Genomic DNA, 72089 nt, shown 5'->3' with positions numbered 1-72089 from the left:
GCATGACTTCCGCTAAATGTAGTTTCCCCCAGAGTTATAGTTCTCATGACCCTTAACAAACTACAGTTCCCATGATTCTGTGGAGTGATTCATATGCTTTAAATGTGTGTTGAGATAAATGGTGTGGATCTGCCCTAGGTATGATGTACATTTATTAGTGAATTGAAATGAACAATTTTAAAAGATACTTTTTTAAACAGGGGAAAGGTTGTAGCTCAGTGGTAAGGCATATGCTTTGCATGCAAAGATCCAAAATTCAATTTCTGGCGAAGACTATTGCCTGGAATCCTGGAGACCCAATGTTAGTCCATGTCATCAGTACTGAGCTAGATGGTACCAAAAGGCCTGAGTCAGTATAAGGCAGATTCCGTTGTTCCTAAAAGTGGAAAGAGACTCAAGGGCCACAGTGACTCCAACATTTATTTATGTATTTTATTTACAACATTTATATACCGCTTTATTGTAAAATAAACCTCAAAGCGGTTTAGAGAAGGAATTAAAACAAAAAAAGTATTGGCAAAAAGAGTTAAAGATAGGTATTTAAAAACGTTCCAAATAAAACCAACAATGAGTTAAAAACAAATAAAATACACAATAGCTTCTACATGCCTCGATAAGCTTACCTAAACAAAAATGTTTTTAGCAGGTGCTGAAAAGAGTGCAATGAAGGTGTCTGCCTAATGTCAATATGCAGGGAGTTCCAAAGTGTAGGTGCTGCCACACTAAAGGACTGATTTCTTACAAAAGCAGAAAAAGTACTATGTGGCACCCGTAACATGGAAAGCACACCTTGAACTCAGTCTGGTAGCAAATCAGCAACCATTGCAGATTTCAGAGCAGATACTGTTTCACTCATGTCCGCAATCGTATCACAGCATTTTGCACTAACTGCAGCCCACAGTCAGGTTGTGCTGCATGGGGATTTCTGTGACCTTGGATGACTGGCTGCCAGGATTTTTTTTAGTTTTGGTTTTTGGTTAGGAATCCTGACTGGTTGTGGGATGCTGAGTTTTCTGACTTACTCACTGGAATCTTGTGGTTGGTATGGTATTGCATTTAGAAAATCATCACTGTCTTTTCTTTTTCTATTTAACATAAGAACATAAGAACATAAGAACATAAGAAGAGCCTGCTGGATCAGGCCAGTGGCCCATCTAGTCCAGCATCCTGTTCTCACAGTGGCCAACCAGGTGCCTGGGGGAAGCCCGCAAGCAGGACCCGAGTGCAAGAACACTCTCCCCTCCTGAGGCTTCCGGCAACTGGTTTTCAGAAGCATGCTGCCTCTGACTAGGGTGGCACCGCACAGCCATCATGGCTAGTAGCCATTGATAGCCCTGTCCTCCATGAATTTGTCTAATCTTCTTTTAAAGCCGTCCAAGCTGGTGGCCATTACTGCATCTTGTGGGAGCAAATGCCATAGTTTAACTATGCGCTGAGTAAAGAAGTACTTCCTTTTGTCTGTCCTGAATCTTCCAACATTCAGCTTCTTTGAATGTCCACGAGTTCTAGTATTATGAGAGAGGGAGAAGAACTTTTCTCTATCCACTTTCTCAATGCCATGCATAATTTTATACACTTCTATCATGTCTCCTCTGACCCTCCTTTTCTCTAAACTAAAAAGCCCCAAATGCTGCAACCTTTCCTCGTAAGGGAGTCGCTCCATCCCCTTGATCATTCTGGTTGCCCTCTTCTGAACCTTTTCCAACTCTAGAATATCCTTTTTGAGATGAGGCGACCAGAACTGTACACAGTATTCCAAATGCGGCCGCACCATAGATTTATACAACGGCATTATGATATCGGCTGTTTTATTTTCAATACCTTTCCTAATTATTGCTAGCATGGAATTTGCCTTTTTCACAGCTGCCGCACACTGGGTCGACATTTTCATCGTGCTGTCCACTACAACCCTGAGGTCTCTCTCCTGGTCGGTCACCGCCAGTTCAGACCCCATGAGCGTATATGTGAAATTAAGATTTTTTGCTCCAATATGCATAATTTTACACTTGTTTATATTGAATTGCATTTGCCATTTTTCCGCCCATTCACTCAGAATTTATATTTCATTATCTCTGATCTTACTCTATATCCATAGAAGCAACAACAGTGTTTCCATGCGCTCAGTTCAATCCCCTTAAACCCTCTGATGATGCACTTTGTTGGTTGCATGACAGTTTGTTTCTTGCCCAATAGTGGTAAAAGAGAATTCACATACTAGGAAGTGTGGCTGCAATTGTTGTTGTTCCCGAGCTGCTGCCTGTGAAGGTAAACCAAACCATGTGTTTTTTCCTCTCTGTCAATTATTACTCACTGGAATTGAGGTGGCTGTCAAAGTGAGTTTATGGCAGGCCACAGGGTAGACAGAAAAGGGTAGAATCTTCTTACTATTACTTATTTCTCAAACCTCTTTCTGAACCTCTTGCTGAAGTGAAGAGTCAAATCTGTAAAGACGTTTGGAGCAGCCATGTTAAAAGGTAGTGGCAGAGCATTCCAGGCAAGGGGTTGCCAACCCTGCTTTGATATGGATATCATTGCAGAGGATCCCTAGTCAAGCCTTACCAACAACCATATATACTCAGAAGTAAGCTCTATGGGGCTTAGTCCCTTAGCAAGTGTGTTTAGAATTGCAGCCTTCAGGCACATCCATCTTTACTCCTGAGTGCTCCCATCTAACATCTCCACAACACTAGACTTCTTTATTTCTTCATTGGCCTTCTGGTGAGGCACTTAAATCCTTCTTCCTAGAAGCCAGTAGGCTAGATTAAATGTTCCCTACCCAGGTTCCATCTTTTAGCTAAGATTTCTATCATATTTTCCAATCAGAGAAATGTTTTTGTTTGAATTGTATACTCCAAGCAACTGTGGTTGATGCTTAATGTATCATGCTTAATTACATCACTCAGGCCCACTTCTGTGACATCACTCAGGCTGCCCCTGAAATCTCAGGGTCTGGGATGCTTCTGACCTGGCAACCCTTTGTGTTGTTTTGGTTTCATTTCCCCCAAATTTCTTATACAGTAGGGCCCTGCTTTACAGAGCTTCACTTTACAGCGCTTCGCTAATGCGGCGGCTTTCAATTAGGGAAAGTCCCTGCTTTAAGGCACTTCTTCCGTTTTTATGGCGGTTTTTTCCCACCGCGTGCCATTTTGACGTCATTTTCGTGCTACGCATCCCATTATCATGAGTGGGTTTCACTTTATGGCGATTTCGGCTTTACAGCGGGGGTCCAGAACGGAACCCACCGTATGAGCGGGGCCCTACTGTAGTCAGTTCTGACAGAATATTTGCTACTGATCCCTGTGCCCCACACCACTTTCAGGATGTAATGTGTCTGAATGCTCATATGTAACTAATTTTGAGGCAAAGTAACTTTCATGACAAATCCAATTATGTGCCCATGGCATCAGCTCTTCAAACATTTATTTCAAATTAATGGGTAATATCCAATTGGGTCATTCACTGCCAGAGTGGATTTCCACTGGTGCAATGAGACTTCTTCCTCTCCTCATACTGCAGCCGCCTGCATGCTCACCAAATCTGTTTTAAATTGGTTAGGGGACCCTCTGGAGCAGATTGGGGGGACAGGAAAGCAGAGGAAGGAAGTGCACTTGCTCAATGTTGGATGTCACCCAATGTATCTGTCCAGGTACTCAGAGGTAGCTTGTATCTGTCACATGGATGTGAGAGGATATTCCTAGAGCAAGATTTCTTGGGAATTTGCAGTCCTACTCTTCCACCATCAAGAGCCAGTGAGGCTAGAGCCAACAACTAGTATACTTTGTCCAAAATATGACACCCCCAAATTTGCTGCCTGAGGTTGGATGTTCATGGTGATGCCAGTTTACTGAAGCAAGAAACACAGGGCTTTCTTTGATATATTATTTGTTGTGAGCCATTTTCCTTTCCTTTTCTTTGTGAGAGGTGAAATATAGCTAAGCATATTTTGGGGGATAAAGGAGGATGGGTAATTTTCTGAGATAAAAGCAAGGCAGAGAAGAAAGATAGTTAATAAGAGAGAGAGTGGGAGGGAGATAAACCACAGAAAGTCACCTTATAGATAAAAGATCTGAATCTATATGACTCTTATTGCTGTGAATTCAGCCATGTTTACAAGAAAGGCACCAATGCACTGCCCCATCATAATCCCAGAATGATAACAGAGACTGCAATACTCAAACAACTGCTCTATTTCGGTCATGCACTTACAGTATTAGACTGTAGGTGAACTCATTAACTCGCCTCCTCCGGCTATGGGGGCAGCAGGTTTGGAGGCGGCGGCAGCACCAGCAGGTTCCGAGGGTCCTCCGTCGGCGGCGGCATGGGGGGTATCACGGCTGTCAGTGTGAACAAGAGCCTGCTGGCGCCGCTCAACTTGGAGATCGACCCCACCATCCAGCAAGTGAGGACCAAAGAAAAAGAGGAGATCAAGACTCTCAACAACAAGTTCGCCAACTTGATTGACAAGGTTCGCTTCCTAGAGCAGCAGAATAAAATGCTGGATACCAAATGGAGTCTCCTGCAGAATCAGAAAACCACCCGAAGCAACATGGACAGTATGTTTGAGGCCTACATCAACAACCTGCGCCAGCAGCTGGACGGCTTGGGGCAGGAGAGAGCAAGGCTGGATGCTGAGTTGGCCAACATGCAAGGCCTTGTAGAAGAATTCAAGACTAAGTATGAAGATGAAATCAACCATCGTACTGAGAAGGAGAATGATTTTGTCCTTTTGAAGAAGGATGTGGATGAGGCCTACATGAACAAGATTGAGCTGGAGTCCCGTCTGGAATGCCTGACTGATGAGATCAACTTCCTGAGGCAGCTGTATGATGAGGAGCTGCGTGTAATGCAGTCTCAGATCAATGACACTGCTGTGGTCTTGTCCATGGATAACAACTGCAGCCTGGACTTGGATGGCATCATTGCCGAGGTCAAAGCACAGTATGAAGACATTGCTGCCAAGAGCCGGGCTGAAGCAGAGAGCATGTACCAGATCAAGGTGAGCCACCACCCCCTGCACACATGCACCTGGTTTACTACTGGGTGATGAGGGCTGGGCTGGGTTGGTGAGAGTCGCCACTCATTCTTCGTTTTACATTTAAATAGTACATTTTAATGTGTACTATTAATATTTATTGATGTATTTTGCTGCTATTTTGATTATTTTTGTTTGATTCCATTGTATTATTGTATTTATATATTCTCTGATTGTTTTATTATTATGTACACCGCCCAGAGAGCCCTTGGGCTTAGGGCGGTATATAAATTAAATTAAATAAATAAATAAATAAATAAAATGGGAGTCTAATGAAGTAAATGAACTCCAAAACAAAAAAAAGTAACAGGGGAAAGGATGTACCCTAGATATTGCTTGGTTTGATGATATAATGTGATATAGTAAAGATTGGGTTTACCTCATAAGGATGGTGTGGTTTACATCCTTCATCGTCTCATCCTATCCCTCTTAGGTATCATTAAGACTGGGCTGATCTACACATGCAGCAGGATGAGGTGGGAATCAAGTGGTAGAATTCTGGGGCGATGAATGTACTGAACCACTTCAGACTGAAGGGGTGGGGTGGGGTGTCACATTTTGAATGGTCTTTCACCTACCTGCAAATCGTAAAAGCCTAGAACCTTTCTCTCTGATGTGCTAGTTCATTTGTTCATCTGGCGCCCTGGGCTCCTGCTGGGAGGAAGGGTGGGATATAAATCAAATAATAAATAAATAAATAAATTTGTTTGAGTGCAGATAGATTTTTACATGGGGATCATTAAAAACGGCACCCCTTCCACGTGTAGCCTGAAGAGATACAGTCCACTTTACTTTCTTAGAATTCTGCAGCCTTATTCTGTAGACCAGGACATTGTGAGATCACATAGGAGTAGGATGCTTTGGGAAGGTAACTATATACTGTTCTAATGAAGCTGCAGGAGAATGGGATGGAATTAGGAATTCCATCCATGCCATTTATGCCTTACTTCAGGTGGCCATGAGGCCTGAAGAAGGATCTCTGAAGATGGATCTGGAGGATTTTTAGAAGGGTGTGGAGAGGCTGTTGTGGGAGTTACTGGTACACTAGTCCTCACCATTATTACATATTGCTTGGCAAGGGGAACGGGAATCTTTGCTGAGTGTCAAACCTAAGAGAATGGTCTTGAGAACAAGGAATTCGGCATTTCTCCAGCTTTGCCACTCAGTGTCCAGCCTTTTACACATTTCTCAATCAATGAATTTAATCTGCTTTGTGACTTTTAGTTGTCATTGGTAGGATACCTGTTGTTTTCTAATTATATTTTGAGAAAATTATTACTGATATTCCCTGAGCCTGTGAACTCTGCTGATAATGCACAGATATAGCGCTTATTTGCTGGAAGCTAATCTTATGAGGCTTGATTAACTCTCTTATAACTTTCCTCAGCGAAAGTGTTTTTGCAGCACATAAGGGCTTAGACATAGGAAGCAGATTCGTGAACTGATAATGGAAGGGATTAAAATGGTCTCTAACATATGCCGTGGACCCCATCCTTAAGTCAAGTATGCATTTGCCTGAACCTCCTCCAATACATAAGCATCCTTTCTTGCACCTGCCTCTTCCATTCTTCCTTTTTTTGTTGTTTACTTATATATATATTTTCTCAGGGTCAAACTATGATTTACACTGAACTTCCTAACAGCCCTGTAGCCATGGTGGGGCAAATGGGTGTGTCCCCCTACCCCAGGATTTTTTTCCCTTGAAAATTGTCCTTTTAATTTGTGACATGACAGACAATAACAGCTTCCATTTTATGATTGCAAGTCAGAAGTATCCCAAACCCCAAGATTTCAGGGAAAGATCCTAGTGATGTCACAGCGACAGGCCCTAGTGATGTTGCAGGGGTGGACGCTAGTAATGTCATCAGAGCTTGGAAAAGTTACTTTTTTGAACTACAACTCCCATCAGCCCTAGGCAATATGGCCACTGGATTAGGCTGATGGGAGCTGTAGTTCAAAAAAGTAACTTTTCCAAGCTCTGAATGTCATGTGGATGGACCCTAGTGATGTCATTAAGCATAATACATTAAGCATCAACCCGTTTCTTGGACATAGTATACAAACAAACAAAAAAATGTCTGATTGGAAATTAAGATAGAAATCTTAGCTAAAAGAGGGTGTTCCCCAGTTCAGGTGAAGAGACGGAATCATTCCTTGTAGCCATAGTATGTGAAAGTGGCAGCTGCATGGAATGGCCTGTTGATGTGTGGTGCTGGCATGTGAACTAACCGTGCAATCTTGGTGGCCTAGTTGATTTGTTGTTGTTATGTGCCTTCAAGTCAATTACGACTTGTGGCGACCCTATGAATCTTTTTTGGATATATTCATAGGGTTTTCATGGTAAGAGGTATTCAGAGGTCGTTTACCATTGCCTTGCCTAGTTCGTTAGGACTTGCATATAGTATGGTTGTGACATGAAACGCAGACCTATTGGAACTGGGTGGCAAACACATTGCCAAGCTACCATTCACGGGACCTTGCATTCTTTCTCCTTACATTGATTATATATTTATTCATTGAAGTATTTGTAATCCACAGTTTCATAAAAATATATCAAGACAGCATACAACATACACAGCTATAATAAAATCTGCAAACACTTCCATAAAAAAATCATTTAAAGCATTAATAACGCATCAATAAATACTGGTTAGTTAAAAAGAGAAATTCATATTCTGGGCTCCTACTGCAAGAAAGGGCGTGATATAAATCTAATAAATAAATAAATATCACAGAGACCTTTCTAAACAATATAGTTTTCAGATGACATCTAAAAGAAGGCAGGGATGGTTCCTGCTGAACATCTACTGGTAGTAGGGTTGCCAGGTCAGAAGCATCCCAAACCCTGAGATTTTGGGGGTGGGCCCAAGTGATGTTATGGGGTGGGTCCAAGTGCTGTCACAGGGTGGGTCCAAGTGACATCATGGGGCAGGTCCACGTGATGTCATTAAGCATGATATATTAAGCATCAACCACAGTTGCTTGGCACATACAATTCATACAAAAACATTTATCTGATTGGAAATTAAGATAGAAGTCTTAGCTAAAAGATGGAGCCTGGGTAGGGAACATTTAATCTAGTCAATTAGCTTCTGGCAAAAAGGGTTCAAGTGCCCTCAGGCCAGGCCAGTCACCAGAAGGCCATTGTAGGAAGAAAGAAGCCTAGTGTTGTGGAGTTGTTAGATGGGAGCACTCAGGACTAAAGATGGATGCCCCTGAAGAGCTGCAATTCTAAACACACTTACTAAGGGACTAAGCCCCATAGAACTCAATAGGGCTTATTTCGCAGTAGATATGGTTTAGATTGTGTTGTTGGTAAAGCTTGACAAGGGATCCTCTGCAAAGATATCCATATCCAAGTAGCGTTGGCAACCCCCTGCCTGTAATGCCCTGCCCCTACCTTTTAACATCCAAATTTCTTTACAGATTTGACCCTTCACTTCAGAAAGAGGTCTGAGTAATGAGTAAGAAGATTCTCTACCCTTTTCTGTCTCCCCTGTGGGCTACTATAAACTCACTTTATCAGCCAACCCAGTTCCAGTGAATATAATTGACAGAGAGAAAGCACACTTGATTTGGTCTACCTTCATAGGCAGTAGCTTAGGAACAACAACAATTGCAGCCACAATGCCCAGTATGTGAATTCTCTTTACCACTATTGGACAAGAAACAAAAAACAAGGTGAATCATCAGTGGGTTTAAGAAGGTTGAGCGGAGCGCATGGAACCACTGTTGTTGTTTCTATGGATGAAAGGGAGTGAGGATAAAGGTAAAAATGAAATGCAAATAGAAAAAGAGGAACAAAAGGCAGTGATGATTTCTTAAATGCAATATCATACCAACCACAACAAGATTCCTGTGAGCAAGCCAGAAAACTAAGCATCTCACAACCAGTCAGGATTCCTAACCAAAAACCAAAAATATGATAAATGAAGAAATATTTGTACAGGCATGACTATCAAATATATTTATAATTTACAAAACCTGTAACGATATTTATAGTGCAATCCAACGTTTATTTATTCAGAAGCAAGTCCCAGTGGGGCTTCCTCAAACAGGGACAGAACTGCAACCTCAAATGATAAGCAACTTCATTCATGCAACCCAAAATTCAGAATCATGCCACTTTAAACTGTTTTGCAGCTGTTTATACATGTTTTTATGGTTATTGGGTTTTATAGGGATTTATTTCTTATTGTGAGCTGCCTTGGTTTCCAGACTGCAACCGTACCTCACAGGGTTGTTGGAAAGATTCCCATACATACACACACATTGGAGATGTAAAAATACATACACCTCATATAATAGTTTATTGTCAAAACCAGTTGATCAATGCAGAACATTAAAATAATAAAATCAGTATTAGTTTCCAACATAATAAAAACAGTGATACCTAAGTAAGCCCTGCCTAATTGCTTTAAAAATAGGATTGGAGGGGAAGACACAACACAAGCACAATTCTTTCCTATGTTCACTCAAAAGTCCCATCAGTATACAGCATAATCCTAACCATGTCTACTCAAAAAGAACTCCTACTGAATTCAATGGGGTTTACTCTGAGTATGTTTACTCTGGAAAATCAAGTACTAGATTATTATTATTTATTGCATTTATATACCGCCCCATAGTCGAAGCTCTCTGGGCAGTTTACAATTAAAAACATTAAAAACAAGTATACAAATTTAAACCATTAAAACTCATAAAAACAGCAAGTTAAAAACACATGTTATTCAAATGCTGTTAAAATGCCTGGGAGAAGAGAAAAGAGGATTAAAGCTTCAATTTGGGAAGTCTGCAAAACACTGCCCTCTTCAAAATTTAAACCTGTCTGACTCCTACACACAGGAGATAAAAAGACTGAAAGCTTACTTATTCAATCTGTGAGATGTTCAGAAAAGCAGGAAAAAGCATGTTTCTGAATGTTGGGCCAGTCACTGTCTCTCAGCCTCAGAAAGAGGCAATGGTAAACCCCCTCTGAATACCTCTTACCATGAAAACGTTGTTTGTTCATAGGGCCCCTCTAAGCCGGAATCGACCTGAAGGCAGACAATACAATGTGACTCTACACTTTTGGCTTTATCATTCCTTGTCAATCACAACACTGATTTCTTATTGGCTAAAATCCTGAAAGGGCAGGGATTAGAGCAACCAAGAAATTGTGTGTGGGGGGGTGGCTGACATTTTGGTGTGTATCTCTGGAACCAGACCACCTAGAAACTTTTTTTAAAAATGAAAGCTGAAAGTCCGGAGATTAAGGTGAGTCAGCCGGAGAGCTGGAGGGGACCCCCAGAAACCAGAGTCTCAAGCCAAAAAGTGGAGATCTGGCAACCCTAACTGGTAGTAGGGAATTCCACAGGGCACGGCCTGCCATCTTAAAGGCTCAGTCCCTAGTCAAGACAACCAAACCTTAAGGCATGGAGAACCACCAGAAGTGTCCCGTCAGAGGATCTCAGCAATCAAAGTATAGCATAAGGAATTAAGGTGCTTTGTGTCCAAGTTGTTTTAGGGCTTTGTGAATCAACACAGGTACCTTGAACCTGGCCTGGCAGCAAATCAGCAACCAGTGCAGTCAGTACTGCCCCTAGGCACCAGGAAGCAGGGCAGTTGCCCCCAGCCCCATGCTTTGGGGGGCCCCACACTTGGCGATCAGTGGCCAAGATTTGACATCAAGGCAATAAGGTGATGGACATGACCCTGGCACCACCACCACCACCATGAGCGGCAGACACTCTCCATGCGGACCATGTCCCATGGTAAGGAGATGGCGAGGTGGCGCGCGCTCAGATCTAGCTTTCGCCTTTCATAACAAGCACACGCACTTTCCTCGCCGATCCTTTCGCATAGACCCGACTCAGAAGACGTTGGGGGGGCAAAAGAGGTCATCCCGCTCGCGTGCCTGCCTGCCTGCCTCTGTTCTGTGTGCTCCTCTCCTCAGTGTTTCTCTCACCAACCCACCTTGCGCTTTTGCCGAGCACGTGCCTCCTCCTCCTGCGACTGCCTTGAGTCTCTGCGGGCACTATGAAAAAGCTTCTGTGCTTGTTTGCTCACTTTTATTCCCTCAGCCTACAGCGGGAATTCCCCAGCACTTTCAGAATGAAACTAGAAGCACCTTATTAGATTGGCCTGCAACCCTGGAGTTCTTCTACTTTTCCCTGAAACTTGGATCATTTTCTTTAGCTATCTGGATTGTCTTCCAAATGTTTCCTTAAGCAGGGCTGATACTCTTGGAAAACCTTGTTCATACTCTGCTACTGCTTGGCAGCTTTCCCCCCCTCTCCTTTGTTCGTTCCTCACAAAATAGAGGACCACATACAGTGGAGTACTATGTAGCCAATCATATTTTAAGGTAAGTGATGCATCACTTTAGGCAAATGAAACTCATTACAGCCACAGGCCAATACTTAATGTACTGGTACATGGACAAACCTAGTTGGTCACAAATCACTCTAAGAACCAAATAATTTCTTAGCCCTTTTGTAACAGACCCCTGAACCATCATCTTCCAATTCTTGCAAAGCTGTTTGCTAAAATCTGTTTTCCCCATTTCAGCTTTGCAATAGTACCAGTGAACCCTTCAGAGATATTGACCCCCCCCTTGTCCCTGAACCAGAGAACTACAAGGCCATGGGACTAATGTCCAAAGAGTCACCTTCACCTTCGTGTCAGTGTAGAGGGGGGTGGTATTGAATCCATATATTACTTTTATCTCATATAGGTGAGCACCTGTGTTATTCAGCACCATCTCTTGGTAATATTTTGAAATGCATTCTGGAAGCCTGAGCCATTCTCGGATTTTTACAGATCATTCCAAAGAGAGTTAAGAGGGATGCATCCTTTTGAAAACTGATAACAATTAACATCAGTTTAATGAGCTGCACGACTGTGGTGATGAACTGTAAAATGTGATACCACAAACTTGCTGCATAGTCTTCCAGACTTCCATAGTCTTTCCTAACTAGTGGGCCACCAGATGTTGCTGGACTACAACTCCCATCAGCCCCAGCATTCCTGACCATTGGCCATGCTTGCTGGGGCTGATGGGAGTTGTAGTCCAGCAACGTCTGGTGGCCCACTAGTTGGGAAAGGAGGTGAGGACCCAGAGTGTCGACAACTAAAACGTAAGTACCACTGCATCTTCTTTTTTCTTAATTCATTTTTGTTTACATTGTGATAATTTCATTTTAATTTTGTAGATCTATCTATAATTTATTATTATTTTAGATATTTATAATGAATGCAAGTCGAGATCGAGATAAAAACAGAAAATACAAAAGTGCTGCTCATGGGGGCCCCCCAAATATGCTTTCGCCCCGGGCCCCGCACATGCTAAGGGCGGGCCTGAGTGCAGTAACATGTTGCCGATAATCTGCTTCTATTGCTTACTCCAAAAGCCTACCAATATTCTTTGATCTGTGCTGTAAAATAAAGCCATGAAATCCAGGGTTAATATTTTAATAACTGCATTCATTGGGATCATATTTCAAAATCTACACACTAAAATCCAAAGCATTAAGATGCTTCATATTCTAATTGTTTAAATGTCAATTAATGGCACCATTGAGGCTTCTTGTAGAAATGCTATTCAATAGGAGCCTTCCTTCTCTATTCTAGAAAGCAAGCATGTAAGTCCTCCATCATGGTGTTATGCTCTGTACCTGTGCAGAGCAGGGTTTTTTTAAAAAAACTTTATCAGCAAAGCAGCTCAATTGAAACAGAATGTGGCATTTGGAGGGAAATAAATAAATAAATGCTCACCTAACTTCTTTACAGTCTAAGCATCAGCTCTGTTCAATTTTCAGACTCGTTCTCAAGGTGACTATTATTTCTTTCTTTCTTTCTTTCTTTCTTTCTTTCTTTCTTTCTTTCTTTCTTTCTTTCTTTCTTTCTTTCTTTCTTGCTCTTTTTTTTACATAGATGCCAGGGAATTTATTTCATTTAGAAGACAACATTGGAATTTTAAAGCTGTAATGAGACTGCTAAGGTTTTCTAATCACAGTCATTAACTACATTTCAATTTTAAAGGAATGTCTTCTGGTTTTAGGGTCACTTGTATATTTCTTTCACACACACACACACAGGCACACATACCGAGTGTGTGTGTGCGCACACACACACACAAATATCTCAGATATTATCCAGTGGAAAGTCTTGTAGCTGAGTGCAATGGCAATTTTCAAAGGGCCTATTTGCACCAGGATAGTTAAAGCTGTGTTAATGTTTCCATTAGCTAGCTTTTATATTTCAGGCTGTGATAGGATGTAATTTAGCTATGCAAAAGTACAAATTGGTGCTCAGGGTATCTTTTATTTCTGAGGCAGGCATTTTCTGTCATTTCTCTTTCTTTCTTCTTCCTTGGTTGAAGCGCAATGACTTGCTACAATGGGGATAATTTTTTATCAAAAGCACTCTACACCAAGGATAGCCAATGTGGTGCCCTCTAAATGTTCAGCTCCCATCAGCACCAGCCAGCATGACCAATGGTCATGTTTAAGCACATGGATTCCCTGCAGGGGAGTTAAGCCTGAAAATGGGCACCCTGCGTTAAAAGTATGAAATTTGGCATGCTTATACATTGGGCCATACTAAATATATATGGATCTCACAGTACGCAATGTCTCCTGGGGGCAGATGAATGAAAAATGTGTTCAAGGAGCCTGCAACGGCCCTTCCAGCCTACAGAGGCCACTGCTAGCTTCACATTGCAACCTAATAAGGCCCACCCACTTCCTTCTTTCAACATCTTGAGAAGAAATTGGTCATTAAAAACTGCCCCCCACAGTGAGAGAGGGAGGAAAGGAAACTGACATGAGGCAAATGAATTCACATTGTTTATTTATTTATTTTATTATTTGATTTATATCCCGCTCTTCCTCCCATCAGGAGCCCAGGGTGGCAAACAGAAATGCTAAAAACATTTTAAAACATCATAAAAGACCTTAAAATACATTAAAACAAAACGTTAAAAACATTTTTAAAAAAAGCTTTAAAAACATCTTTTTTTAAAAAAGGGGTTAAAAACATATTAAAAAAACCAAACCCATAAAGATGACTCGTGACACAAACCTGGTTAAATGTTGTGTTGATTACAATATAACAACATTGTGAGAACCTGCACAATGATCCAAATTAACCAAATTCAACCATGCGGGCAGGTGAGCCTTTTACTAAATCTGGTAGGGCATTGTCCCTCTAGTCCCCTGAGCATGTAATCCAGCCACAGGCCATGGCCTACCAGCCAAGGACTGGGAAGAAATCCCTCCCTCCTTGCTGGTCCAGCTTTGAGTATGCCCAACCATGGCAGGGCCCTGCTGTACTGATGTTTACCCCGATGCGTGAGTTAAGTCTCAAGGGCACCCCCAGGTCACCCCCCAAGCATGAAATATTGGGAGATCCCTAAAGGGTACCCCCTACCCCAAGCATGCCTCAGTATGCCCATAAACACCCCCATGCTCCTCACATGCCCATACTCCATGTCATAAGGCAAGTAACCATGCCCTCCAAATGCCAATTGAATCAAACTCGACAGTATGGAGTCGGCAAAACAAAAGGACCCAAAAAAGCAGAGCCCCCCAAATTCTTACTCAGTCCTCAAGAGGCAACTGGCAAAACCCATACTGCATAAAGGGTGGCAGTTCAGGCACTGAAAAAGGTGAAGAGGGAGAGTTGGGGGGAGTCGGCTTATAAGCTTCGCCGTCCCACACATGCATGACCACATGTTCCTCCCCCCTCCCTCTCACCCGAGCCATGGAATCATAGAATCGTAGAGTTAGAAGGGGCCTTTAAGGCCATCAAGGCCAACCCCCTGCTCAATGCAGGAATCCAAATCAAAGTATTCCCAACAGATGGCTGTCCAGCTGCCTCTTGAATGCCTCCAGGGTTGGAGAGCCAACTACCTCTCTAGGTGATTCTTTCCATTGTCGTATGGCTCTAACAGTTAGGAAGTTGAAATCTGGCTTCCTGCAACTTGAGCCCATTATTCCGTGTCCTGCACTCTGCGATGATCGAGAGGAGATCCGGCCCTCCTCTGTGTGACAACCTTTCATGTACTTGAAGAATGCTATCATATCTCCCCTCAGTCTTCTCTTCTCCAGGCTAAACATGCCCAGTTCTTTCAGTCTCTCCTCATAGGGCTTTGTTTCCAGTCCCCTGATCATCCTTGTTGCCCTCCTCTGAACCTGTTCCAGTTTGTCTGCATCCTTCTTGAAGTGCAGAGACCAGAACTGGACACAGTACTCAAGATGAGGCCTAACCAGTGCTGAATAGAGGGGAACTAGTACTTCATGCAATTTGGAAACTATACTTCTATTAATGCAGCCTAATATAGCGCTTGCCTTTTTTGCAGACACATTGCAGTGTTGGCTCATATTCAGCTTGTGATCAACGACAATTCCAAGATCCTTCTCACATGTCATATTGCTGAGCCAAGCATCCCCCATCTTATAACTGTGCATTTGGTTTCTTTTTCCTAAGTGTAGAACTTTGCATTTATCCCTGTTGAATTTCATTCTGTTGTTTTCAGCCCAATGCTCCAGCCTATCAAGGTCCCTTTGAATTTTCTTTCTGTCGTCCACGGTATTAGTTGTGCTCCCCAATTTTGTATCATCTGCAAATTTCATAAGCATGCTCTGTGCCTCCTCATCCTAGTCGTTAATAAAAATGTTGAAGAGCACTAGGCCCAGGACCAAGCCCTGTGGTACCCTACTTGTTACTTCTGCCCAGTTTGAGAAGAAACCATTGACAAGCACTCTTTGAGTATGATTCTGGAGCCAACTGTGGATCCACCTGATAGTTGTTCCATCCGGCCCACATTTAGCTAGCTTGCAAATCAGAATATCATGGGGCACTTGGTCAAAAGCTTTGCTGAAGTTGAGATATATTATGTCCACAGCATTCCTACAGTCTACAAGGGAAGCTACCCGATCAAAAAATGAGATAAGATTAGTTTGGCAGGATTTGTTCTTCATAAATCCATGTTGGCTCCTAGTAATCACTGCATTGTTTTCAAGGTGCTTACAGATTGACTGCTTTATAATCTGCTCCAAAGTTTTTCCAGGGATTGATGTTAGGCTGACTGGTCTGCAGTTCCCTGGTTCCTCCTTTTTGCCTTTTTTGAAGATAGGGACAACATTAGCTCTCCTCCTGTCATCCGGTACTGCACCAGTCCTCCATGATTTTGGAAAAATAATAGACAGCGGTTCTGAGAGTTCTTCAGCCAGTTCTTTCAATACTCTAGGATGCAGTTTATCGGGCCCTGGAGATTTGAACTCATTCAAAGTGATTAAGTGTTCCTTGACCATTTGTCTATCAATCTCAAGCTCCAATCCTGCCCCTTCTATTTCATGTTTTCCGGGAGGGTCACAGATCCTTTTTTGGGAGAAGACTGAGCCAAATTGAGCACTTCTGCCTTTTCTTTGTCATCTGTTGTCATTTTGCCATCCTCATTGAGTAGCTCTGCCACCATTTCTTTTCTCTGTCTTTTGCTATGGACATACCTGAAGAAAGCTTTTTTGTTGCTTTTGGCATCTCTCACTAACCTCAGCCCATTCTCAGCTTTAGCCTTCCTGACTCCATCTCTGCAATTCCGTGATACCTGCCTGTACTCTTCCTTTGTGGCCTGGCCTTCTTTCCACTTCCTGTATGTTTCCTTTTTTGTTTTCAGGTCATCTCTAAGCTTTTTGTGAAGCCACATTGGCTTCTTCTGTTGTTTCCCCCCTTTTTTCCTTGTTGGAATTGCTTGCCATTGTGCTTTTAGAATTTCCTTGTTTAGAAACTCCCACCCATCTTGGACTCCTTTTCTCATTAGGGTCGCTTGCCATGGAACCTTACTTACAATTGTTCTGAGTTTATTAAAATTAGCTTTCCTGAAGTCCAGGGTGCACGTATGGCTACTCTCATCTTTTGCTTCTGTTAAAATCAAGAATTCAAGTATGATGTGGTCACTTTCCCCCAGAGTTCCCATAACTGCCACTTCATCCACCAAACCATCTCTATTGGTTAGAATCAAGTCCAGGATAGCTGATCCTCTGGTTGCTTCCTCCACTTTCTGTAGGATAAAGTTATCTCCAACACAAGTCAGAAATTTCTTGGAGGGGCCGTGTTTGGCAGAATTTGACTTCCAACAGATATCAGAATAATTGAAGTCCCGCATTACTACTACATCATGCCTCCTTGAAACATTGGCAATTTGCTTTTCAGAAGTTACATTCTCGTCTTCTCCTTGATTGGGTAGTCGGTAGTAGACTCCAAGCACCACACTCCTTTTATTGCTTGCCCCACTCATTTTAATCCAGATATTCTCGGTGGAGCTACAAAGCTCATCTTCCTGTATTTCTGTGCAGGGATATATATTTTTAATGTATAGTGCGACTCCACCTCCCTTTTTATTCCTTCTGTTCTTTTTGAACAAGTTATATCCTTCAATTGCTGTATTCCAGTCATGGAAGTCATCCCACCAAGTTTCAGTTATATCTATCAAGTCGTAATTTTCAAGTCCTCTTTAAAAGTATGGTGGTGGAGGCAACCGTGCCCCCACAGAATGCAGGAATGACATTCCTTGACAACATGCAGAGCTGGAAATTGGGATTTACTCAAACCTAGACATGGCATCTGAGGGAGAAGAGTCCTCATTTTTCCTCGCCAGTAGTTCATAATTAGTCTTGTTGTCCCTGAAGGAGGCATTTCTTGAGCTAATGCCTGTTTCCAAGCATGCGTTTCCACAGCTGCTTTTGTTAGTGATATAGTTAAGACTGCTTCATTTCTCCCCTGGCCTTGCTTCTTTGCCACCAGTCTAAGACACAGGAACTAAATGTGTGACATTATTTGCTTTGCATGGTTGAACTGGGAAGGTGAACTTGCTTCATGCTAGCCTTCAGTTATCCATTTTGGGTACAACATCATTTTTCCTCAGCCAAAGCAAAAAATCTCAAAAGTAAAGCTAGATATAACTTTAGTGAATGAGGATTCCAAGTGATTTCTGTTTGTATGCATTACAGAGTCTTTTCAGAAACTACTTTTAGAAGTTGTATGGAGAGAATGAAGGTAAGATATACTGGACCTCCCCATGTCTTTCATAGGCCAGAGCCAACTGCCTGCAGAAAATCTATTGCTGAGGGCAGGGGGATCTTTCACTTCCTGCGACTTAGATTGCAAAATTTGTGTAATGCTCATTACTATGAGTACCCTCCAAAACGTTTCCCATTTGATGTGAACAGTGGGAAGCTGGCTGATATCTAGCAATTAATTAGTGAAACACCATATGTTAATAGACATACAGCAGATGTGTGTACATGGGAGACTTCAGTATAAAATTTCACAGTGTCGTTCCTATTAAAAGGGGACGTATTTGCCGCCGCCATTATTATAGGGAGGACTTGTGAAGGTTTGAATTATGTACGTTTGGAGCCACGTGAGATCGCTTACCCAATAGGGAAGGGCATTTGAGCACCTTATATAAGGCTGCTCCTTTCCTTCCCGCGCTTGCCTTTTTCGCCTTGCGGTACATGTGGTTGGATTTCCCTTCCTGCGGCTCCGTTGGCGTATCGCTGTTACAGTTTGCTCTATTCTAAGTTTTTTTTTATTGATTAGTTACCTTCCCTGTATTGTTTTAGCCTTATAATTGCCTTGTTGTGTTCCCCGCCGATCAGCTGGGTGGCGGGCGTTCGCCCCCGCCCCCGGGCGGCTTTTTAGCCGGCGCTTTATTCCCGTTTGTTTTTACCTAGAGTATAAGCCTTGTTTTATTCACTTGCCTTTTGAGTTTGGTGTTAGGATTTTCATTTAGTGGTGTATAGGTTCCCGTGTTTGTGGTGATTTTGTTTATTCCACCTGCCTCAGCGTTCGTTTGTTCGATCCCCCCCACGCCCCCACCCCTAAACAGTTTATACGTTCATAAGTAGTAGTTTTTCTTATTACATCAATTCTTCTGTGTTGGATTGGTTTAGAATATATTTATCAGCTTGTTGCACTTAATTTTAATTGTTTGGATTCTGACCCCCCCCAACTGTCTATAAATTAATAGTATTAATTTAATAATTAAATTAAAATAATAATTAATAAATTAAAAAATACATAAATAAAATACAATAAATTGAATATTTTTAATTTGGTTTAATTCTATCTGGCATTTTGGGTGTGTCAGTTACTGCAAATTTATTGCATCAGAAAATTGGTGGTGTTTTCATATTTATTGATTGTGTAATTGTTTTTCTGGTCTTCACCATGCCGCCCAGGAAGGTGCAACAGAAGAAAGGGGTTAAGGTTGTGAAGCAGGCTGAAAAACGCCCTCCACCATTGCAGATTCAATCTTCTGATGAAGAGGAGGATTTGGGGACCATCCGTGCCTTGGTGGCTAGAATCGAGGTGCTGGAAAAAGAACGCAGGCAGCCTATGGAGGGCGAAGAGGGTCCCAGTTCCAGACCTGTAGGTAAAAAATCTGCTAGGTTGGCTTCCAAAATGAATAAATCTCGTATTCTTGCTGATTTAGTTTCTAGGATTGGTGTGCTGGAAGCTGTTACGCCCATTGAAGAGCCTACAGGGCATACGCCTCAGGTTGGTCTGCCCGCAGTGCTTCCCATGGCTCCTGATTCTTCTGCAACTGAGCGTCAGCAAGTTCAGCCTCCTTTGCATTCAGCCTTTACCACGTTCACTCCTGGGGCTCCTGGGTTCACCACGCTGCAGGTCGTAGCTTCTCCTGCAGCTTATACAGGTGAGCAACAATTACACCCACATACTATACATGGACCTGCTGCTAGTGCCTTTCATAGTGATCCTGGGCACCCAGTGGTGTTCATGGGGGGGGTTGGTGCCTCAGCACCCACAGCTCCCTTGGCCTGCTGCTGCAGTGTCCCCTTGGCAGCCGACTTCTGATTCCTCTTCTCTAGCGCCTGTTCATTTGCCCCTACCTCAGGGTATTTACCCACAGGGAGATACATCGCTGCCTCTTGGGGACCATTTATTGTTAGGAACCAAAGAGAAAATTTGGCGAGGAGAGTACATAGACCTGTTTTCTCTCCTTTTTCGAGAAAACGAAACAAAACCTAAGGAAGGACACGAGGGCAAGGAGCGTGAGGCTGCTATTAAACGGAAAGTGGATCGGGTGTGGCCTAATTGGTTGAACGCCTATACCATTTATATGGGCGTAATGACTCAGGCTTACCCGTCTCGGGCTTTGTCCATGATAAAATATCAGGACATTGTTCATCGTGCCTTCCGCGAATTCTCAGGTACTGCTTGGATCCAGTATGATGAGAATTTCAGACAGAGGGCGGCATTGGATCCCACCCTTCGTTGGGATATCGAGCACCCTGGTCTTTGGCTGCGATCCGTGACCCCAGCCAGGCCCACTCTGGGCGATAGGGCTGATAGCGGGCATTTGCTAGCACGAGCGCAGACTTCCGCCTCTGGTTCTAGCCAAGGCGGGCACTGGGTTCAATCCCAGCAAGTCTGCTGGACATTCAATAGTACTGGCAGATGCCTTAGACGCCCCTGTTGGTTTAGACACGCCTGTGCACTATGTGGTGGCAACCACCCCAGTTCCTCATGCCAGCGGGCACGTACGCCTCGTCAGGGCACAGGGGAGCGCCAACAGCAAAAACGGGGTCCTGACAACAGCAGCAGTACGTCGCAAAGCCAGTAGCCCGATCAAGCTGGCTCCTTTGGCTGAGCTGTTAGCATGTTACCCCAATAGGCAGGCTGCTAGTTTTATACTTCAGGGTTTTACGTTTGGTTTTCGTATCCCTTTTCACGGTCCTAGGATCGCTACTTCAGTTAATCAGCCCCCTATTCGTAACTTGGCGCATGTCGTGTTAGCTAAGCTTCATAAGGAGATAATTGCCGACCGTATATCAGGTCCCTTTCCCTGTCCTCCTGTGGAAAATTTGCAGATTTCTCCGTTAGGTATTGTGCCTAAGAAACAAGTTGGTGAATACCGACTTATTCATAATTTATCATATCCGAAAGGTGCCTCTGTTAATGATGGCATTTCGCCCTTACATGCATCAGTTAAGTATACTTCTTTTGATGAGGCAGTGAGAGTAGTTAGGAGAGCTGGCAGGGGTGCCTTAATGGCAAAGTGTGATATAAAATCCACTTTTCGCCTCCTGCCTGTGCATCCGGATGATGTAGATTTACTGGGTTTTAAATTTCAGGGTCAATTTTACGTAGATAGGGCCATGCCAATGGGTTGTTCTGTTTCTTGTGCTGCTTTTGAGGCATTCAGCATGTTTCTAGAATGGGCTCTGCGCAGGAGAGCCTCCTCCTCTTTCTCTGCTCATTATCTTGATGATTTTTTATTTGTTGGGCCAGCTGAGTCTTCTCACTGCCTTCATCTGATGCAATCCTTTACCGCTTTAACTGATGAATTGGGTGTCCTGCTAGCTCCTGAAAAGTCTGAGGGCCCTGCTACTTCTCTAATTTTCTTAGGGATCCAGTTGGATACGGTAGCACAGTCTTCCCGTTTGCCACTGGATAAGTTGGTTGTACTGCGACACCTGCTTAACAACAGTATTGGACGTAAAAAACTATCACTGGCTCGGCTACAGGAGCTCGTGGGTCATTTAGTTTTTGCTTCTAAAGTCATTTCCCCCGGTCGTGCATTCCTTAGGTGTTTATGTGACGCCATGAAAGGAGTTCGCTCTCGCTTTCATTTCATTAGGATTACAGCAGGTATGAGAGCGGATTTGCACATGTGGCTTGAATTCCTTCAGGATTTCAATGGCCTGTCCTTCTGGCGGGATGAATCACTGCTGGAAGCGGAATTGCAGGTGCATTCTGATGCTGCCGGCAGCATTGGTTTCGGAGTAATATTTAGATCCCAGTGGTGCGCTGAGAAATGGCCTTCCAGTTGGCGTGCTAACGGAATTATTTCCGATTTGACATTCTTGGAATTCTTTCCAATAGTTGTTGTGGTGCATCTCTGGCCATTGGCATTTCAGAATCGAACTGTGCGCTTCTGGTGCGATAATTGGTCCACAGTGTGCGTTATTAATGCCCAAACTTCCAAGTCTCCTCGTGTTATGCGCTTGGTGTGGGCTTTTGTCTTGCAATGTCTGCGATTTAATATTTTATTTCTAGCCAAGCATGTTCCAGGTTTACGTAACTCCGTTGCTGATGCCCTTTCCCGCTTTCAGATGGCGTGCTTTCGGCAACTTGCACCTGGAGCGGTACTGGATCCTATACCAATCCCACCTTTTCTGTGGAACCTTGGCGACTAGAAGTTGGGGTTGCAATTGCCGCTGCACTTGCTCCCAGTACTCGACATGCGTATGAGCATTCATTCGCTAAGTTCCAGACTTTTCGCATCAGCAAGGAGTTGCCTTTGGCGTAGCCTATACCTGTGGATCATCTATTGCAGTTTATGATATTTCTAAAAGGGCAAAATAATGCTGTTTCCACTATTGCCGGCCACCTCTCGGCGCTTGCCTTTATATCTACGGCTCGGGGGCTGCCAGATCATTCTGTAGACTTTAGGGTCAGAAAGGTCCTTGAGGGTTGGTCACGTTCCGCTCCCAGGCCCGCTGACCGGAGGAGACCAATCACGCCCGATGTACTCCCCCAGATCCTGGCATTGTTTCATTCTTTATGCTCATCTGTGTATGAGTCGCACCTGTTCGCCGCAGTAACTCTGATGATGTTTTACGGTGCTTTTCGCCCTAGCGAAGTATTGGCCCCCTCCAAGCGCGATGTGACCTATAGAGCCTTATGCTTTGGCGATTGCACATTAGGTGCAGACATGGTGAGGTTTTCCCTGCGTGTCTCTAAGACCGATCAAAAAGGCCGTGGCTGTCTTGTGTTTTTACGCAGCTGCCAGGTCTCAGAATTATGCCCTGTGGCTGCAATACGTCAATTCCTGTCTCTTCGGCCAGCGGGCCAGCGTTATCTGTTTATACATGCTGATGGTTCTGCCCTGACTCAATTTCAATTTGGGGCCGTTGTTCGGCGGGCCTTGTTGGCCAGTGGTCGCGAAGCTGGAGTCTATGGGCTGCATTCCTTCCGGATTGGCACGGCAACGGCCGCAGCCCTCATGGGCATGTGCGTCAGTGATATACAGGCGATTGGACGATGGCGTTCCGATGCATTTCAATCCTATGTCAGACTTTAATAATAGGAATTTTGTTTTTGTTTCCTTAGGTTTGCTAAGCCTTCCTATTCCTGTGAGGATCGTCTTGTGTGGCCACTCAATTTTGTTCTGGGCTCATCGGAGGGCATCTTCGTCTGCTCCCGGAACTCAGCTGCAGCTTTCTGCCACAGCTACGGTCCATTGGGAAGCCCGTAGGGGCATGCTATGGGATGCGTTTTTACCTTCTGTGTGTCAGATTATGTCTTCGGCTGATTGGCCACATATCTTGTTGATTCATTTGGGGGAAAATGATTTGGTGCAGCGTCCAGGATTGGACTTGCTGCTCAAGGTAACGCGAGATCTCAAGTGGCTTATTAGCTCGTATCCCCAACTTATAATTGTTTGGTCAGACATGCTAGTCAGAAGGGTGTGGAGGGGTGCTGTTCATCCCAATCGGATCGATAGATCTAGGAAATGAGTTAACAGGAAGATCAGGGCATTAGTCCTGTCACTTGGTGGGGCATTCATTCCCCATAATAGGATTAAGTTCCATGCCCCATATTTGTTCCGGAGTGATGGGGTTCATCTTTCTGAGCAGGGGTGTGATTTGTTTTTGGAGGATCTTATGAAGGGTTTACGGGATTTGTTATCTTCCTTGGGTTGAGGGGAACAAGCTTAAGCTGATCCCCTCTTGTGGCATAGAATTCGGGCAGGTGAGGTATAGGGGGATTATATTTAGGCGGTTAAGGCATCCTGAGAAAGGGGCACTCCCCAGGGAACCATCAGGGCTTCATGCATGGTGGGGATCTGGGTGGTGTCCTTGTGGGACTGGCTTGCGCATCATGGTGAACGCCTGTACGGCGGGGCCATGGTGTGGAGGTTGGAACCACGTGCCTGGCTCCAAAAGCAAGGAGGGGGGATTTCACCCACATCCTTGACTATGGAGTTATGCAATGAGGTGAATAGATGCCTTAAGAAGGTGGGCGTGTAGTCCCACGTAGTTAGGTTTAGCCTCACCTGCCCAAAGTAATATATATTTGAATTTGGCTGTCTGGTTTTGGATTTAGCATGTCATATTTAATAAATATAACATTATTCCAATCTTGTGTCACGAGTCTTCCTTGTGGGGTGGCAATTGAAATTCAAACAAGCAGAGAAACAAATTGTTGTGCCCATGCTAAAAGGTAATGTGACTAAGATTGCTGGTTAGAAGCATCCCAAACCCTGAGATTTCAGGGGCAGGCCCTAGTGATGTTATGGTGGTGGGCCCTAGTGATGTCATTAAGCATGATACATTAAGCATCAACCACAGTTGCTTGGAGAATACCACTCAAACAAAAAAAACCCTCTGATTAGAAATTAAGATAGAAATCTTAGCTAAATGAGGGTGTTTGCAGGTCCAGCTGAAGTGATGGAATCATTCCTTCTCACCTGCTTAGGGAGCCTGGGTAGGGAACATTTAATCTAGCCTACTTGCTACTGGCAAGAAAGGTTTAACTGCCCTCAGGCCAGACATGTCACCAGGAGGCCATTGTAGGAAGGAAAGAGTCTAGTGTCGTGGAGATGTTAGATGGGACCACTCAGGGGTAAAGAGTGATGCTTGAAGGCTGCAATTCTAAGTACACTTACTAAGGGACTAAGCCTCATAGAACAAAACAGGACTGAGTAGATATCATTAAGATTGTGCTGTTGGCAAGGCTTGTCTATGGATCCTCTCCAAAGATATCCATATGAAAGCAGGGTTGACAACCCCCTGCCTTGAATGCCCTGCGTGCCTTTTAACGTGGCTGCTCCAAATGTCTTTACATACTTGGCCATTCTACTGCAGAGAGAGGTTTGAGAAATGAGTAAGAGTTAAGAAGATTCTCTACCCTTTTTTGCCTACCCTGTGGGCTGCTATAAACTCACTTTGACAGCCAACCCAATTCCAGTGAGTAATAATTGACAGAGAGAAAACACACACAGTGCTGCCTGAGAACAACAGCAATTGAAGCCATACTTCCCAGTATGTGAATTCTCTTTTACCACTATTAGGCAAGAAACAAACAATCATACAAACAACCAGAGCTTGGAAGTAACTAGTTACAAGTAACGAATTACTTGTAATTCATTACTTTTTTGAGGAACAAGTGGGTAATTCCTTTACATTTTGATTATAATAGAACTAGGAGTAATTTTACTACTTTTGTGGAGTAATTGTAACATTTCCAGAATTACTTTTGGGCATTACTTGGGGGGGAGCAGGGGAAGTCTTCTACTCCTCTGATTTGTGGATGAAAATCATGTGCCTCAAACTGGGCTTCTGTGCAGTGTCGCTCTTTTCTCATGCTCTGTGGATGGGTAGGAGGCGATGAGGGAGGAGGCGGAGAGTGAGATGGGGTGGAGTAGAGAACACAATTGTTTTTAAAAATGGATAGTGGTGGTGAAGAATGGAGTGGAGGGAAAAAGGATCCAGAGGTCAAGAACATGGATAAAGGAGGAGGAGGAGGCAGCAGCAGAATGGAGATAAAGAACTGTGGAGATGAAAGATGACAATGTGCGCGTGTGTGTGCGTGCGTGTGTGTGAAAATACTGTGTTTGCACTTGGCACACAAAGTGGCCTCCACCACCCTCTCTGCCTACTGTGCTGCATTTGCAGTATTTTAACTTTTTTGCATCTCAGGGGGAAATGTTTGCTTGAGTGAGGAGTGTCCCTTAGTTGGTGGCAGGGCAGGGTCTGGGAGGTGGTTAAGTGAGAGAGATTATGCTGGCTAACTGAGTGGGGGGGTTGCACTTGGTTTGACATGCAAAGATAGGAGTAGTGGCCTCAGCCTCCCTGTCCACCACCCTTACCAATGGAGAGACCACCATTGCTATCTTATGAATAAAAATAATTATTCTACTACCTCTGTATGTGTTTGTTTATTTTTAATGTTGTTTTAGGCTACTTAGAGGTGCAGCAGCCAAGGCCAGCACCTTGTAGGTGTTTTTTTTTAAAAAGTAACTGAAATGTAACTGTAGTGATTACTTTTGAGAAAAAGTCAAGTAATCCGTTACTTTCAGAGCAATTGTAATTGTAACAGTAATTACTACTTTTTTGGGCCATGTAACTGTAACTGTAATTTATTACTTTTTAAAAGTAATCTTCCAAGCTCTGCAAACATCATCAGTGGGTTTAAGGGGGTTGGACTGAGCACATAGGACCAATGTTGTTGCTTCTATAGATATAAGGGAGTAAGGTCAGAAGTAAATGAAATGCAAATAGAAAAAGAAAAGACAGTGATGATTTTCTAAATGCAATACCATACAAACATCAACAGGATTCCAATGAGTAAGGCAGAAAACTCATCCCACAACCAGTCAGGATTCCTAACCAAAAACCAAAACTAAAAAAAAATCCTGGCAGCCAGTTATCCAAGGTCACAGAAATCCCATGCAGCACAACCTGACCGTTGGCTACAGTTAGTGCAGAATGCTGTAGCATGATTGCTGAAATGAGTGAGACGCTGTCACCACATAATATTTCCACTCTGAAATCTGTACTGGTTGCAAATTTGCTACCAGGCCAATTTCACAGTGTGCTTTCTATGTTACGGGTGCCACATAGTACTTGTTCTGCTCTTGTAAGAAATAAGTCCTTTAGTGTGGCAGCTTATGACATTAGGCAGGTGCCTTCACTGTACTCTTTTTGGTACCTGCTATTTTTTTTTGTTTAAGCAAGCCTACCCAGGCATGTAGAAGCTTTTAACTCATTGTTGGTTTTAGTATTTTGAATGTTTTATTATTTTGAATGTTTTTAACTCTTTTTGCCAATACTTTTATTGTTTTAATTCCTTCTGTAAACCACTTTGAGATTTTTTACAATAAAGCAGCATATAAATGTTGTAAATAAAATACATAAATAAATTTCAGAGTCGCTGTGACCCTTGGGTCTCTTTCCATGTTTAGGAACAAAGGAATCTGTCTTATACAGACTCAGGTCATTTGGTACCATCTAGCTCAGTACTGATGACATGGACTAGCAATGGCTGTCCAGGATTCCAGGCAATAGTCTTTTCCAGAGATTGGATTTTGGACCTTTGCATGCAAAGCATGTGCCCTACCACTGAGCTACAGCCCTTCCCTTGTTTTAAAAAAGTATCTTTTAAAATTGTTCTTTTCAATTCACTAATGAATGTACAGCATAACTGGGGCAGATCCACACCATTCATTTAAAGCACATTTAATACATGTCTGAAGCACATGAATCCCACCACAGAATAATAGGAACTGTGCTTTGTTAAGGGTGGTGGGAACTATAACTATGAGGGAGAAGCTACACTTCCCAAGATTCTCTGAGGGAAGTCATGCACTTCAAATACAAGTTGGAGGTGCTTTAAAAGTATTGTGTGGATCAACTTAATAAACACTGCCTGCATGTAAATTGTTTTAATTGTTTTTTTAAAAAAGGAAATCAGCTATAAGGTTTACTTGGTGACCATGGGCTACTCACCATCTCTCAGCCTAATCTGTCCCTCAGAGTGAAAACACCAGAGGGGGACCATTACCACCCCCAAGGAAGGGCACACTTAAAATGTAGAGGAAATAATAATGTACAGCCATAGTGTGAAAACAGATACTCATCAAGACATAGTATGAAGTAATATTTATATAAGCATGACTGTAAAAGATGTTTACTATTTAAACAACCTGTAAATATATTTATAGTATACTCCTATGCATGTTATCTCTTATTGTGAGTTGCCTTGGTTTTCAATCGGCAAGCCTAACTCACGGGGTTGTTGGAAAGACTCCATATACACACACCCTGGAGATGTAAAAATACATACACCCCATATAGTAATTTATTGTTAAAACCAGTTGGTCATTGCAGAACTTTTTTTTAAAAATCAGTATTAGTTTCCTACTAAACAAAACCAGTGACACCTAAGTAAGCTTGCCTTATTGCTTTAAAAAATAGAATTGGAGGGAAAGAGAAAGATTTTACAATTCTTTGCTATGCCTACTCAAAAGTCCCATTGATTAACAGCACAATCCTAACCATGTCTACTCAAAAGTAAGTCCTATTGAATTCAGTGGGGTTTATTCCCAGTATGTGAGATTAGCATTGCAGCTTTACTCCCAGAACAGTGAGTATAGGATTTAAGCTTCATATTTGGAAGGTTTTCAAATCAGGCTATGAATTAGACAAATAAAGTGCCCTCTTCAGCAGCCCAGGAAAATGTAAAGTTGTTTGACTCTTCATAATTAGAAAAGTATAACACATTTCAATGGCATCGTAAGCTGCATGTACACTTCTTTTAAATTTGTGTTCAAAAATTATTTGAAAGTTAAAATGTATAATATGCTATTTTTTTCAATTAATTTAAAAACCCTGCAGGTACACTTTTATTATAATCATAGCTGAAATTGTTTACAGTAAATAATTGCTTAGCAAGATCCTGCTGTGATTTTTTGTTCTACATCTCCTGCACACAGAGAGAAAGGGAGTTTTACTACTGCTGAAAGTGATAAACTTACTCAATTTATGAGATTTTCAGACAAGCAGAAAAAGACAACTGTTTTCTACCTTTGCAATGGGTTCTAGCTATTGCCTGGAGGTCAAGAAATTCCTTGTCAACCACAACTTCACTTATTAGCTACAAACCTGAAACGGTGGAGTTAGAGCAACCAACTATGAGCTCATTTAACAAAAGTTCTATGTGGGTGGGGGTGGCTGATGTTTTGGTGTATATCTCTTGAGCCAACCCCCCTAGAAAGTTAATTTTTTAAAAAAAGAAATGAAAGCTGAGAATCTGGAAATTTGGGTGGCTCACCTGGAGACCCAGAGAGGACCCCCAAAATTTAGTCTCTGGGTGAAAAACCTAAACATGATTGGTTTTGCTCTCATTTATCAGGTACATTAAAAGGTGGTGCTTGATGCCAAAGTCTAACTGTATGTAATGATGGCAGCCAATGGTTATATTTATTTGTATATTACTAGTCACACTTAATTTGTTTATTATTATTATCTTTATATTTGTGTATTCCATGGGGCTCGTGTAATCATTGCTTTTGCATATGTATGGCTGTTATTATGTAGATTTGCCTTTAAGGGGTTAAGATTGCAAATGAAAGCTTATAATGTTGTTTTTCTCACTTTAAGCACCTGCAAGGAGGGCAGCGCGTTAGAGATTGAGTTCAAGGAACGGTCAAATGAGTGCTGAGCCTACACCCAGCTGTTGTCTTCTAATGGGCTGGGAAAGGACCGTTTGATGTACCCTCAAGGAGCAGCCTTGGTAAAGCTGGTAGATAAGCTGTAATGAGCTGCACGTGCCAAGGAACAGCAGCACACATGCCAGTAGAGAGGAGCATAGAGAGGTCAAGATGGCCAAGTGGGTCTAGATAAGCTTTAATGAGCTGCACGTGTCAGGGAACAGAGGTGCATGCGCCAAGAAAGGGTGTCAAAGACAGGTCAACATGTCCTGCTCACACCAGTACAGTGTTCTCACACGTAGATAGGATGATCCATCAAGTGCCTTTACACCCCAGATCAAGGAACTGGGATACTTCAAAGATAGTATGGCTTTGATGCTTAAGGTGATGTAGCATAATCAATCATGTACCCTGTCAAGGTATGATGATGTGATGTAAGATAGTGGCCAACGATGTATTCCATCACCATGTGTGCCTTGCCAGGATTTTATCTATAAAAGGTGCCCGTGCTGTTAGCTCGGGGTTCAGACCTTAATGCCTCTCTGTGCAAGACCTTGGGCCTGTTCCACTGGGTAGGCATGCCTGTCATGGCCCAGTTCAGCACTCAGACTGCAAGTGTCCATGCAGGGACCTCACAGCATGTTCTGTTTATTGGGTAGGCCTGTGTGCTTGTTAACTTACTCAATAAAGTCTCCCTGTAAGTAAACTCTTGAAGCTGTCTCATTGACTCCTTGGTATTGAACTTAAAACTTAAGCAAGCCCACAGCTGGGACTAAGACAATTTGTTATCTGCCCTTCACCAGCAGGTCCCAGAGTGAGTTACAACAGTTTACAACTCAATATTACATACCATTCAAACAAATTACAATCGTAGGAATAGGCTGGATATTGATCAGTTATGTTCATATCCCACATTTCTTTTTGAAGATGAAAAGCTCAATAAATATGAAGCTCAAAAGGGTCAAATAGACCAGTGGAAAGGGCCTTCCGCTTTCTCCTTCATTTGGAGACAGGCAAGGGGGGAGAGCCCACAAGGCAGTAAGGTCAAAGTGACCAATGGAATGTCTGATCTCTTATGTCCCAGTGGATGTCCCTTGGAAGATAAGGGAGTCAAAGGTGTACTAAAGAATGATAAGGAGATTGCAGAGAAGCTCAATGAATTCTTTGCATCTGTCTTCACAGTGGAAGATATAGGGCAGATCCCTGAACCTGAACTAACATTTGCAGGAAGGGATTCTGAGGAACTGAGACAAATAGTGGTAACGAGAGAGGAAGTTCTAGTGGACAATATAAAAACTGACAAATCACTGGGCCCAGATGGCATCCACCCGAGAGTTCTCAAAGAACTCAAATGTGAAATTGCTGATCTGCTAACTAAAATATGTAACTTGTTCCTCGGGTCCTCCTCCGTGCCTCAGGACTGGAAAGTGGCAAATGTAACGCCAATCTTCAAAAAGGGATCCAGGGGGGATCCCGGAAATTACAGGCCAGTTAGCTTAACTTCTGTCCCTGGAAAACTGGTAGAAAGTATTATTAAAGCTAGATTAACTAAGCACATAGAAGAACAAGCCTTGCTGAAGCAGAGCCAGCATGGCTTCTGCAAGGGAAAGTCCTGTCTCAGTAACCTATTAGAATTCTTTGAGAGTGTCAACAAGCATATAGATAGAGGTGATCCAGTGGACATAGTGTACTTAGACTTTCAAAAAGTGTTTGACAAGGTACCTCACCAAAGACTTTTGAGGCAGCTTAGCAGTCATGGAATAAGAGGAGAGGTCCTCTTGTGGATAAGGAATTGGTTAAGAAGCAGAAAGCAGAGACTAGGAATAAACGGACAGTTCTCCCAATGGAGGGCTGTAGAAAGTGGAGTCCCTCAAGGATCGGTACTGGGACCTGTACTTTTCAACTTGTTCATTTAATGACCTAGAATTAGGAGGGAGCAGTGAAGTGGCCAAGTTTGCTGACGACACTAAATTGTTCAGGGTTGTTAAAACAAAAAGGGATTGCGAAGAGCTCCAAAAAGACCTCTCCAAACTGAGTGAATGGGCGGAAAAATGGCAAATGCAATTCAATATAAACAAGTGTAAAATTATGCATATTGGAGCAAAAAATCTGAATTTCACATATACGCTCATGGGGTCTGAACTGGCGGTGATCGACCAGGAGAGAGACCTCGGGGTTGTAGTGGACAGCACGATTAAAATGTCGACCCAGTGTGCGGCAGCTGTGAAAAAGGCAAATTCCATGCTAGGGATAATTAGGAAAGGTATTGAAAATAAAACAGCCGATATCATAATGCCGTTGTATAAATCTATGGTGCGGCCGCATTTGGAATACTGTGTACAGTTCTGGTCGCCTCATCTCAAAAAGGATATTATAGAGTTGGAAAAGGTTCAGAAGGGGGCAACCAGAATGATCAAGGGGATGGAGCGACTCCCTTATGAGGAAAGGTTGCAGCATTTGGGGCTTTTTAGTTTAGAGAAGAGGCAGGTCAGAGGAGACATGATAGAAGTGTATAAAATTATGCATGGCGTTGAGAAAGTGGATAGAGAAAAGTTCTTCTTCCTCTCTCATAATACTAGAACTCGTGGACATTCAAAGAAGCTGAATGTTGGAAGATTCAGGACAGACAAAAGGAAGTACTTCTTTACTCAGCGCATAGTTAAACTATGGAATTTGCTCCCACAAGATGCAGTAATGGCCACCAGCTTGGATGGCTTTAAAAGAAGATTAGACAAATTCATGGAGGACGGGGCTATCAATGGCTACTAGCCGTGATGTCTGTGCTCTGCCACCCTAGTCAAAGGCAGCATGCTTCTGAAAACCAGTTGCTTGAAGCCTCAGGAGGGGAGAGTGTTCTTGCACTTGGGTCCTGCTTGCGGGCTTCCCCCAGGCACCTGGTTGGCCACTGTGAGAACAGGATGCTGGACTAGATGGGCCACTGGCCTGATCCAGCAGGCTCTTCTTATGTTCTTATGTTTGCTTGCCATCATTCTCCGTTACTTGGAGCAATCAGGAATAAAATGAATACAATGTGAACCAGGCCTACTGAGTTTTCTATTCTAACATAGTATATTTATAACCAAATCAAAGTTTTAGCTAATAAATTCCAGGCAATATTCAAAAGGAAAGTTGCACAGCATGTGCTTCACATGAATTGCGCTGTTTCACTCACCCATAGAGATGAAATGAACTTAGTCCTATGCAGGTAGTATAGCTCCCTTGTTGATGAAAATAGGAGCAAGGAGTGGGGCCATTCCAAGTAGCTTCGACCCCAATGTCATACACTCCTTCCCTAATACAGCATGAACATCTGTAAGGAGGATGCCTTTGCATATATGATTGTGCATATGGGATTTGATACCTCAAATGACTAGCGTTCCAGATTCTGTTGAACCCATCATACCTATCCCTGACCTAGTACTAGACATGGAGTCCTCAGAGGATAAATCAGCTATCCCACAGGTGAAGGAAATTGAGATGCAATGCTGAGGATCTCCTTGGGGTACCCCCTTGGTTGATACCTGTTGAAGAACTTCTAGAACTGTCAAAAGATGTGGAACACACCCACCCACCATCCTTGAGAGTGCTGTAATCAAAAGCCTTGTGTCCAGGCTGAAGAGCAACAGCACAGTATGTGTCTACAGACCCAGTGTCGTCAGTCTACTTGTAAAGGTTCTACTCAATTCCTGTTTCTTCTTCACTGCCATCAGCTGTGCTTAGCATGTAGTTTAGGAGGCCAGAATACGTAATGTCTCCCTCTGAGATTTTTCAGTTGCTGATAGAAACATAAGTTCCTTGTGCTTGATCCCAGTTGCTTTGCCTTGCTGTGTTGTACCTTTCCTGAGGTCTTGGTGATATTGACCTGGGACTGTTGCCAGCCTTTGTCTGTGGATCGCATTCAGCCCTTGACTGATTCTCTGTGCTTGACCTTGCCTTTTTTGTACCCTTCTGCCTCTACAATCCTGCCTGCATTGGTGAGTACTTTGGTGAACACTTGTATTCCCTGAAATGTGATACTTTTGCATGTACAACTATTGGCACAAAGACTCCATCCTTACAGATGTCTGAATTATAAGCATGGATGTCAGGTGAAGGCCTAAATATCAGTATGTGGTATCAAGAGGTTGAAGTTACTCAGCGTGCCACCACTTCTTGCTGCTACATTTGTTAGTATGGGAGTTATAATGCTCACATATGCCTATTGTGTTGAACCAAATCATTTAATGTAATGATCCTACAGTTTAATTGCTATTGCTGGCATCAGTTCAGTGCCCTTTAACTTTTCTCATAGCTGAAGAGACTCATTATTGATGGTGGGAAATTTCAGAAATCCATGCCCCACTATGAGCTGGGCCAAATCCCTCCAAATTTATAACAGGCTTCCTTGCTGCTGCTGTTGGCAGACCTTCATAAGCATATGTAACCTTGTGAAAGACTAGAGGTACCAGTGATGGGGAATGCTCACTGAAAATTGGAGTGACACTTTAGGACTGTCATAAACTGGCTCTGATGTTGCTGAGCATCTTCAATTCCTGAGCATATAGCAGTATCCCAGGTGCTACCCAGGGGTGGGGAGAATAGTTCTTTCCCCTTCCCTCCATATAACTGCTTGCTGCCACTGGCTCCACTAGGCAGATAAATGGGGTTAAAGGGAATGAGCCATGCAGAATGGTTGGTGGGAGAGAGGGTTTTGAGCACTGTCTTGGTTTCCAACAGGTGACTCTTATTTTTGTTGGAGCTAGAGAAAAATCCAGTGCTTCTAATGCTCCCTTCATCCTTCAGATGAGTTTTGCAGGCATTTCTGGGTACAAGAAGCTGCCACCAGAATGGAAAACCACTAACTGCCCATGCAGAGAGAGAAGTGCTTTACACATGCTCTGAATCCTGACTGACGGTTCCAGGGATGGATAGGACAGATGGATCTCTTTAATTACATGTGGTGCTTTCCCTTTTCATAGTAGGGGAAAGAGAAGGTCCTTTTTTGCACACAAGAACTTCCTTACTAGGACATGGCCAATTGAGATTCTCTCATAGAATCACAGAATCATAGAGTTGGAAGGGGCCTGTAAGTCCATCGAGTCTAGCCCCCTGTTCAATGCAGGAATCCAATTTAAAACATGCCCAACAGATGGCTGTCCGACTGCCTCTTGAATGCCTCCAGTGTTGGAGAGACCATCACCTCTCTAGGTAATTGATTCTATTGCCATGCCACTGTAACAGTTAGGCAATTTTTCCTGATGTTCAGCCAAAATCTGGCTTCCTGTAACTTGAGCCCATTATTCTGTGTCCTGCACTCTGGGATGACTGAGAATGGATCCTGGCCCTCCTCTGTGTGACACCCTATCAAGTACTTTCAAGCAAATATAATAGACAGTGGTTCTGAGGGTTCTTCAGCTAGTTCCTAGGATGCAGTTCATTGGAAAGCTGAACCACATTTCTTTTCTCTGTCTTTTACTATGGATGTACCTGAAGAAAGCTTTCTTTGTTGCTTTTATCATCCCTCACTAACCTCAGCTCATTCTCAGCTTTAGCCTTCCTGATGCCATCCCTGCAATTCTGTGCTACCTGTCTGTACTCTTTGTTTGTGGCCCGGCCTTCCTTCCACTTCCAATATGTGTCCTTTTTTATTTTCAGGTCGTTTCTAAGATTTTTGTAAAGCCACATTGGCTTCTTCTGCTGTCTTTCATCTTTTTTCCTTGATGGAATTGTTTGTCATTGTGCCTTTAGAATTTCCTCTTTTAGAAACTCTCACCCACCTTGGACTCCTTTTCTCATTAGGGTCACTTGCCATGGAACCTTATTTATCATTGTTCTGAGTTTATTAAAATCAGCTTTCCTGAAGTCCAGGGTAGGCTGTATGGCTACACTCAGCTTTTGCATCCTTTAAAATCAAGAAATGGAAATGGACTGCCTTCAAGTCGATCCCGACTTATGGTGCCCTATGAATAGGGTTTTCATGGTAAGCTGCATTCAGAGGGAGTTTACCATTGCCTTCCTCTGAGGCTGAGAGGCAGTGACTGGCCCAAGGTCACCCAGTGAGCTTCATGGCTGTGTGGGGATTCGAACTCTGGTCTTCCAGGTCGTAGTCCAACACCTTAACCACTACACTACACTGAACTCAACTATAATATGGTCACTTCCCCTGAGTTCCTGTAACTGCTTCTTCATCCACCAAGGCTGTGATCCTACATCTACTTAATGGGGTGTAAGCCCTCTTAAACTCAGTGGTACTTACTTTCAAGTAAACATGTATTGGATTGCACTCTAAGTCACCTGACTTGGTTAGAATCAAATCAAGGATAGCTGATTATCTAGTTCCTTCCTCCCCTTTTTTCAGGAGAAAGTAAACAGCAACAGAGGCCAGGAATTTCTTGTAGGCACCGTGTTTGGCAGAATTTGTCTCCCAACAGATATCGGGGTAATTGAAGTCACCCATTACTATTTCATCATGCCTCCTTGAAACATTGGCAATTTGCTTTTCAAAAGTTTCATTCTTGTCTTCTCCTTATCATCCTTTTTGCATTTAATGAAGTTAAACTGAATCAAAACATTTTTATTCAATAAGAAAAATGCCCAGTTAATGTTTTATATCAAACACATGATTTCGGAACTTTCTTGCATTCTTCTGTTTAAACCATTTTAAAGCCTTTAATTAGATTTCCAATACACACGGACATATCAGACTTTCCTTTCAAAGGAAAAGAGTAGTCTTAATTACCATTTGCTTTACTATTCAAAGTGATTTCCCATAATTTTTTATTTCTTTTTAATCTGGGTTGGTGGAGATGCACATTCAACAAACAACTGATTTATTTTGGAGGGGGGGAAACCAGATGAATACTGTAGATAATAAAGAGCTCTCTGGGGGGGGGGGATCAACTATAGCTATAAATGCTTACATTGACTGATTGGAAAAGCAAAATCATTAATGTTTCTTGATGCAGCAATTAAGCCCCTTTTCATATGCACTAATTCAACAGGCAGAACACATAAAAAGTGTTCAGATTATTAAATGCCCCCCCTGAGGATTCAGTTCAGAGCCCTCCTGATGAAGTTCTCCATGCTGTGGCCAAACACATTTTTCCTGGTCTTTGTGAGGTACAACCCATCACTTGCCAGCAGTCCATCTTTTAGGAAGTGTAGCCTATGGACCCAGAATCCAAATCTCTCACATCAGCACCACCTTCGTAGCCAGTCATTCAAATGGAGTATTTTTCTTTCCCTTTCTACTCCTCTTCTAAGGACTACAAGGATGGACGAGAAGATTATCTGGACCCCAAAGTCTTTGAATTTCTTTCCCAGAGTTCAAAATCTGACGTAATTTCTTTGTAGCTCTGCTTTTAGTATCATTCATTCCCACACGGATGAGAAGAAAAAGATCTGTGTTCTATGAGTATTGGCAACCCTTCATTCACATCTCTAATCCATCCTCCAGGGAGAAGCATACTGTCAGCTTCAGGGCTGGGGGCTGGGCAGTAACGAAGCAGCCGGCAGTTAGCTGGGCAATAAATCAGTCAAGGCCAGGCAGATAACGGAGGCCGGCTGGCAGAAGAAAGGCTTGACAAACTAACCAGTAGCAGTGTCCAAGAGCGTTGTCCAGGTAGGGAAGCAGAGTTCAGAAAGCCAGGGGTCCAGTCCCAAGGTCTAGAGGCTAGCAATGGCATTACACACAAGGGGTCACAACCGACGTTGTAGTCAGCAGTCTGCTGCAGCCATGAACTGCCTTTTATAACAGACTCCCTAAGCCAGGTGCCCATGATTAGTCTCCCAGATGCTCAGAGCTGCTTGTTCTTAAACGACCCGACCTCCTCCTTCGTTGCTGTGCTACTCGCTGGCATCTCCTTTCTGCAGGGGGGAGGGGAGCCTCCTGTTCATGCCCAGAATCTGACTGAGGGGCTTCAGCCAGGTCCTGGACATTCTCCAGCTGGGGAAGAGCCAGAGTTGTGTCCTCAGGGGTTCCACTAGTTCCTTCTCCTGGGTCTGCCAACTCTTCCCCTTCCTCTTTCTCCGAGTCCTCTGAAGGGGCCATGACACATACCTTGTGAGTCCATGGGTGTTCCTGGTATACTTACATTTCAATCCCATGGGGTAGGGAGACTCCCACTCCTCCTCCTCTTCTCTTCTTGTTGTAGGGTGGCCTCTGCTTGGCTGAGCTTCAGCCTCTTGCCTGCTGTCCTGTGGGGTCTTCTGTAATTCTTTCTCTGCAGGGTGTTCTCCAGTCTTATCCTCAAATGCCTAAAAGTAGTTCCATATTTCCACTGGTGCAATTCTCCTGCTTCTGTCACCCTTTTCCATGGCGTTTCTTCTACTTTGTTGTTCCTCTCCTCCACAGTCTCCTCTTATTCTTCCACTTGCTGTTGTTCTTCCATCTCCTTTACTTCTTCTCGCTGCTACTGTTCTAGCATTCTGTCCGAGAACTCTTTATCTTCTCTTATACCCTTCAGTGTGGCCACTTGCCTCTCTAGGCCTCTCACTTTTTCTTCCAATAGTGCAACCAACTTGCATTTGTTGCACATGTATGCCATGTTGCTCTCAGGCAAAAAAAACAATCATTGCACACACACACACACTTACTAGGTTTTTTGAAAACAGGTAATAGGATAGTAATTGAGTACAACTTAAAGCTAGGTCAGCCAATGTGGTGTCCTCCAGGTTTTTCGGTCAACTACAACTTCCATTATCCTTAGCTGCAGTTATGAGCAGGACACTATGTAATTGTTGTTGTTATGTGCCTTCAAGTCGATTACGACTTATGGCGACCCTATGAATCAGTGACTTTCAATAGCATCTGTCGTGAACCACCCTGTTCAAATCTTGTAACTTCAGGTCTGTGGCTTCCTTTATGGAATCAATCCATCTCTTCTTTGGCCTTCCTCTTTTTCTACTCTCTTCTGTTTTTCCCAGAATTATTGTCTTTTCTAGTGAATCATGTCTTCTCATTATGTGTCCAAAGTATAACCTCAGTTTCATCATTTTAGCTTCTAACACTATGTAATACCGTCTTAAATATATGAAATGGAGACCTCTAATCATATTTACATCTTTAAAGCTGCAGGTTATACTAGAGTTGCATATATTATATTCAGTTCATGCATATCAGGTAAAGGCAGTAAAAATGGTCTAAGGTTGGATCTGGCTAGGGATGGAGGAGAAATTTGATTCAGTTCACATTTAAAAGTGACCCTATCAAATTAGCACTTTCTGAAACAACATGAGAATCAAAAGATAGGCATCCTTCAAAATTCGCACTTAACCCACTGATGCAGTTCTCCACTTAAACAATTTTACAAAATGCATATATTAGGGGAAAGTGTGCATAAAAATGAATATTAGTGAAAATAACTTATAAAAATGCATTATATCAGAAGAAATTGTTGGGAAAATGTGTACATTACTCAAAACTGCATGCCAAAATGTGTTTATTGGGAGAAATTCAGACGAACATGCTCAAGAATTTTTGTGACGATTTTTTTAAAAAGGAAATTGCTGCAGACATATGGAGAACTTAATTTAAGCCTGGAAAAATGAGAAACGGAGAGAACCAAAATGGATAAATCTTCCATCCTTAGATCTGGTTATGTGGTTCTCCACTGTTTAATCAATCTCTTTCTCTCTCTCTATCACACATTTTGACACACTAGTGTGGTTTGCTGGTATCAGTGTTCTTATCTGTGCTTTTACAGGACATTCTATTTGTTCTTAATTGAACGCATAACGATAACTTCATCGAACATTGACTTAACAAGGCTATAGAAAACAAGTGGGTTTAGCAGAGTAAGGCAGGACTGATACTATTTATTTCTAGCATTAGCATCCCAACAATAAAGTCCACACTGTCTTCTTGTATCCATTTATGAAAGCAATAGAATATAAAAAGTACCAATACAACAATAAACAAATCAAAGCAATGAGAAAGCACTAAAAATTCAAATGCTAATAATAGCCTGTTCACAAATTTACCTAAAAAGAACTACAAGTGAAAACACTTGTTAAAATTGTGTTTGCCATAGAACTCTTTAACAAATTACCCATATAGAATTTTAATGTACAAATTGACTGACTGACCATAAACTTCTGCAATTTGCAAATTGTTTATAACATATAAAAAGAATTGGCCTTCTGCTGGAGTAATCTGTCATAGAAAGAAATATGACTGAACATGTAACAGCGCTTGTGATAGAAGGTTCAGAGATCTGATTAGTAAATGGTGCAGTACCTAGAAACCACCAGCAGAGGTCATCAAATCAGGAACAAATGAACATAGACAAAGGATGGGAACTCTGGGGGGGGAGGTAGGATGGGGATAGGGAGACAGAAAATACTGAAAAAATGGTTGGGTTATTAGAAAGAAGTTACTACAAAGATAAAGTCAACAGAGCAGAATATCCAACTAACAATTTGCATGCCATTGAATCGGGCTGCAAGTCTCTGAGAGGTCAACAACTAATGGCAGACAATACAAAATTATGTTGGGTGTGATGGCCAAAACCATCTGTTAATAAGATCTGATTAATTGATTTGCCAGACTGGAGAACAACTCTGCTAGAACCTCCTGAAAAACAAACAAACATACAACATCAAAGCAAGTTTTACAAATAGAGTGATGATATGGGTCAAATAAGCCCGTTGTTTGCATTTAAGAAAACAATTGCTTATGCAGTTGCTATTTAATTGAGCATCTACTGGAAACTGTTCAATTAACTTGCTGGCTTTTATCTTAAACAAAAACATTAATGACAAGAGGGTGTTTTTTTGTAGCTGCCACAAATTGTTATGGCAAGACCTAATCACCCAGGGCTGTCCCTACCATTAGGCAGAATGAGGCAATTGCCTGAAGACAGCAAGTGTTGGGGGCCAATAGCAGCTCCTACAAACAGCTGCTTCCACTGAGACACACAAACAGCCATTCCCCTCTGTTGCAAATTCCTTCTGCTATGTGTGCCGCATGATCTTCCATGCACCCCTAAACTAGCCTGTTGCCCTCATGTGCAATGGTGGACACTATCCAGTGTTTTTTAAAGGAGTTGCCATGGATGAGGAATGAACTCAAAAGGGCACTTTCAACCATGCAAAAAGACAGTTTTAAACTTTCACAACAATACAAATAGCATAACAAAGCAATACTGTGATAAACTTATTTTAACACTGAATGTGATTAAAAGAAATTTAGCCCTTGCGGGTAGGGATGGGCAAGAATTTTGATATATTTTCATTTCAAGTTGAATCTGTCAAATTCACTCTGTCCAAAACAATATAAGAACCAAAACACAGGCATTCTTTAAAATTTGCACTTATTTGAATGTTGCGATGCAATTTGCCAACCAAACACTATTTACAAAAATGCATATATTTGTCATGAGCCCCGTGCAACATTCCTGGAGCAGTGATGAAGAAGAAGACACAGAATGGGATCCAGGGGGGAGTCCTAGTAGCTTGCAAGAAGAAAGTGTTGAAGCAGAAGGCGTCAGCACTTTTGACAGTGACAGCTCCTCGCCCTTAGCTCCAGTTACAACAGAGGGAATGCTGGCTGATCAGGATTCTCTTCCCTTCCATTCCCCTCTTCGCCCAAGCCACAGCCACTGCACACACCTCTTCTAGAAGAGGAGGATCTCAATGAGGTGCCACCACCATCGTGGCCCAGACATGCAGACAACTGCGCCAGCAGGCTCAGCTGGCCCCCACTTTTCCAACTAGGAGGAGCGCTTGTGTGTATATGCATTCCCATGCTGTGACACTTTCCCCATGCAAGCAGAAAAAGGCCACCCAAACCTACTTAAGGGTTGTAAGAGGGTGTGTCTAATTGTTTTGAAAATGTCTTCGCTTTGAGTTGTCATGCCTAGTTATTTATTTATGTTATTATTTGATTTATATCCCACCCTTCCTCCCAGCAGAGCCCAGGGCAGCATATTTTTAGTTTATCCTCTGTCTGTGTGATACTCTGAATAATGCATTTTGGAAGAGGCATTGTGATAAGGCACAGGGGGAGTTTGAGTTCACTGAGAAGGGGCACGCTGGGGGGGCAAGAGACCCATGTGTTCATATTAAAGATGGAAGCTGAGCCAGCTGAAAACATTTGTGGTGGGGAAATTGTTAACTGAGGAATTTCCCCAGTACTTAATTTTTTTTAAAATGTCCTGCACTGCCAGTTTCAAAGTAAGATTCAACAGCAAGTCCAGTTAGCTTCTGAACCAGGAAGTGGGGGGAGGGAGTGTCATCTTGTCATGTGCCTCATGCAACAAAATGTCCTGGGTTGGCCCTGTTACTGCCACATACGTAGCAAGCATCAGCTGAATACAAGGCAGTCCCTTAGTCCTCCAAGGATGTATTTTGCCATCACGCACGAAAGATGTCTATTAATACTTACCAAAGTAATAATATTAAATTGAGGCTATAGCCATAGCCACATTTGTAAAGCTGTCATGAGGTGGCACTCTGTTCTCTGTAAGAGAAAGGTATCTAAAAAGACATCTTTGATTTGTATGTTGGAAATGCAGCCATGTTAACAAGATTGCAAGTGCAAATTCTTTGTTTGGTGTTGCACATAAAAGGTTTGACAGTATTTTACATAAACGTTTTGTCCTATTGTGCCAGGAGGCTGATGTCTGAATGAGGCTCTTGCCAATTAGAAAGGACCACAAGGTAGGCAGATTTCCTGAAGACTTTGGCTTGTACTATTCCTGTTCATTAAAGAAGGCAAAAAATCTGACAAGATGTAAAAGGGAACCCTTTAACAACAACTGCAACACGGTGGTGTGGGAGAAAGTGGTTTATATAATAAGGAGATACAAGCAATGTTTTCATACATGATTTGAAGGTTGTGTACTTATGATTATTTCCTTGAACAAACAGGAATGACTTTGTCTTTATTCTACCATCTAGCCCTGATTCAGCATTTGTAGCCTGAAAACTGAACAAATGTAACAAGGAAGCCAAGACACTCATCATAGGAGGAAAGAATCTTTGTTTCTGTTTTCCTAATATTGTAAGAAGTACAGCTGCTCCTGTGAGGCCCATAGAATCTGAAAGAGATTATAAGCAGACACTGTCCAAATCAATTTCGCTCCTCGGGGATACTGCATCTCTTGTTTTAAGGTCAATGGAAACTGATTTAATTAGAGTTAGGTTCCGCTGGAGGAAGGATGGGAGATTTGTGCCATTCTTCCTCCCCCCTGTGCCCCTTGAAAAGCCATTCCTGAGGGTTTGGAAGTATGAGAGGTAGTGCTTGGGGGCTGTATGGGGAAGGGGGGATTGGTAAAAATCTCTCTAACAGGTCCTGCTTGTGGGCTTCCCACAGAATCTGTTCTGCCACTTTGAGAACAGGATGCTGGCCTAGATAAGCCTTTAGTCTGATCCAGAAGGACTCTTATGTTCTTAAAGGTTTCTGTTGGAATGGAGTTCCATTCACAAATAGAAGGAGCTTTTCCATTTAGGGAAGAGGATGTGTCGATCTAACCTGTTATACAGCCATGAGAGTGGCTGTATACTATAGTGAGCATCGATTTTTTGCATTGCACAATGTTAAATTGAAAATACCCCCATGCCATTCTGATGCTTCCCATAAACTCATTTCAAAACAAAATCTTACAAAACTTATAGTCCTGAACTCAGAAACGCTTGCTTAACAACCTTCTCAATTTTCATGGTGATACACAAAACAGTCAGAGAGAATCGAGACACCAAAATGTAAAAAGAGAGAGAGAGAAACAGACCCCTTTGGGACTTTTTTCTGCCAGAGTTCTTATAATTTGTTTAAATTAATTAAAAATCAGCCATGTTCACAGAGTACCTCAAATCCTATTACTGACCTTGCCCCATACTCTGACCTTCATCTTCTGCAGTTTAAAAGTTTTTAAAAAATGCCTGGCTGATTTTTAATGAATTTATGAATGATAACGTGGTGCATGCTCAGTAAGAACCAACTATCAGCTTTCTAAAAGCCAGACTCACAGCTGCTGGGCTTGGCTAATCAGGGGGGCAGACATTTCACTTTAGACAGTCATGGCTTCCCCCAAAGAATCCTGAGAAGTGTAGTTTGTGAAGGGTGCTGAGAGGAGACTCCTATTCCACTGACAGAGCTCCAGTGGCCAGACTGGTTTAACAGTCAGCCACACTGACTGAAGCTCTGTGAGGGGAACAGGGCATCTCCTAGCAACTCTCAGCACCCTTCATGAACTACACTTCCCAGGATTCTCTGGGAGAAGCCATGACTATCTAAAGGGAAATATAGGTCTGGTGTGGATGTGGCCAGGGACAACTTTGCTTTAAATTTGGGTGGGAGGCTACATATGCCTACTACAGAATAAAAAGGTGGGGAAACCCTGAAAAAGAATGATACTGTTCACAATGCGCTATGTTCATCTTCTTGACGGAAACCATCTGTGATTACACTTGCAGCAAGTGCAGATTGGTGGCGCTCCTAGAAGAAAAGTTCAGGGGGCTGCAGCAACGCATCAACACCCTGCAACTTATCAGAGAAGATGAGGACTTCCTCGATAGAACACAAGAGGAATTAAGGGAATGACACAAAGTACAGGAAGAAAGCGACAAGGAAGAAGAGGACTGCAACAGCAACAAATCCCCATGCAGGACTGTCACTGTAAGGGCAAGGAAAAACAGGAGGGATTCAGAACTGCTGCAACTAACAAATCACTTTCAGCATCTCTCGGCAGACAGCACCTCTGAAGAGCCTCAACAAACTCACCTGCATCAAGAGCCACCGGCTGCAAAGGAAGACTCCACACCCCAGAAGAAGGAAGCTCATGCAACCACCGCTCATGGCAAAAAGAGGAGGGTGCTGGTGGTTGGAGACTCGTTGCTCAGGGGGGTAGAGGCACCGGAATGCCAGCCGGACAAAATGAATCGGGAAGTCTGTTGTCTCCCTGGGGCACGCATCTGGGATGTCACTGACAACCTGTCAAGGCTCATTGGGAACCAAGATAGGTACCCCTTTCTCCTCATCCATGTGGGCACAAACAACATGGCCAGAAACACCTTGGAACAGATCACCTCAGACTATGAGGCTCTGGGTAGGAAGGTCAAGGATTTTGGGGCACATGTGGTCTTTTCATCAATTCTTCCCATAAAGGATAGAGGACTACAAAGGGAAAGGAAGATACTGCAGGTCAACGACTGGTTACGCAGATGGTGTTGATGGGAGAGGTTTGGATTCTGCGACCATGGTCTAAGCTTCTTGGAGGGGGGACTGTTGGCAAGAGATGGGCTGCACCTCACGAGGATTGGGAAGAATCTCTTTGGCAGAAGTATGGCAAAACTCATCAAGAGGGCTTTAAACTAAAGCCTCTGGGGGATGGAGATGATAGCTTAAAGACCGATCCAAAGACAGCGGGTTGTAAACGCAAGGATTTGAAGGGTACAGGAGACACTGGGAGAGAGAAAGGGATGCATGGCAAAGCTCACAGTGTATTAATGGAGGAATCCAATCAGGACAAAAGAGACTTCTGGTGTCTATATACCAAAGCGCGGAGCTTGGGAAACAAGCAAGAGGAGCTTCAAGTCTTAGTGCATCAAGGCAAATATGACTTCATAGGGATAACAGAGACTTGGTGGGATGACTCCCAGGATTTGAATATAGCCATTCAAGGATATAAACTCTACAGAAAGAATAGAAGCAACAGAAACGGAGGGGGAGTAGCGTTATACGTCAAAGACAAATACACCTCTATGGAAATCCAAGAGAGCGAACAAAGGGGTCCGGTAGAGACCATTTGGGTAAAAATAAATGGAGAAACAAATAAAACCGACATGGTAGTAGGTGTCTACTACAGACCCCCTGGCCGAGAAGAGGTGGTAGACAAGGCCTTTCTCAAACAAATCTCTGAAATCTCAAGGAGGCAAGAAGTAGTAGTGATGGGGGACTTCAACTACCCGGATATCTGCTGGGAGACAAACTCTGCGAAGCACAAAACCTCCAACAAATTCCTGATGGGCCTTGCTGATAATTTCCTCTTTCAAAAAGTAGAAGAAGGAACAAGGGGATCGGCAATCCTGGACCTGATCTTAACTAACAGGGACGAATTGGTCACGGAACCTTGGGGGAAAGTGACCACGTAATGCTGGAATTCATGATTCTGGGGAAAGCCAAAGAAGAACATAGTCAAATATGGACCTTGGATTTCAGGAAAGGTGATTTTAGCAAGCTCAGGGAAATGATGGGTAGGATCCCGTGGCTAGATAGACTAAAGAAAAAAGGAGCCCAAGTAGAGTGGGAGTTCATGAAGAAGGTATTACAAAAAGCGCAATCGCAAACAATTCCGAAGAGGAAGAAAAACGGAAGACATCGGAAAAAGCCAATGTGGCTACACGGAAGACTAGTGGAGGAGGTAAAAATAAAAAAGAGCATGTATAAAGAATGGAAGGAAGGACGCATCACCAAGGAAGAGTACTGACGAGCGGTTCGGGCTTGCAGGAATAGTGTAAGGAAAGCTAAAACCCAGAATGAGCTGAGGCTGGCGAGGGAAGCGTGGAACAACAAAAAGGGGTTTTTCAGATATGTTCGAAGCAAGAGAAAGACCAAGGAAATGGTGGGACTGCTGCTCAATGAGGATGGCAAAATGTTGACAGATAACAAGGAAAAGGCAGAACTGCTCAACGCCTATTTTGCCTCCATTTTCTCCCCAAAAGGGAACAGTGTGCAACCTTGCATCGCTAGCAATCTCAGGAAGGGGTCGGGATTGCAGTTCAAGTTTGATAAGGAGATAGTCAGGAAATACCTAGTTAACCTAAATGAGTTCAAATCTCCAGGGCCTGATGAACTGCATCCCAGAATATTGAAGGAACTTGCTGATATACTCTCGGAACCTCTTGCCATCATCTTTGAGAAATCCTGGAGAACAGGAGAGGTGTCGGAGGATTGGAGACGGGCAAACATTGTCCCGCTCTTTAAAAAGGGTAAAAAAGAAGATCCAGGGAATTACAGGCCAGTCAGTCTGACTTCAATACGGGGAAAGATATTAGAACAGATAATAAAAGAGTCCATTGGCAACTATCTAGATGACAATGCTGTGATTAGTAGGAGCCAGCATGGGTTTGTCAAGAAAAAATCCTGTCATCTCTTTTTTTGATCGGGTCACTAGCTTAGTAGATGGTGGAAATGCTGTAGATGTCATCTATCTAGATTTCAGCAAAGCGTTTGACAAAGTCCCCCACAACCTTTTGATTAGCAAACTGGTCAAATGCGGACTACATGGAAATACTGTCAGGTGGATTCACAACTGGTTGGAAAACCGTACTCAAAGAGTGGTCGTCGGTGGCTCTGCTTTGGACTGGAAGGAGGTTTCGAGTGGAGTGCCACAGGGTTCTGTCCTGGGGCCAATACTCTTCAACATTTTTATCAATGACTTAGATGATGGGGTGGAGGGAAGCCTTATGAAGTTTGCGGATGATACAAAACTGGGAGGGATAGCTAACACAATGGAAGACAGGAATAAAATCCAAAGGGGCCTGGATAGACTAGGAAATTGGGCTGAAATTAATAAAATGAAATTCAATAAAGACAAATGCAAGATTCTGCATTTAGGCCACAAAAACAAAATGCACGGGTACAGGGTGGGAAATACCCAGCTTAGCAGTAGTGCGTGTGAGAAGGACCTTGGAATTGTAGTGGATCGCAAGTTGAACATGACCCAGCAGTGTGATGCTGCAGCAAAAAAGGCAAACACGGTTTTGGGCTGCATAAACAGAGCTATAGTTTCCAGATTGAGGGAAGTAATAGTCCCACTATATTCTGCATTAGTCAGGCCTCATCTGGAATACTGCATTCAGTTCTGGGTGTGTGACGCCCTTCCCTGGCTCTCCCTGTCAGGTTCCTACCTGCGCATGGCTACTGCCTGTCACTAGGCACCACCAGGGACTCCACCAGTCCGGACTGTCCTTTATTTTATTTTTTCTCTCCCCGCTCTAGCACAGATCTCAACAGATCCCCCTGCTAGGCAACCACCAGTCACGTCCTAATACTAGTATTCCCAGAGACTCTGAATACTGGTATTGTTATTCTCTTCACCGCTGCCACCATTTGTTACAGTTCCCCTTCAGCCTTGGTCATTACCTTACCCTCCCTTCTGGTCTGTGAAACCCCAGCCAAGGATCAGGCCTTTGGTAAACCAAATTAAGTATTTATTAAAGATAACAAAGCTAACAAGATTAACAAGATTTCTTCTTAAGGCACATAAGCATATGGTTTTACTCAATACTAATCCGAACTCCACCCCCCTCCTTCTCCACTCTCTCCTGGCAAACAACTCTCTAAACCCCCACCAAGCAACCCACTCAGTTCACCTCCTCCACCACCCAGATTCCACTCTCACTCTTCCTTTTATACGTTCAGCCATTTTAAACACTCAGCCAATCATCTCGCATTCTACTGCCCATTCACTCCCCCTCCTCTTTCACTCCACTTACCATGTATCTTCTAAACAACCAACACTTACCATATATACATTAATATAGGAACATCACATTTCCCCCCCCCTTAAAACAACGGCAGAGTATTATTCCTGTTCCAGGATTTATACGTCCCGTTAACAAATAAAAGTCTTTATGGGGAAAATGTCTTTCTTTGTTCCTCCGTCTGGTCACGTCACTGCAGTCCCAGCCACTTGCCTGGAAAGTCCATCGGCCAGTACATTGTCCTTGCCTTTTATGAACTGGAAGTCCACTTGATAGTCCTGTAGGGCCCAGGACCACCTCTGCAGCATAGTGTTATGGTTTTTCATAGTCTGTAACCATAACAAGGCCCGATGATCCATAGTCACTGTGAATCTTCGTCCCCACACGTATGGGCGCAACTTGTTCAGTCCCCACACGACCGCTAGGCACTCCTTCTGGACCGACGAATAGTTTTTCTCCCTCGGCGTCAGCTTGCGACTCAGGTACGCCACTGGATGTCTGGTGCCTTCTCTCTCCTGTAGCAAGAAGACTCCCAGCGCCAGGTCCGACGCATCTGTAGCCACGATGAATTATTTCTCATAGTCTGGTGCTATTAATATGGGTCCTTGGCACAAGGCTTGCTTCAGTAGATCAAAAGCCTTCTGACATTCATCCGTCCATACCACACGCTCAGAACACTTCTTCTTTGTTAATTCATGCAAGGGGGTTGCTATTTCCCCAAAATTTCTCACAAACTTCCTATAAAATCCAGCCACACCCAGAAATGCCCTTACTTGTTTTTTGGTTAAGGGGATCGGCCACGCTTGTATTGCCTCCACCTTGCTCCATAAGGGGGTGATTTTCCCACTCCCCACCTTATGTCCTAAATAGATTACTTCCTTTAGTCCAAACTGGCATTTCTTAGCTTTTATTGTCAGGCCTGCTTTTCTTAAGGCCTCCAATACTGTTGTCAGGTGTTGGACATGCTCAGGCACCGACTTGCTAAAAATGGCCACGTCATCGATATAGGCCACTGCAAAATCTGACATGCCTCGCAACACAGTATTGATTAGCCTCTGAAATGAACTTGGTGAGTTCCTTAGTCCCATGGGTAAAGTCACAAACTCATATAACCCATCTGGTGTACTGAAGGCAGTTTTGGCTCTGGATTGCTCGTCTAGTTCCATTTGCCAAAATCCTTTACAGAGATCTAGTGTAGAGATAATGGTTGCTGCCCCCAATAACTCTAACATTGCGTCTACCCTAGGCATAGGATACGCATCTGGGACAGTAATTTTATTGATTAGCCGATAATCAATGCAAAACCTTGTCGTTCCATCTTTTTTCGGAACCAGGACAATACTTGAGGCCCAGGGACTGATGGATTCCCTGATCACTCCTAATTCCAGCATATCTTCCACCTCCTTTTTGATCTCATTCAAAACTTTCCCATTCACACGGTACGGAACAGATCTGATTGGGGCATGATCTCCAGTATCAATGGAATGTATAACTATACTGGTTCGGCCAGGTTTGTTGCTAAAGAGATTCCTATAGGTTTTCAAAACTCTCAGAATCTCTTCTTTTACTTCCTCCTTCTCCTCCTCTGACCATTCTACTTGATCTACCCCTCCTTTGTCTTTGCTTTCCTGTACCAAATCTGGAAGTTCAGGCCCACTTCCCTCAGGGAATAAGGTAATTTGCAACACCTTTGCATCCCTGGTATGGTAAGGCTTCAACATATTTACATGAACCACTTTGCTTTTGTTTAATTGGTCTGTGGTGATTACATACGTCACTGTGTCAAGCCTTTCTCTGATGGTATATGGTCCTTCCCAGTTAGCCTGTAATTTGTTAGGTATTATCAATTGCTTCACTGGTTCACATTCATCCTTTCTCTCAGCAGGCATCCACAGTCTATATAAAATCCCATTCTCACACACAACTTGATTCCTCAGTTTGTCAGTGAAAGGAATCTGTTGGGTCAGGGCTTGTTCCTTTATCTGCTTCAAACTTATATCTTTATGCAGCTCTTCCCTGAATTGATCTGCTTCTTCCCCAGAGACCACTTGATACAGTTTGTCTCCTTCAGCAGGCCTGCTAGTGGTTGCTATGGTGACCTGAGGCTGGTTAACAGATTCCACCCTGTTTGTTTCAGCCCCCCTTAATATGGCTTCTTTTTCTCTGCCAATTTGCTGTCTGGTCACTACATAGATCTTTCCTTGAGCTCCCATTACATCTCTTCCCAGTATTACTGGTTCTTGTTGCTGGGCATTAATGCCTACTTTATATCGGCCCTCTCGGCCTCTCCAAGTCATTTCCACCAGGGCCACAGGCAAACTTTCTGGTTGACCCCTCACTCCTTGGATAGTCACAGTTTCCTGAGGTAATATTACCTCAGATTTTATTAAATCTGGCCTCAGTAATGTCTGAGCGGCACCAGTATCAAGCAATGCCCAATAATTTGCCCCTTGTACACTCACTTCCTCTCTCAGACTTGAATCAAGGTCTGTTACTTCTGTCCAGTTTATCTGGCAGAACTGAACCTTTTTTGCTGTTTCTAAAGCCTTGGGCTCTGTTTTCACTGCCCTTGTCTGAGCAGGATTACTAATGGGGTTGGCAACCTCACATTGAAAACGTAGGTGCCCCGGTCTACCACATTTGTAGCATAATTTCTCCTCACTTTTAGGGTACACAGATCCACTCTGGGGTGTCCTGTGCCCTTCAGATTTTACTGGAGGACTCACTCTCTGTGGTACCACATCCCTTCTGCCAGCGTTATATGGTCTGGGTTTAAAATCTCTTGATGTTTTCCCCACCCAGCCAGTTCTGTTGGAGGCAAAGTGATCCGCCATCTCTGCGGCCTCCTGCATCGATGTAGGGGAACGGTCTTTGACCAGGAGCCTTATTTCTGGTGGTAACTGATGGTATAATTGATCCAATATCATGAGGTTTTTCACCTCCTCCACAGACTGAGCTTTTGCACTTGTCAGCCATTTCCCAAATATGTCCATCAGTTTTGCCCCCAGCTCCACAAAAGACCTCGCTGTCTGTATCTGGCAGTTTCTGAAAAGCTTTCTAAAATAATCAGGCCCCAGTCTGAATCTTTTAAACACTGCTTCTTTGAATTCAGCATAGGTGATGGGCCTGTCTGAGGGGAAATATTGGTATACCTCAGCCAATTCCCCTTTAATCAGGTTTGATAAATACTGCATGTATTTATCTTCAGGTAGCCCCCACAACTGAGCTGCTTTTTCAAAGGTGCTGAGGTAAATTTGAGGATCTTGACCAGGCTCATAGACAGCGAAGTCCTTTGGAGTAATTTTTATTTTTGCTCCATCTCTGTCTTTCCTTGTCTCCTCAGAGTGAAATTTCTCTCTATCAAATTTTAACTTTTCTACTTGTAATTCAGCATCCAATGCTCGTTGCTTCTCCCTCTCCTCAAACCCCAATCTCATTCTCTCAATTTCCAACTCCTGCTGTTTTTCTTTCTCTGCACCTTCCATCCTCAATCTCTCAGCTTCCAACTCCCTCTGCTTGTCTTTCCCATCAGCTTCCATCCTCAATCTCTCAGCTTCCATCTTCAACTTCTCTCTCAAGTACTCTATATAAGCGGGATTGCTTAAATATCCTTCTGGGGTCTCTTCTCTGACAGGTTGTTTTTGCTGGGCAGTTGCAAATCCTAAAAGTGCTGCCCTCAATTCATCTACCCCTTTACCCTCGTGAGGTAAATTGAATGTTATGCACTTCTCCACCAGCTCCTCTCTTTTCATTTTTATATATTCAGCCATGGTGTTTGAGTTCACTCACTCTTTGCCACACACTCTTTGCCAGTCACTCTCACAAGTAATCTTGTTTTGTTATTTCTGTTTGCCACACCACTGTTAAGGATTCTCTAGTATTAGTACCACTGCTACAGCCAACACCTGTGACGTAGTCTCCTTTGTTCGTATCTGGATTCTCTGTTGTTCGTATCCCACCGCTACTGCCACCACCTGTGACGCCCTTCCCTGGCTCTCCCTGTCAGGTTCCTACCTGCGCGTGGCTACTGCCTGTCACTAGGCACCACCAGGGACTCCACCAGTCCGGACTGTCCTTTTTTATTTTTTCTCTCCCCGCTCTAGCACAGATCTCAACAGATCCCCCTGCTAGGCAACCACCAGTCACGTCCTAATACTAGTATTCCCAGAGACTCTGAATACTGGTATTGTTATTCTCTTCACCGCTGCCACCATTTGTTACAGTTCCCCTTCAGCCTTGGTCATTACCTTACCCTCCCTTCTGGTCTGTGAAACCCCAGCCAAGGATCAGGCCTTTGGTAAACTAAATTAAGTATTTATTAAATATAACAAAGCTAACAAGATTAACAAGATTTCTTCTTAAGGCACATAAGCATATGGTTTTACTCAATACTAATCCGAACTCCACCTCCCTCCTTCTCCACTCTCTCCTGTCAAACAACTCTCTAAACCCCACCAAGCAACCCACTCAGTTCTCTTCTCCCCCCCTGATTCCACTCTCACTCTTCCTTTTATACGTTCAGCCATTTTAAACACTCAGCCAATCATGTAGCATTCTACTGCCCATTCACTCCCCCTCCTCTTTCACTACTTACCATATATCTTCTAAACCACCAACACTTACCATATATACATTAATATAGGAACATCACACAACCCACTCAGTTCACCTCCTCCACCACCCAGATTCCACTCTCACTCTTCCTTTTATACGTTCAGCCATTTTAAACACTCAGCCAATCATCTAGCATTCTACTGCCCATTCACTCCCCCTCCTCTTTCACTCCACTTACCATGTATCTTCTAAACAACCAACACTTACCATATATACATTAATATAGGAACATCACAGGGTTCCTCATTTTAAGAAAGATATAGACAAGTTGGAGCGGGTTCAGAAGAGGGCGACGAGGATGATAGCCGGTATGGAGAACAAGTCTTATGAGGAAAGGTTGAAGGAACTTGGCATGTTCAGTCTGGTGAAGAGAAGGCTGAGGGGTGACATGATTGCACTCTTTAAGTACCTGAAGGGCTGTCACATAGAGGAGGGTACAGATTTGTTCTCTGCTGCCCCAGAGGGTAGGACTAGGTCTAATGGTTTTAATTTGCAGGAGCGTAGATTCAGATTGGACATTAGAAGGAACTTCTTTCAGTAAGGGCAGTTTGGCAATGGAACCGAATGCCTAAGGAGGTGGTGGGATCCCCTTCGCTGGATGTCTTCAAGCAGAGGCTGGACAGCTATCTGCGGGAGATGCTCTAGCTGTGGATTTCCTGCTGTGAGCAGGGGGTTAGACTCGATGGCCTACAAGGCCCCTTCCAACTCTATGATTCTATGTTTTCCTTTTGGAAAAGAAAGGGCCTTCCCTTCTGCCCAGTGCCCACACACCCAATCTCCTTCCCTCCCCTTCCTGCCCTCCTCCTTCCCCCACCCCACCCCCATGTCAGTTTCACATATCCTAAGCATGATTGCACAGAAATAAATCCCACTGAACTCAAAAAGCATGCAAATTATCAAACCTGCCCTCCCCTCCTTCTCCTTCCTCCCTCCTATCCCTTCCCTCTTGCCCCACACCTCCCCCTTCCTTCATCCCTCACTTCCCCTCCCCATCCCCTTCCAATCCCCTCCATCTTTCCCCTCCTCCCCCTCCCCCCATGGTTAGTTTTACCTACCTAGGACTATGACCTGGCAGACCAGGGTTCAAATCCCCACACAGTCATGAAGCTCACTGGGTGACACTGGGCCAGGCACTGCCTCTCAGCCTCAGAGGAAGGCAATGGTAAACCCCCTCTGAATACCATGAAAACCCTATTCATAGGGTCGCCATAAGTCGGAATCGACTTGAAGGCAGTCCATTTCATTTTCAAGCATGATTGCACGGGAGTAAATCCCATTGAACTCAGGAAGTATGAAAATGATCAAACCTGCCCTCCCCTCCTACTCCCTCCCATCACCTCCCTTTTGCCCCTTCCCTCCCCTTTCCTTCACACCTCCCCCTCCCCTTCCAATTGCCTCCTTCCCACTCCCACTCCTCCTCCTCCCCTCTTCCCCTTCTTCCTTCCCTCTACTGTCTCCTCCCCCTCTCCCCCCCATAGTCAGTTTTACCTATCCTAACCATGATTGCATGGGAGTAAATCCTATTTAACTCAATAAACATGCAAATGATCAAACCTGCCCTCCCCTACTCCTCGTTCCCATCATCTCCATTTTGGCCCTTCCCTCCCCTTCCTTTGCCCCTCCCCTGCCAATCCCCTCCTGTCCCCTCATCCTCCTTCTGCTCCCTTCTCCCCTCCCTTCCTCCTTCCGTCTCCTCTCCCCTCCCCCTCCTCCTCCCTCATGGTCAGTTTTACCTATCCTAACCATGATTGTACAGGAGTAAATCCCACTGAATGCAATAAGCACATGGAAAAGAGCCTTTTCAGCTGTGGCTCCCAAGCATTGGAATACCCTACCCTAAGAAGCCCGCTCTGCTCCCTCCCTGATGGTTTTCTGGAGACTTCTGAAAACCATCCGGTTCCAGAGACCCTTTGGGTGGGACTGAAGGTAGAGCCTGAACTGATTTTAGCCTTCTATTTTAATTTTACCTCTTTAGAAGCTTCATTACCACTCCCGTGTGTGAGTGTGGGAGAGAGAGAGTATTTTATGTATTTTAATTGTATTTTATGTATCTTAGTTTATGTTTTGTGATCTTTATTGTGTACAATTTTATTATGTATGTGTTTGATTTTACTGTAAGCTGCCCAGAGTGTTCTATTAAAGGGTGAAAGAAAATGGACTGCCTTCAAGTCAATTCCGACTTATGGGCAACCCTCTGAATAGGGTTTTCATTGTAAGGGGTATTCAGAGGGGGTTTACCTTCCTCTGAGGCTGAGAGGCAGTGACTGGCCCAAGGTCACCCAGTGAGCTTCATGGCTGTGTGGGGATTTGAACCCTGGTCTCCCAGGTCATAGAACAAAACATTAACCACTACACCACACCAAGGGCGGAATTGAAATATTTTAAATAAAGAAAGAAATTATCAGACCTGCCTTTTCCCTCCTTCCCCTCTCCTCTTCCTTCCTCCTCCCTTCTTCCTCCTCTCCTGCCCACTCCAGGCTTCCCTCCCCATCATCAGTTTTAAGCATGATTGCATGGGAGTAAATCCCACTGAACTCAAGAAACATGCAAATGATCAAACCTGCCCTCCTCCTCCCCCTTCTGCCTGCTCCCCCCCTCCTCTCCTCCCCATCCCCTATGGTCAGTTTCACCTATCCTAAGCATGAATGTAGGGGAGTAAATCCCACTGAACTCAATAAGCATGCAAATGTTCAATCCATTCTTAGCAAACTTGGGCAGGATCCCATTTCTTACCTCCTGGATTAAAAAGCAGAGAAATTCCCTAATAGGCACAAAACCTTGTGGTTTAAGAATGATATTTCTATCAACCTTTAAACAGTAGGGAAATTGGGCAGTTATAGTGAATGCACCTGAGGAGCAGGAGATCTGACCTCCTCTCTGAGATATTGGACTGCCCTACAAATCTGTCAAAATGCAAACACCATTTGGGTTGGTCTTTCATAGTCCAATCCACTTGCTGTGTAACTTGGAAGAATTTGGTAACATGTGCCTCTGAGCATATGGTGAGTGGTGGCAATACCTGCACTTAGCCCAAATAACAGAAACAAGACATGTGCTGTGCTTATCTTGTTTTAGCAGGGAGAAAGGAACAATATTAAAACAGTTGACATAGTTTAGATAGTCACTTTAAATATGTTTGATTTACTTTGCAATTTTAGTGACATTTCCTATAGGAAATCATTTTCTTTTGCTTCCATTTCTGTGACTATGTGAAGTATAACACATGAAGTACACTAGAAAAACTCCAAAAATAATTGTGGAATAATGGCACTGACTATTCTGCAGAATAATCTCCAGTGGACATTAGGAGTGTATCAGTTTGCAAATAATTGGGTGCTAGAACAAATCAAACCAGAACTGTCACTAGAAGCTAAAATGATGAAACTGAGGCTATCATACTTTGGACACATAATTAGAAGACATGATTCACTAGAAAAGACAATAATGCTGGGAAAAACAGAAGGGAGTAGAAAAAGAGGAAGGCCAGACAAGAGATGAATTGATTCCATAAAGGAAGCCACAGACCTAAACTTACAAGATCTGAACAAGGTGGTTCATGACAGATACTCTTGGAGGTCACTGATTCATAGGGTCATCATAAGTCATAATCGGCTTGAAGGCACATAACAACAACGGTTTGCATAAGACAAAACAGTGTGAGGTGAAATATATTCTAGCAAAGTTCTAGGTGTGCTCTATGTTTTTAATTGACCATGCCCACCTTTCCTTAAGTGGAGTAGTTTAAGCATAGCAGGCTGAAAACGTGCATCTTGGGCAGGCCAAGTTTGCTTTTTCCAACAGCTAGTCATTGCTTAAGTAGCAACATATTATAATCAGTCTGAATTTTACATCAAACTGCAGTTTCAGATTCAACTGTTAATGTTCCCAAAATAGAAATAGAGCATAACCTCCAGTTTGAAACACAAAACACTGTCTTCACCTTCATATGACATTGACCAATAAAAAGGCTTTGAAATTAATAAAAATAAATTTGACACAGATTTCTAGGATGAACAATGAGGGAAATAAAATTTTCTAGTTTAGATTCTCTGTAGAAACATTAGTAACAGGAAAGAAGTAAAGTAAGAACACCAACAAACATACAAAAATATAATTCTCTATCTTTGGAGATGGCAGGTGTTGCCACCACTCACCATATGCTCAAAGGCACATGTTACCAAATTCGTTCAAGCTACAAAGCAAGTGGATTGGACTGTGAAAGACCAACCCAAATGGTGTTTGCATTTTGACAAATTTGTAGGGCAATCCAATATCTCAGAGAGGAGGTCAGGTCTCCTGCTCCCCTGGTGCATTCACTATAGCTGCCCAATTCCCCTGCTTTTTAAAGTTTGATAGAAATATCTGTGGGCTGTAGGTACGTTCTTAAACCGCAAGGTTTTGTGCCTATTATTGAATAGTATCCTGGGTACTGAAGGGAAAGTCAATGTGGTGTTGATCAAGGACACTATCCAGCTAACACACCAAGATCTCTCTCTCTCTCTCTCTCTCTCTCTTGGTCATTTTTCTATCCACCTGGTTAGCACTGATCATACAGTTCTCTCCCATGCTAGAAATATAGTCCATTAAAATCAGGGTGTTACCAGTGCAAAACAATGCAACCTGTCCTAAGCCCATGGGCAGAAGTCACAGACATTGGGTCATATCCAACGAAGTCATACTGTTAGCACAAGGACTTCCACCTGCACTATTAATATTCACATTTTTGCCCACCCTTCACCCAAAAGTCCTAGGGCAGGTTACAATAATTTTAAAATACAGCATTAAAAACAACCTAAGATCACAGAATAGGGTGGGTCCTAAAAAAATATGTCTCAGGTGTCAAAGCCCAAGATAAAGACATGTGTCTTCAGCATTTGTCAAAAACTGTACAGTTGCCAGATGCATCTCGGTGGGGAGGGAGTTCCACAACTTACAGGCCACCTCCCCATGTTTTTGAGAGTGGTGAAACTAACAAAAAGACACCCTATGCTGATCTCAACACCCGACGGGGTCTGTAGGGAAGGAGGTGATCTTTTAAATATTTGGGACCTCGGTCATTTAGTGCTTTACACACTAGCATGGGTACCTTCAGTTGGGTCCAGGAACAAACTGGCAACCAATGCAGTTGTTTTAAAACAGGATTATACAAGATCTAAAGGGAACCCCAGTCAATAATCTAGCTGCTACATTTTGGACCAGTTGAATTTTCTGATCCATCCTCAAGGGCAGCCTCACATAGAGCATATTGCAAAATTCCAGTCTGGAGGTTACCGGAGTATGGAATACTGTGGCCAAGTCATCTCTGTCTAATAGAGGCCAAAGCTGGTGAACCAGCTGGAGCTGAGAAAAGGCGTTCCTAGCCACTGAGACCACCTGAGCCTCCAGTGACAGTGTTGGATTCGGGAGTACCCCAAAGTCGCCAACCTGCTCCTTAAAGGGGAGTGCAATCCCATCCAGAACAGGCTGTCTCCCCACCTTCTGGACATGAGAATTCTGGACACATAAGATCTCTGTCTTCTCAGGATTTAGCCTCAATGTATTGCCCCACATCCAGCCCATCACTGCCTCCAAGCACTAGACTAGAACCTCATCTGCATCCTCTGATTCAGATGGAACGGAGACAGAGTTAGGTGTCATCTGCATATTGATGAACCCTCACTCCAAATCTCCTGATGACAGCTCTCAGCAGCTTCATATAGGTGTTAAATAGCATGGGGGATGAGAGGTAATTCTGCAGAACACCACAGAACAGCTCCCATGGTGCTGAACTGTAGCCTCCCATAACTACTTTTTAGAAGCAGCCCTAGAGGTATGAGCAGAACCAGTGAAGCACAGTGCCCCCAACCCACACCTCCTTGAGACTCTCTGAAAGGATACCATGGTCAACAGTATCAAAAGCCATGGAAAGATCAAGGAGAATGAGCAGGGTCGCATTCACCCCTCTCTCCTCCAACAAATGTCATCAAGCAGGGTGACCAGGGCAATTGAGTGCCATGGCCAGGCCTGAAGCCAGACTGAAATGGTTCTAAGCAATCAGTTTCCTCCAAGCATTCTTGAAGCTGGGGTGCCACCACCTTGCCCCAATATGGGATACTTGCCATTGGGCAATAGTTCTTTAACACTTCTGGGGCCAGGGAAGTTCTCTTAAGGTGGGGACACACCACTGCCTTCTTCAAGGCAGAAGAAACCTCCCCATCCTCCAGTGAAGCATTAATCACTCCTGGGACCCACCCAGTCAACCCCCCAAGGCTAGCTCTAAGAACCCAAGATGGGCAAAGGTGGACGGGGTAGGTGGTTGGCTGCACTTCTTCAAACAGCTTGTCCACATCCTCCGGCCTCAATAATTGAAACTGATCCAATACAGATGGAACAGACAGGGCTCCGGATGCCTCCATGGGATTTGCACTGAGTGATTTTTGTCCCTAAAGTGCCTCACAAAGTTGTCGTAGCAGGCCTCAGAGGGTGTCAGATCAATGCTTTCTTGGCCAGATGACAAAAGCCCATTCATCACTTGGAAAAGCTCTGCTAGACGACTACATATAGATGCAAAAATGGTGGATAAGTTTCTTTTTTAATAGTTTTATTTGTGCATTTTCAATAATAAATACAAACAATCTTACTCAAAATAATCCGTAACTCCTCCTCTCCCCCCCAGACATTCCGTGTGTGTGTGTGTGTGTGTGTGTGTGTGTGTGTGTGTGTGTGTGTGTGTGTGTGTGTGTGTAATTCATAGAGGTAAGATATTTAACAAGTTATGTGTAAGTATTGTGGTCAATTGCAGGCTTTAGTTAATGTCATGTTCATTGTCTCAGCAGGTTACTCCAGAGATTGCCATGAGTTGATGGTGGTGTCCTAGACATGTTGCCTCTAATATGTTGAATGAAAGTGTACCACATTTCCTCAAAGTCATAATTGTTTGATGTGTCTTTTAGAGCCTTAAGTAGCTTAGAGAGTTTTTTCCATAAGTGCATTGGTCCATATTTTTTCATACCAAGCCTCCAGTGTCAGGCTAGCAGCTCCCTTCCAACTTTGAGTTAAGACCTGTCTGGCGGTTTCTTTGCTCCCACCACTGCCACGTGGTAGGCACAATGGTGCAACCTTACCCGTGCTTGGTCTGAGATTTATGTCATCAGTGCTCCAGCCACTGACCCTCCTTTTTCATAGCACTTACTATACTCACAATCATAGCAGCTATTTTTTCTTCTTTTTCTTGAGTACTTGATGGCAAAGGACGAAAAGTTCTAGAGGAATAGAAATATTGCTGTATACACTACTGTTAACTAGCTCAGGCCCAATTTCTGATTTTCCCAGTATGTGCAGCTCACCATGAGGCATTTTCAGAGTTTCTGGACAGAAAAATCAACCCAGCAACCAGTAAAAAAAATAAAATCCAATTGCTTTCCACAATTGATTTGAAATCATTTAGTCCTTTATATAGCAGCCAGTAAAAGGTTTTCCCTTGACTGTCGCACAGGAAGGAAAATCTAAAGATCAGGGACATGGCTAGAAGGATGGACCCTCAAGGAGGATATGTATGAAGAGATCTCACTCAGAAACAGATGTCCACAAAGGGATGGGGCACATGAAAGAAAGGACAAGGACCAAAAATGTATGACCACACAGGGAAATAAAGAGACAAGACACAAAAGGTTGGGTGAATTGGGCCACATTTATTTATTAAGGAGAGGAGCAGGGTGGGCTTGACTATACCATGCATCAGCCCTGCCCTCTTCTCAGCATTGCTGCACCATGCATTTAAACACTGAACCCGCTTGTCAGGCCCTCCCCTCCCTGAGTGGCCACAACAGCCTCTCACTGTGGCAGCTGATTCAGGTGCAGGAATATTGAGCACCTAAAACAGCAAAACACTGGGTGACAGATGAGGTTTAGAAATGGGAACAGTCTCATGCTGGCCCAAAGGCTGGTTTAGTAGCAGCAGTCTTTTGCAGACCTCACCCATAATCAATCTGTTCTAGTCTAGACTGCTCTTGAATAAAGTGGTTGTAGACTTAACTTGTGTGTCTTTCTGGGTCATTTTGAAGGGAGGGACCTCTTGCTTTGAAGTGGTACTTAGATTCTGTTTACTGGTTCCCAGCTGTGTATTTAACTTTGTGGTTCTGCTGCTGGTTTTGTTCTACTTATTTAAATTGTATTTTTAACTAATTATCAGAGATGCCTATAGGGCAGGTTTATCACCTCTTGCAGTTTTATAATTCTAGACAAATAAGAAGACGCCCTGCTGCTTCCCAGGCTGTGCAGCACACATTTCAGTGGGGTGTCCCACAACAGATGTAGCACTGCTTCAGGCCCACAACTAAGCATACCAATAGTAAACTACTTTGTTAATAACGGGAAGTGTTCTGCTTCTGCACTGAAAAAGGAAGCTAAGTAAAAGTAATCATTTATAGTGAATTAATATCTATTTTTCCAAATCTATACTGAGTTTTCCCCCGTTAGGCTCCTGTACTTACTCCATCTGATATGGAGGCTACGCCCCTGCCTTCCCAATCATCTGCTCCCACCGGTGGTACATGCCCTGGTCACCACTCGCCTAGACTACTGTAATGCGCTCTACGTGGGGTTACCCTTGAAAACGGTTCGGAAGTTACAGCTGGTACAAAATGCAGCGGCACGTCTGATTACAGGCGGCCGCCGTAGAGATCACATCACTCCTGTGTTGAAGGAATTGCATTGGTTGCCGGTTGTGTACCGAGCCCAATTCAAGGTGTTGGGTTTTACCTTTAAAACCCTATACGGCTGTGGCCCAGCTTATCTGAAGGAGCGCCTCCAGCATCGACGGGGATGCCGCTCAACAAGATCAGCCTCAGAAGGCCTTCTCTGGATCCCACCAGTCAAAATAGCTAGACTGGTGAGGACTCGAGAGAGGGCCTTCTCAATTGTGGCCCCCACCCTGTTGAATTCTGTCCCAGGTGATTTACGCCATGCCCCGTCTATAATGAGCTTCCGCCAGACCCTGAAGACCTGGTTTTTTAGGCAGGCGTTTGGAATGAGCTAATTTTACTGTGTTTTAAACTTTTAACTGTTTTATATACTGTTTTATTGTGTACGTTGCCCAGAGTGGCTACTGGCCAGATGGGCGACTAACAAATCTCATAATAAATAAATAAATAAATAAATACTAAATACCCATTCTCACTTGCATTTTTGTAGCATAGTGCCTGAAAACAAAATACACATGTAGTTGAGAGTTAGTGTGGTATAGCGGTTATTGTGTAGGACTAGGACCTGGGAGACCAGGGTTCAAATCCCCAACTTAGCCATGAAGCTCCCTGGGTGATATAGGGCCAGTCACTGCCTCTCAGCCTAATCTACCTCACCAGGTTGTTGAAAGGATTAAATGAGGAGGGGGAGAACCATGTATGATGCATTGAGCTCCTTAGAAAGAGGGTGGGCTATAAAATGAACAAATAAATAATGTATGCTGTTATAAAAAGCTGGCCACATGCAAAATTTGGTGCACAGTCCTTTAAAATGCCCAGAGATCCTTTTCTGGTTGCTGAATATATGTACTTTAAACAGATACAAGGAAGAGACAAATTTTATCTATGCATGCGTGCCTTACAAGGCTTGTGTGTCTTTTGTCCCTGGGTATCCCTGCCAAGTATAATACTTAACGTGAAAATCAACTCTGAATTCTCTAACCAAATAAATTGTGGTTTTCTCCCCTCCCCCGTCGCCCCAGAAAGATTGCCTCTCACATTAAAATGGCAGCACAGGAATGGTCTTGCACATCGCACAAGCATAGCTGCCAACTCTACACATTGAAATATTTTTAATTATTTTCCTTGGCTCCATACTGCTGTAACATGTTTTCCTTAATTTAGCACTTCCTTGGAGAAAGAAATATCAAAGCCATGCATGTGCATTAGGCACTACTCAACTATCACAGGCTGACTGTCCACTGCAATACCAGCAGGGTAAGTATGCCAAAGGAAAAGCACACAGTATTTGCTCTACATAAACGGGCTTGTCTGACCCACCTAAATATGAAGATGGGCTGGAAAAGATATTTGGCTTTTCTGAACCCTGAAAATTATCCTAGAAAGATCAGCAAAGAACAGTTCTTGCATTGGGTAAGACACAGAGAAGCTCTCCCATCACTGAAACAAATATCTATAACCAATGGGATGCTGACTGGAGCAAGGAGCTCTGAACAAGGAAGGATTCCTACTCAGCTATAGAATCATCCTAACAGCTCTGTGAGTTTCCAGGCCTCGGAAGTTCTTGGGTATCATTCGTTTGCACTGTTCACAATTCCCACATTGTTCAATCTTCATTTCTACCTTTTCACATTCTATATAACTTCTTGATCATCTCAAGGTTTTGTATAACTGAGCACCAAGTTACATTCAGTGGCCTACACCTTTCTTCCTCCATGCTGTTCTGAAATCCTTAGCACTAGGTCTCAGAACTATGCTGTCCAACAAGATCAGCCTTGCTTTTCTGAATCTTTGGCTCCTGATTCCTGCTTCAATTTTCAGCCATGCTAGACCTATCCATAAGTGCTGTCTGGTAGCTGGACCTAACCTGGACTTGCAATGTCACTGAAATTCTTAATTGCCTGATGCAGAATATGGACAAATTTATATAATGAATTGACTTATATCCAGAAGTGCTTCTCTGGCTTAGTATATTAAACCAGATTCTGCACATGTATAGTCCAGAACAGCACCCAAGGTCTGATCAAGGAAACTTTGTTTAGTCGGGCTGTTCACTTCTCTTGATGGTTTCTTGCAAATATTTTATATTGATGCTGTTCCCTCTCCAAAACTACAACATTTTCTTCTGTGTTTGGTGTTGTCGCTTTGAGGTGAATAACTGAAGTTGCATGTAGTTCTGTGCCATACCTATGGGGTTGGTGCAGGGCAAGTGAAATTCATCTGCAATTCCCAATAATGTCCATGCATGTGAATCTGTCAGTGTTTGTGTCAACATTACAAGTGCGGGGAGAACTCTCAGAAACTGACAAGATTTATTGTGTATTGGAAACACCAAGTCACTTCCAAATTGAGTCAAGAAGAGTTTGCCCATTCTGGATATTTGATCTGACATCAAGATCCTATGCCACATTTTCTATGCATACTTCATAGAGACCATTCCCTCCTGTCTGTTAACTGTCATTTGACTGTGAGTTTTGACTCCCCCTGGTGGCAAGCCTTCTCCTCAATAGCATGACTTTTTCAGCAATTTTCACTGCCAACTTGGAATCCCTAGAAACACAGGTTACAGAGTTCTTTTTTTAAAAAAAAAACTGCATTTGGAAAAAAAATATTTTGTTTTTTTATTGCATAATAGTGATAAGTAAAAGCATATTTTCCCTTGCTAAGTTGTATTTCATTTTTCCAAGTGGAGCAATGGTGTAATTTGTTAAATACAATTCATTAGATATTGCTATAGGGATATTTTATGGACTGGGAGGTAGCCAGTTAATAGTAAGACTCAATTCTACTAGAGGGTGTAATGAGGGAAGTTAAGATTAAAGGAAAGCCATATTCTTTCCTGTTTTCTTGGCGTGTGTGCAGACACAACTAAGGCAGCACAGATACAGGCTATCTGCATAGCTGGCAAAGGCAGTGAGTGAACATACTGTTTCCTGACTCCTAACTGAGCAGAGCAGAGGAAGCTACCTCAGCTGGTCCAGAGGATATAAAAGTGAGCCAGCTCACAGAGAGTGAGTGAATAGGGGTAGATAACAGGAGTTTGGCAGCACAGTTTGGCAGGGGAGGTCAAGGGGGAGATCCCTAACAAAAAGTTGTTTTGTAGCACATATCATAGACCAATGGGAGTCTTCTGTTAACCTTCAAGGGGGACAGGACAAAGCATAGGGCATTCCAACACAAGCAGGAAGATAGAAACAAAAGGTATTAGTGACTATGGATGGAAAGGACACTTCAGTAATGGTGACCTGTGAGGTGTGTGCAATGATTGCTTTCTTGCCTAAGAACAACATGGTGTACACATGCAACAAGTATAAGCTGGTTATGCTGTTAGAAGAAAAACTGAGAGGCTTGGAGCTGTGAGTAGCCACACTGAAGGGTATAAGAGAAGACAAAGAGTTCTTAGACAAAATCTGGAAGAACAACAGCAAACTGAAGCAGAAGAAGAGAGGAGATGAAAAAAGCAGTAGAAGAAACTCTGTGGGAAAGGGTTACAGTTAGAAGCTGGAGAGCTAGAAGCCCCTCTGCACCAGTAGAAATATGGAACCACTTTCAGACACTTGAGGATAAAACTAGAGAACACTCTGCAGAGGAAGAATTACAGGGGAGACTGTGGGACAGTGAGCAGTAAGCTGAAGCTCAGTCAAGCAGAGGCAATGAAACTATACCCTACAATAAGAAGCTAGAGGAGGAGGAGTGGGAGCCTCTCTACTATGTGAGATTGAAACCCAAGTACACCGGAAACACCCATGGACTTGCCAGTTATACTGTTTCTCTGGAAGATGGATTAGAGATGTGACTGAAGGATTGCCAACACTCATAAAGCCCACTCATATGTATCCCTTTCTTCTCATCCGTGGGAACAAATGATACTACCAAGCAGAGCTATAAAGAAATCACATCAGACTTTGAAGCTCTGGGAAGGAAACCCAAGAATTTTGGGGCCCAGATAGTCTTCTCATCCATCATTCCAGTACTTAGAAGAGTAGAAAGGGGGAAAAATACTCTGGGTGAATGACTGGCTACGAAGGTGGTGCCTGGAAGATGGACTGCTGGCAAGTGATGGGTTGCACCTCACAAGGACCAGGAACTATGTGTTTGCCCAGAGCATGGAGAACTTCATCAAGAGGGCTTTAAACTGAATCCTAACAGGAAGGGAGATGTAAACGTGGAGCTAATGATTGACAAAGGCTTGTGCACAGTAACAGGAACTGAGACAACAGCTCTAATGGGGCCCAATAATAGTAATAATAATAATAATAAATTTAATTTCTGTGTCGCCTATCTGGCCAATGGCCACTCTAGGCGACGTACAAAATCATTAAAATACAATTAATAAAATACAGTGATACAATACAAAACAGTGTAAAATCAATAAATCTGCAACAACAGTATTAAAAGAGGGCAGGAGGCATTACAGTTATAGCAGTTAACCCTCCCCAGAAACCCCAAAGGCCTGTTGAAAGAGCCAGGTCTTTAAGGCTTTCCGAAATACATTTAGGGAAGAGGCGTGCTGGAGATCTTGTGGGAGGGAGTTCCAAAGAGTGGGGGCCACCACTGAGAATGCCCTCTCTCTAGTACCCGCCAATCTGGCTGTTTTTGTTGGCGGGATTAAGAGAAGGCCCTGTGTGGCCGATCTTGTCGGGTGACATAATTGGTGGCGTTGAAGGCGCTCCGTGAGATAAACTGGGCCGAAACCGTGAAGGGATTTAAAGGTCAATACCAACACCTTGAATTGGGCTCGGAAAACAACTGGAAGCCAGTGTAGATCGAACAACACTGGTGTGAAGTGATCCCGGTGGCGACTATTCGTAAGTAATCGAGCTGCCGCATTCTGTATAAGTTGTAATTTCCGAACCGTTTTCAAGGGTAACCCCACGTAGAGCGCATTACAGTAGTCCAAACGAGAGGTGACCAGGGCGTGTACCACTTGTGGGAGCTGGTGATCAGGATTGTAGGGTTGCAGCCTTCGTATGAGGTGTAGTTGATACCAGGCTGCCCGGCTCACTGCCAAAATCTGAGCCTCCATGGACAGCCTGGAATCAAGCACAACCCCAAGGCTGCGGACCTGGTCCTTCAGGGGTAGACTCACCCCATTGAACTTCAGGTCAATATCTGTTGACCATTGAACCGCACTGTCACTGAGTCTGTTTTCCATCAAGTCTGAAAAACTGTAACTAGGGGGAGTTATGTCTTTGCCCAGTCTGGGAACGGACTGCCAAGGCCGTTGCTATGGTAACCATCGCGATAGACTGGGAAAAGTTCTAGCAGCTATCTGTGTTAAGCTGTGTCTTCTGTGTATTGCCTCTGAACTGAGAGGTTCTCTTCTGTGTTTACCTTTGGAGAGAGATGTACCAGAAGGGGGGTGACTGAAGAAACTCTACATGTATTTACTCTTAAGCCTTTGGCCGTAATGTCTTAATAAAGACTCTTAACATGATCTAATGCTCTGAAGAAGTTTCTTGCTCAACTTAACTCCAACATAATGTATGCTGTTTCACACAACAATGCACACACGTCAACAAGGGTTATGGGCCCAGATCCACAGCGCATTACACGGGAGTAAGTTGCTGGTCTGAACGGCAGATGGAGTTCCAGAGGGCAGCTTGATTGATTATACCAGACGGAGGTGAGCAACATGGCTGTAAACCTGTCTGGGGGAGGCTTGCCAATGGAAAGATTGACGGAAAAGAATTATGGCAGCTGGAAGCCGAGGATGCGGGCTTTGCTGATAACAGAGGATTTATGGGACATTATAGATGGACCACCCCCAGCGGTATTGACCGCGGCCTGGAAGCGCAAAGATCAGAGGGCACAGGCGTTTATAATCTTGGCTCTATCGGATTCTCAACTGATGTGTGTGAGAGATGAGCTGTCGGCCAAACAGATGTGGGACGCGTTGCAGGATTTGTCCCAGGAATGGCAGCGGAGGCAGAAGGTGCAGAGAGCCGAGCTGATGGAAGCTGTCAGAAGCAAGGAGGAGAAAAGTGCTGAACCGGAGGAGGCAGCCGAAAGCAAACAGGATTACAAGCAGCAGCTGTTAAAGGCTTGTTATGCCTGTGGGGCTCGTGGGCATCTCCGAAAAGACTGTGCAGTCAAGCGAAATTCCAGGGACGGAGGCTTGAAGCAGGGAAGTGTGAACTTTGTTTGTAAACAGAAGTCTCAAGATTTAGGACCTGTTAGCTGGATTGTCGACAGCGGGGCGAGCCATATATTAATTAAAGACAGAAGTTTGTTTTATGCTTCAAAAGAAGTGCAGGATTTTGGGCAACTTGCGGATGGATCACAGAAAAGGGTGGAAGCCCGAGGACTGGTGAGATTTAATAAACTTGGGATAATGTCAGAATGTTTGTTTGTTCTGGAATTGGCTCATAATATTTTATCAGTTCAAAAACTGGTGAATTCTGGGTATTGTGTAACATTTGATAGAGGAAAATGTTTTGTGCAGAGAAGAGGCAAAGTTGTCTGTCAGGGTTTCATGACACAGGGGCAGTTTAGAATGACCGTGGGTGTGAAGTGTGCTGATGCCTTGAGTTTAATGGGGCGGAAAGAGAATGACGGTCAGAGCTGTAAGAAGACAGCTGTTAAAAGCACACAGCCACAGTATTCATGTAATGCAGTCAGGCTGATGCCTGAAAGAGTGCATCGCAGCCGAGTTTACAAGCCACAGGGTAAGAGACGAGGCAAATGTGCACTTAGAGCACAAGAGAATGCATATTTCAGAGTTTGGTGTCCAGAAACACAAGCACAAACATTTAAACCAGATCTTGACATAAATCTGAAAGGCACGAAAACAAAGAGTCTGGTTTTGTCAGGAGCAAAGACAGGAGGTCTTGAATGTTTTGTGGATGCAGATCATGCAGGGGAACTGAGCAGTCGTAAGTCAACCTCTGGCATAGTTGTGATGTGGCACGGGTCATGCATTGACTGGAGCAGCAAGAAACAAAATGTGGTGGCCACCTCAAGTGCAGAAGCAGAGTATGTGGTTCTATCACAGGCCTGTAATGAGCTACAATGGTTCGCAATGCTCATGCAGGAGATAGGCATTGATATGCAATTTCCGATTACTGTATATGAAGACAATCAGACCTGCATCAAGATAGCCACATCAGAAGCTCATACCAAAAGAACAAAACATATTAGTGTCAGATACTTTCACATAAGGGATTGTGTGCAGCAGGGGTTTGTTAACCTAACATTTTGTGACACTAACAACATGGTGGCTGACATAATGACCAAGCCTTTGTGTGAGGAGAAGTTTGGCAAACTGGTGACAAGGCTTGGAATGAGTTGAAAGTTTGATTGAATAAAGTTCTAGCTAAATGTACAGAGATGTTTTGAACTGTACTGAAATGTAAGCTGTATTGCAAGATGTATTGGAGAAATGTATTGTTGTTATTGTTGTAATGAGTTACAGACATGATGGGAAAAAGGGGGATTGTTGACCATTGAACCGCACCGTCACTGAGTCTGTTTTCCATCAAGTCTGAAAAACTGTAACTAGGGGGAGTTATGTCTTTGCCCAGTCTGGGAACGGACTGCCAAGGCCGTTGCTATGGTAACCATCGCGATAGACTGGGAAAAGTTCTAGCAGCTATCTGTGTTAAGCTGTGTCTTCTGTGTATTGCCTCTGAACTGAGAGGTTCTCTTCTGTGTTTACCTTTGGAGAGAGATGTACCAGAAGGGGGGTGACTGAAGAAACTCTACATGTATTTACTCTTAAGCCTTTGGCCGTAATGTCTTAATAAAGACTCTTAACATGATCTAATGCTCTGAAGAAGTTTCTTGCTCAACTTAACTCCAACGTAATGTATGCTGTTTCATGCAACAACGCACACACGTCAACAATATCGCCCAACCTTCCTTTCTCCCCCACAAGTAGTACCTCGGTCTTATCAGGATTCAGCTTCAGCTTGTTCCTTCCCATCCATCCACTCACGGATTCCAGGCACTTGGACAAGGTCTCCACAGCCGACTCTGGTGAAGATTTAAACGAGAGATAGAGCTGAGTGTCATCCGCATATTGATGACACTGCAGCCCAAATCTCCTGATGATTGTCCCCAGCGGTTTCTTTTTTTTTTTTTCCAATTAATTTTTATTCCAATTTTCAAAACCAAAACAACACAAAAAGAAAACAACACAAATCAATAACTAGTACAATACAAAAAGAAATATATATATATATATATATAAAAAAGAAAGAATATTGACTTCCGATTTGTCATAGTTCAGCTACAAATCTATAATATATAACAAACCTATCTCTTAATAGATTATAAAATCACCTTCCTCCAACGGTTATCTTAGTTGGTTTCAAATCTCATTAACATCATATCATTTTAATCTTCCACAAAAAGTCAAAGAGAAGTTTCCAATCCTTGAGATATATGTCAATCAATTTTTTTTCTAAATAAACATGCCAATTAATCCAACTCATCAAATCTACTAAGTCCAGTAATTTTAAATCGCTCTTCTGTCATTATCCATATTGTGTCCATCTTCCATCTTCCATCTTTACGCACCCAAAAATCTTGCTGTCATAGTCATATAATAAAAGTCTGATAGGAATTTCCTCCATCACAGATATTTTCTTGCCATCAAATCCAAACGTATCACTGAAGTATTGTTGCAAAGCCGCATCTCTGTTCCTCTTTTCCACATGATACACTAGTACATCTCTTGAAGGTTTTTCCATTGACACAAAACAGGGATTAATTCTGTTAACTTTCTCCATTTCAAGTTCCATCAAATCCTTCCAGTCCAAGAATTTTTTGGAACCGATAATATCTTTATCTCCAATCTCTTCAATTCCTTCAGGGACAGCGCTGAATTCCAAACTGTAATATTTGTCTCCAGGATCCATCACAGCCAGGAAATCCAAATCTTTTTTCATGTCCATAATTAAGCCAATCTCCATAGTTTGAACCTTGCCTTTAATTTCTCTTTCATCCTTTTTTTGTTTTCCAGATCTGTCTTTATTCTCCTTTCTCATAGAATCCTGAGTTTCTTTCAGCTCCTGTCTCATTTCGTGAAATTCAATTCTCCACGCTTGTCTATTATTTCTCAGTTCTTGTTTTATTGAGTTAATCCCATTCATTATTTTCTGAAACATGTCTAGAGATAAAGTCCCTTCTTGTACATCCATGATCTTCTTAATTGTCATTCTTAAAGCCAAAGGAACAAATCTCCTTCAATTTTCAATGTCCCAAAGAGCAGCTTATTTCTTTAACCAGTTACAAAGGAGTTAATCTTTCCAACAAACTAACGTCACACGCTAGACAGCCCTTATCTCTTATCTGCCCGGAAGTGTAAGAACGGCTTTAGTTCACAGCGTCGAAATAGCTAGTAGCAGAGAGAATGAGCAGATTCGTCAAAAAAAAAGTAGATCAGGAAAAATAGTCCCAGCCATAAATCAAAAAGATTTCTTATCTCTTCCAATCAGAAATCTCTCGTCCGTTGTAATCTTTAAAATGCTATTTTCCATGTCAGCTTTTTGCAATAAAAAAAGATAAGCCATTTATATTTTCTTCCCCCATAGTTCCGTGAATAAAAAAAGGAAAGTCTTACCTCACCTAGGTTATCTCAATTGCTGTTACTTTGACAAATCTCTTTAGCTGTATAGATAAGAAAATGATGAATGTAGACAGGAGGATGTTTGCCTGTTAATCCGTATAAAAAAAAATGGGTCACTTATCCAGCTGAGCTAGCATAAAAATCCTCGCTCTGTCTGAGCTGCTGGAAGACAGATAATTCTGACGAATTCCAGACTCCAACAATCAAAACAAAGCTATGTGGGAAATCTCACGTTTCTTCTTTAACCGGAAGAAATTCCCAGTCAGAAAAGAGCCTTCTGACTGAATTTAAACTGGATAAGTTTCATCCAAGACGGAACTCGTCTCAGAGGCTGCACAGGCATAGGGATCCTCCTGGGAAGTCCCCCAGCGGTTTCATATATATGTTAAATAGAATGGGAGAGAGGATAGAGCCCTGTGGCACACCACAATTGAGAGGCCAAGGGTCTGAAACCTCTTCCCCCAATGCTACCTGTTGGTACCTGCCGGAGAGAAAGGAATGGAACCACTGTAATACAGTGCCTCCAATTCCCAATCCCTCCAGGCGAAGTAAAAGGATACTGTGGTCGACAGTATCAAAAGCCGCTGAGAGATCGAGGAGGACAAGAAAGGTGAATTCTCCCCTGTCTAATGCCCTCCTCAAATCATCTACCAGAGCGACAAAGGCTGTTTCAGTTCCGTGACTAGTCCTGAAACCTGATTGGTATGGATCCAAGTAATCCGTTTCATCCAAGTGTGCTGACAACTGGTTGGCCACCACTCGCTCAATTACCTTGCCCAGAAATGGCAGGTTCGAAATTGGGCGGAAGTTAATGAACACTTGGGGATCCAAGGAGGGCTTCTTTAAGATGGGCTTTACAATTGCCTCCTTGAAGACTGATGGCATCACACCCTCTTTCAAGGATGCGTTTACCACCGCTTTGATCCCCTCACCCAATTTCTCTCTGCAGCTCATAAGGAGCCACGAAGGGCAAGGATCAGTAAGACAAGTGGTTGGCTTCACAGATGAAAGCACCTTGTCCACTTCCTCAGAAAGGAGAAGCCGAAACCGATCCCAATTTACCGGCATGCAACTGGCCAACTCTGGTTCATCCACTGTGTCCACGGCGCACAGGATCGAGCTCCGTAGGTGTTCGATTTTATCAGCGAAGTGCTTTGCTAATAAGTCACAGGAGGCCTTTGACTGTTCCATGGGTTCCTGAGCAACTGGACCGACCAGGCTTCGGACCACCTGGCACAGCCTCCTGGGACAGCATTCTGCAGACGCAATAGAGGCAGCAAAGAAAGCCTTCTTTCCTGCCTTTATTGCCACTTGGTAGGCAGCTACTGCTGCTCTAACCTGTGTCCGGACATCTTCGGAGCAAGATTTCCGCCACTGGCGCTCTAGTCGTCTCACCTCCTGTCTCAGACTACGCAATCGTGGTGTATACCATGGTGCTAGCTGAGTTCTATTCAGGGGGAGAGGACATTTCGGAGCCACCCGGTCTAATGCCCTGGTGATCCCCACATTCCACTCCTTCACCAGGGTTTCGACCGGGCGACCTTCGGCAGGTTCCAATTC

Source organism: Rhineura floridana, chromosome 3, assembly GCF_030035675.1.
Source record: "Rhineura floridana isolate rRhiFlo1 chromosome 3, rRhiFlo1.hap2, whole genome shotgun sequence".
Classification (NCBI taxonomy): domain Eukaryota; kingdom Metazoa; phylum Chordata; class Lepidosauria; order Squamata; family Rhineuridae; genus Rhineura; species Rhineura floridana.
This window is presented reverse-complemented; position numbering follows the sequence as displayed.